We start from the raw sequence: 57,500 nt of genomic DNA on the forward strand, positions 1-57,500 counted from the left end.
TTGCCCTCCACCAACTGCTGTTTCAGAGCTCGCCGTATTGCCCTCCACCATCTGCTGTTTCCAGAGCTCGCCGTATTGCCCTCCACCATCTGCTGTTTCCAGAGCTCGCCGTATTGCCCTCCACTAACTGCTGTTTCCAGAGCTCGCCGTATTGCCCTCCACCAACTGCTGTTTCCAGAGCTCGCCGTGTTGCCCTCCACTAACTGCTGTTTTCAGAGCTCGCCGTATTGCCCTCCACTAACTGCTGTTTCCAGAGCTTGCCGTATTGCCCTTCATCAAACTGCTGTTTCCAGAGCTCGCCGTATTGCCCTTCACCAACTGCTGTTTCCAAAGCTCACCGTGGGTTTAGGATGTGATTCAGATCTGGGTTTGTTGTCCTAATGGAAGACCCACAACCTTCAATAGAGACCCAGTTTTTGGACACTGTGCACATGTTCAAGCCCCTATGTACCAGAGGCAGCAGAGCAACACCACAGCATTATCGAAACTCCCCCATTTTTGATTGTAGGGAGGGTGTAATTTTCACTGAATGCTTCATTTGGTTGTCAGTAAACAGCGCTGATCTGTAATGCCAAAAAAGATCAAATGTTGTTTCATTGATCCACAGAACATTTCCCCAGGAATTAGTACTATTTACTAGGGTTTATGAAACATTCTATCAGGCTTTCTGTTGTCTTCTTCAGCAGTGGGGTCTTCCTATGTTTACCAACATGTGTGTATGTGATGGTGTGTGTGTGTGTGTGTGTGTGTGTGTGTGTGTGTGTGTGTGTGTGTGTGGTGTGTGTGTGTGTGTGTGTGTGTGTGTGTGTGTGTGTGTGTGTGGGTGTGTGGTGTGTAGGGTAACTCTGGTCTAGGATTCAGTATAGCAGGTGGAACAGACAACCCCCACGTTGGAGACGACCCGTCTATCTTCATCACCAAGATCATCCCTGGAGGAGCTGCCGCACAGGACGGAAGACTCAGGTAGATACAGGACTGGAGGTTCAGGTAGATACAGGACAGGAGGCTCAGGTAGATACAGGACTGGAGGTTCAGGTAGATACAGGACAGGAGGGTCAGGTAGATACAGGACTGGAGGTTCAGGTAGATACAGGACGGGAGGGTCAGGTAGATACAGGACTGGAGGGTCAGGTAGATACAGGACGGAAGGCTCAGGTAGATACAGGACAGGAGGGTCAGGTAGATACAGGACGGAAGGCTCAGGTAGATACAGGACTGGAGGGTCAGGTAGACACAGGACGGAAGGCTCAGGTAGATACAGGACTGGAGGCTCAGGTAGACACAGGAGGCTCAGGTAGATACAGGACTGGAGGCTCAGGTAGATACAGGACTGGAGGCTCAGGTAGATACAGGACGGAAGGCTCAGGTAGATACAGGACGGAAGGCTCAGGTAGATACAGGACGGAAGGCTCAGGTAGATACAGGACGAGAGGCTCAGTTAGATACAGGACGGAAGGCTCAGGTAGATACAGGACGGGAGGGTCAGGTAGATACAGGATGGAAGGCTCAGGTAGATACAGGACGGAAGGCTCAGGTAGACACAGGACAGGAGGGTCAGGTAGTCACAGGACGGAAGGCTCAGGTAGATACAGGACGGAAGGCTCAGGTAGACACAGGACGGGAGGGTCAGGTAGATACAGGACGGAAGGCTCAGGTAGACACAGGATGGAAGACTCAGGTAGATACAGGACGGGAGGCTCAGGTAGTAACAGGACGGAAGACTCAGGTAGATACAGGACGAGAGGCTCAGGTAGATACAGGACGAGAGGCTCAGGTAGATACAGGACGGAAGGCTCAGGTAGATACAGGACAGGAGGGTCAGGTAGACACAGGACGGAAGGCTCAGGTAGACACAGGACAGGAGGCTCAGGTAGACACAGGACTGGAGGGCTCAGGTAGATACAGGACGGAAGGCTCAGGTAGGACAGGACGGAAGGCTCAGGTAGATACAGGACGGAAGGCTCAGGTAGATACAGGACGGAAGGCTCAGGTAGACACAGGACAGGAGGCTCAGGTAGGACGGGAGGGTCAGGTAGACACAGGACGGAAGGCTCAGGTAGATACAGGACTGGAGGCTCAGGTAGATACAGGACGGAAGGCTCAGGTAGATACAGGACGGAAGGCTCAGGTAGACACAGGACAGGAGAGTCAGGTAGATACAGGACAGGAGGGTCAGGTAGGACGGAAGGCTCAGGTAGATACAGGACCGAAGGCTCAGGTAGATACAGGACGGAAGGCTCAGGTAGATACAGGACTGGAGGCTCAGGTAGACACAGGACAGAAGGCTCTGGTAGACACAGGACGGAAGGCTCAGGTAGATACAGGACAGGAGGGTCAGGTAGACACAGGACTGAAGGCTCAGGTAGACACAGGACGGAAGGCTCAGGTAGACACAGGACGGAAGGCTCAGGTAGATACAGGACGGAAGGCTCAGGTAGACACAGGACGGAAGGCTCAGGTAGACACAGGACGGAAGGCTCAGGTAGACACAGGACGGAAGGCTCAGGTAGATACAGGACGGGAGGGTCAGGTAGATACAGGACGGGAGGGTCAGGTAGATACAGGACAGGAGGCTCAGGTAGATACAGGACGGAAGGCTCAGGTAGATACAGGACGGAAGGCTCAGGTAGTTACAGAACTGGAGGCTCAGGTAGACACAGGACAGGAGGGTCAGGTACATACAGGACGGGAGGGTCAGGTAGACACAGGACGGAAGGCTCAGGTAGATACAGGACAGAAGGCTCAGGTAGATACAGGAAAGGAGGGTCAGGTAGACACAGGACGGAAGACTCAGGTAGATACAGGACTGGAGGCTCAGGTAGACACAGGACAGGAGGCTCAGGTAGATACAGGACGGAAGACTCAGATAGATACAGGACGGGAGGCTCAGGTAGATACAGAACGTAAGGCTCAGGTAGATACAGGACGGGAGGGTCAGGTAGATACAGGACGGAAGGCTCAGGTAGATACAGGACAGTAGGCTCAGGTAGATACAGGACGGGAGGCTCAGGTAGATACAGAACGTAAGGCTCAGGTAGATACAGGACAGTAGGCTCAGGTAGATACAGGACGGAAGGCTCAGGTAGATACAGGACAGGAGGGTCAGGTAGACACAGGACAGGAGGGTGAGTTACCGAGACAATGTACTGGGGTACAGGTTAGTCTAGGTAATTTGCACATGTAGGTAGGGTTAAAGTGACTATGCATAAATAATAAACAGCGAGTAGCAGCGGTGTAAAAAGAAAGGGTTGGGGTGGTCAATGTAAATAGTCTGGGTAGTCTTAGATGTTCAGGAGTCTTATGGCTTGGGGGTAGAAGCTGTTTAGAAGCCTCTTGGACCTAGACTTGGCGCTCCGGTACCGCTTGTCGTGTGGTTGCAGAGAGAACAGTCTATGACTTGGATGACTGGAGTCTTTGACAACTTAGAAATGTCCTTGTTTTTGAAAGAAAATAACATTTTTTTGTCCATTAAAATAACATCAAATTGATCAGAAATACAGCGTAGAGAGAGTTGCTCTGTCCAGTGTCTGTGTTCTTTTGCCCATCTTAATCTTTATTTTTATTGGCCAGTCTGAGATATGGCTTTTTCTTTACAACTCTGCCTAGAAGGCCAGCATCCCGGAGTCGCCTCTTCACTGTTGACGTTGAGACTGGTGTTTTGTGGGTACTATTTAATGAAGCTGCCAGTTGAGGACTTGTGAGGCGTCTGTTTCTCAAACTAGACACTCAAATGTACTTGTCCTCAGTTGTGCACCGGGGCCTCCCCCTCCTCTTTCTATTCTGGTCAGAGCCAGTTTGCGCTGTTCTGTGAAGGGAGTAATACACAGCGTTGTTGAAGATCTTCAGTTTCTTGGCAATTTCTCGCATGGAATAGCCTTAATTTCTCAGAACAAGAATAGACTGACGAGTTTCAGAAGAAAGTTCTTTGTTTCTGGCCATTTTGAGCCTGTAGTCACACCCACAAATGCTGATAGGAACACTGAGTTCAGGGGCAGAACGACAGATTTTTACCTTGTCAGCTCGGGGATTTGATCTAGCAACCTTTCGATTACTGGCCCAACGCTCTAACCACTAACCTGCTGGTTACTAGTCCAACGCTCTAACCACTAGGCTACCTGCTGGTTACTAGTCCAATGCTCTAACCACTAGGCAACCTGCTGGTTACTGGCCCAACGCTCTAACCACTAGGACACCTGCTGGTTACTGGTCCAATGCTCTAACCACTAGGCTACCTGCCTCCTCTAACCACTAGGCTACCTGCTGGTTACTAGTCCAACGCTCTAACCACTAGACTGCCTGCTGGTTACTGGCCCAATGCTCTAACCACTAGACTCTAACCACTAGACTCTATCCACTAGGCTACCTGCTGGTTACTAGTCCAATGCTCTAACCACTAGACTCTAACCACTAGGCTACCTGTCGCCCCATCTGATGAGTATCTGATGCCCCAGATACTCATCTAGTCTAAAGAAGACCAGTTTTATTGCTTCTTTAACCAGGACAACAGTTTTCAGCTGTACCAACATAATTGCAAAAAGGTTTTCTATTGATCAATTAGCCTTTTAAAATGATAAACTTGGATTAGCTAACACAACGTGCCATTGGAACACAGGAGTGATGGTTGCTGATAATGGGCCTCTGTACGCCTATGTAGGTATTCCATATTCCAATAAAATCAGCCGTTTCCAGCTACAATAGTCATTTACAACATTAACAATGTCTACACTGTATTTCTGATCAATTCGATGTCATTTTAATGGACGAAATTTTTTTCTTTTCTTTCAAAAACAAGGACATTTCTAAGTGACCCCAAACTTTTGAACGGTAGTGTAGGTGAAAACGGTCCTGGATGGCTGGAAGCTTGGCCCCAGTAATGTACTGGTTCATTCGCACTACCCTCTGTAGCACCTACTGGTCAGATGCCGAGCAGTTGCCATACCAGGCGGGGATGCAAACGTATAGGATGCTCTCGATGGTGCAGCTGTAGAACTTTTGAGGAACTTGGGACCCATGCCAAATCTTTTCAGTCTCTTGAGAGGGAATAGGCTTTGTTGTGCCCTCTTCACAACTGTCTTGGTGTGTTTGGACCATGATAGTTTATTGGTGATGTGGACACTAATGAACTTGAAACTTTCGACCCACTCCACTACAGCCCCGTTGATGTTAATGAAGGCCAGTGATCAGGCCTACCATTGTCGTGTCGTCAGCAAACTTAATGATGGTGTTGGAGTCGGGCTTGGCCATGCAGTTGTGGGTGAACAGGGAGTACAGGAGGGGACTAAGTACATACCCCTGAGGGGCCACGGTGTTGAGGATCAGTGTGGCAGATGTGTTGCTACCTACCCTTACCACCTGGGGGCGGCCCGTCAAGAAGTCCAGCATCCAGTTGCAGAGGGAGGTGTTTAGTCCCCGGTTCCTTAGCTTAGTGATGAGTTTTGAGGGTATTATGGTGTTGAACACTGAGCTGTAGTCAATGAACAGCATTCTCACATAGGTGTTCCTTTTGTCCAGGTGTGAAAGGGCAGTGTAGAGTGGAATAGAGATTGCATCATCTGTGGATCTGTTTGGGCGGTATGCATATTGGAGTGGGTCTAGGGTTTCCAGGATGATGGTGTTGATGTGAGCCATGACCAGCCTTTCAAAGCACTTCATGGGTACCGATGTGAGTACTACAGGGCGGTAATCATTTAGGCAGGTTACCTTCGCATTCTTGGGCACAGGGACTATGGTGGTCTGCTTAAAACATGTTGGTATTACAGACTCAGACAGGGACATGTTGTAAATGTCCGTTTGTTAACAAGAAATTTGTGGAGTGGTTGAAAACGAGTTTTAATGACTCCAACCTAAGTGTATGTGAACTTCCGACTTCAACTGTAGGTGTTACAGACTCGGTCCGGGAGAGGTTGAAAATGTCAGTGAAGACACTTGCCAGTTGGTCAGCGCATGCTCGGAGTACACGTCCTGGTAATGTTGACCTGTTTAAAGGTCTTGCTCACATTGGCTACGGAGAGCATGATCACACAGTCGTCTGGAACAGCTGGTGCTCTCATGGATGATTCAGTGTTGCTTACCTCAAAGCGAGCATAGAAAGCATTTAGCACGTCTGGTAGGCTCGCGTCACTGGGTAGCTCGCAGCTGGATTTCCCTTTGTGGTCAGTAATAGTTTGCAAGCCCTGCCACATCCGACGAGCGTCAGAGCCGGTGTAGTAGGATTCAATCTTAGTCCTGTATTGACGCTTTGCCTGTTTGATGGTTCGTCTGAAGGCATAGCGGGATTTCTTATTAGTGTCCCGCTCCATGAAAGCGGCAGCTCTAGTCTTTACCTTGGTGAGGATGTCGGCTGTAATCCATGGCTTCTGGTTGGGATATGTACGTACGGTCACTGTGGGGACGACGTTGATGAAGTCGGTGACTGATGTGGTGTACTCTTCAATGCCATTGGATGAATCCTAGAACATATTCCAGTCTGTGCTAGCAAAACAGTCCTGTAGCTTAGCATCTGCGTCATCTGACCATTTCCGTTTTGAGCGAGTCACTGGTACATGTGACATGCTGGTAGAAATGAGGTAAAACTGATTTAAGTTTGCCTGCATTAAAGTTCCCCGGCCACTAGGATCGCAGCTTCTGGATGAGCATTTTCTTGTTATGATACAGTTAGATAGATATTTAATATATATATAATGTCTATATTACAGGGTTAATGACAGTGGAGGGTTATATAGATATATAATATGTATTAGGTCTATGTTACAGGGTTAATGACAGTGGAGGGTTATATAGATATATAATATCTATTATGTCTATGTTACAGGGTTAATGACAGTGTAATACTAGTAAATGACGTCGACGTTCGTGAGGTGACACACAGCTTGGCTGTGGAAGCTCTAAAGGAGGCGGGGCCAGTTGTCCGTCTCTACGTCCTCCGGAGGAAGCCACCCATGGAGACCGTGACACAACTCAAACTCATCAAAGGACCTAAAGGTGTGTTTTTTCTCTGACTAAATGCTGTAGGTGTGTTTCAGCAACCCAGAAGTAGGTACACTTGTTTCCATGAAAAGATTGGCAGTTTGTGATCTTGTTCATACAGCTACTTTAATCGGAAAACCTTCCTCCTCCTTCCACCTCCTCTTCCACCTCCTCCTCCTCCTCCTCCCCACTCATCCTCCCTCCTCCCCTTTTCTCCCTCCCTCCTCCACCTCCTCCCCACTCATCCTCCCTCCTCCACCTCCTCCCCACTCATCCTCCCTCCTCCCCTCTTCCTCCCTCCTCTTCCTCCCTCCCTCCTCCCCTCTTCCTCCCTCCCTCCTCTTCCTCCCTCCCTCCCTCCTCCCCTCTTCCTCCTCCTCCTCCTCTTCCTCCCTCCTCTTCCTCTCTCCTCTTCCTAATCTCCCCCTTCCCTTATTCTATGTGTGTGTGTTTCAGGTTTGGGGTTCAGTATAGCAGGTGGACTAGGGAACCAGCATGTACCAGGTGACAACAGTATCTATGTGACTAAGATCATCGAGGGAGGAGCGGCCTGTAAAGATGGACACCTACAGATTGGCGATAAGATACTGGCTGTGAGTGACACGCTCACTGGCACCCTCACTGGCACCCTCACTGACGCTCACTGGCTCGCTCACTAACACGCTCACTGGCACGCTCACTGGCACCCTCACTAGCTCGCTCACGGGCACCCTTACTGGCACCCTCACTGGCACCCTCACTGACACGCTCACTGGCACCCTCACTGGCACCCTCACTGGCACCCTCACTGGCACGCTCACTGGCACGCTCACTGGCACCCTCACTGGCACCCTCACTGGCACCCTCACTGGCACCCTCACTGGCACGCTCACTGGCACCCTCACTGGCACCCTCACTGGCACCCTCACTGGCACGCTCACTGGCACGCTCACTGGCACCCTCACTGGCACCCTCACTGGCACGCTCACTGGCACCCTCACTGGCACCCTCACTGGCACCCTCACTGGCACCCTCACTGGCACCCTCACTGGCACGCTCACTGGCACCCTCACTGTCACCCTCACTGACACCCTCACTGGCACGCTCACTGGCACCCTCACTGGCACCCTCACTGGCACCCTCACTGACACGCTCACTGGCACCCTCACTGGCACCCTCACTGGCACCCTCACTGGCACCCTCACTGGCACGCTCACTGGCACCCTCACTGGCACCCTCACTGACACGCTCACTGGCACGCTCACGGACACACTCACGCTCACGGACACGCTCGATCACACAGATCTGTTTCCATTATGTAGTGAGTAAATATGACAGGAGTTCAGTCGTTGAGTGGTGCCCTCTGCTGGTCCTATGTGGAACTACTGCAGAGCTGGACGCCATGTTTTAACATTACAAATATGAACACTGGCTTTCTGAATGGCAATCTGATCCCAACTGACTATGTCATATCTCTATGTCATATCTCTATGTCATGTCTGACTATGTCATGTCTGACTATGTCATGCATCTACAGTGCATTCGGAAAGTATTCAGACCCCTTGACTTTTTCCACATTTTGTTACGTTACAGACTTATTCTAAAATGGATTTAAAAAAATGGCTCATCAGACTCAATACCCCATAATGACTCAATACCCCATAATGACTCAATAACCCATAATGACTCAATACCCCATAATGACACAATACCCCATAATGACTCAATACCCCATAATGACTCAATACCCATAATGACTCAATACCCCATAACGACACAATACCCCATAACAACTCAATACCCCATAATGACTCAATACCCCATAATGACACAATACCCCATAATGACTCAATACCCCATAATGACTCAATACCCCATAATGACACAATATCCCATAATGACTCCATACCCCATAATGACTCAATACCCCATAATGACTCAATACCCCACAATGACTCAATACCCCATAATGACTCAATACCCCATAATGACACAATACCCCATAATGACTCAATACCCCATAATGACTCAATACCCCATAATGACTCAATACCCCATAATGACTCAATACCCCATACCAACCCATAATGACACAATACCCCATAATGACTCAATACCCCATAATGACTCAATACCCCATAATGACTCAATACCCCATAATGACGCAATACCCCATAATGACTCCATACCCCATAATGACACAATACCCCATAATGACTCAATACCCCATAATGACTCACCCCATAATGACTCAATACCCCATAATGACACTATACCCCATAATGACACTATACCCCATAATGACAAAGAAAAAACTGGTTTGAAGAATTTCTTTCGAATTAACAATAATTTCTGAGCTAGAGGACTCCTGATATCTCCAGGAGTGATTCTAGAGCTAGAGGACTCCTGATATCTCCAGGAGTGATTCTAGAGCCAGAGGACTCCTGATATCTCCAGGAGTAATACTAGAGCTAGAGGACTCCTGATATCTCCAGGAGTGATTCTAGAGGACTCCTGATATCTCCAGGAGTGATTCTAGAGGACTCCTGATATCTCCAGGAGGGGTTATAGAGCTAGAGGACTCCTGATATCTCCAGGAGTGATTCTATAGCTAGAAGACTCCTGATATCTCCAGGAGTGATTCTAGAGGACTCCTGATATCTCCAGGAGTGATTCTAGAGCTAGAGGACTCCTGATATCTCCAGGAGTGATTCTAGAAGACTCCTGATATCTCCAGGAGTGATTCTAGAGGACTCCTGATATCTCCAGGAGTGATTCTAGAGCTAGAGGACTCCTGATATCTCCAGGAGTGATTCTAGAGCTAGAGGACTCCTGATATCTCCAGGAGTGATTCTAGAGGACTCCTGATATCTCCAGGAGTGATTCTAGAGGACTCCTGATATCTCCAGGAGGGGTTATAGAGCTAGAGGACTCCTGATATCTCCAGGAGTGATTCTATAGCTAGAAGACTCCTGATATCTCCAGGAGTGATTCTAGAGGACTCCTGATATCTCCAGGAGTGATTCTAGAGCTAGAGGACTCCTGATATCTCCAGGAGTGATTCTAGAGGACTCCTGATATCTCCAGGAGTGATTCTAGAGGACTCCTGATATCTCCAGGATTCTTCTCTCCTAGGTAATTAGTGTTAGGTCTTCATTCTCCTGGTTTCTCAGCAGCAGCTGTAAGTTGCGGTCGTGTCAGTAGCGGTTTTGTCGCAAAACTAAGTCCGTCGCCGAAACAAGGACGGTTCTGCCGAGATGTTCGAGGAAGGCTCCACACCACTCTCTCGCTTGAGTATCTTACCGGAGTTATTTACAGAATATCTCATTTTTCTCTTTTGTAGTTTTGTCAACTATGTGTGTTTTCTTTACCTGTTCTCACCTCTCCCTGTAGGCTTTACAGACGCTCTCCACCCCTTGGCTGCAACCCTTCTAATTTATTGTACCCTGCGCACACAACCCATGTGGAAGTCTGGGTCTCTGTTAGTGTTTGTAACTGCCGATCTGCAGGTCAAGAACGGCAGGTTCATATCAGTCTATGCTGCCCTTTGACCCTTCAGTTCATATCAGTCTATGCTGCCCTTCAGTCCCTTCAGTTCATCTCAGCCTATGCTGCCCTTTGACCCTGATGGAGACATGGATCACCCCAGAGAACGCTGCTATTTCAGCTGCTCTCTCTTCCTATGACTATGTTTTAGAACATCTGGTAGTCATGGTGGTGGCACAGGTCTACTCATTTCTCCTAACTGGTGATTTTCTCTTTTCTCCTCTCTCACCTGTCCATCTCCTCTCTCACCTGTCCATCTCCTCTCTCATCTGTTCATCTCCTTTCTCACCTGTCCATCTCCTCTCTCACCTGTTCATCTCTTCTCTCACCTGTTCATCTCCTCTCTCACCTGTCCATCTTCTCTCTCACCTGTTCATCTCTTCTCTCACCTGTCCATCTTCTCTCTCACCTGTCCATCTCCTCTCTCACCTGTCCATCTCCTCTCTCACCTGTCCATCTCCTCTCTCACCTGTTCATCTCCTTTCACACCTGTCCATCTCCTCTCTCACCTGTCCATCTCCTCTCTCACCTGTTCATCTCTTCTCTCACCTGTTCATCTCCTCTCTCACCTGTCCATCTTCTCTCTCACCTGTCCATCTCCTCTCTCACCTGTTCATCTCCTTTCACACCTGTCCATCTCCTCTCTCACCTGTCCATCTCCTCTCCCACCTGTCCATCTCCTCATTTGAATTCCATGCTGTCCCTGTTGCTTGTCCACTCAAGCTTAACATTATTGTCATCGATCACCCACCAGGTGCCCTTGAACAGTTCCTCAATAAGCTTGACACCTTAAGAAGCTAATTTGCTGATGATGGCTCAGCGCTGTTCGTACTTGGCGACTTCAACCTCCCGATGTCTGCCTTTGATAAATTTGTTTCCAACTCTCTCTTTCCCCTCCTGGCTTCTTTTGACCTCACCCTTTCACAGCCCCCCCCCCCCCCCCAACTCACAAGGCAGGCAATAGGCTTGACCTCGTCTTTACTAGAGGCTGTTCTACTAATCTCACTGTAACCGCCCTCCAGGTCTCTGTTCTCCTACTAATCTCACTGTAAACCCCCCTCCAGATCTCTGATCACTACTTTGTTTCCTTTCCTGTCTCCCTTTCCTACAACCCTGCCCACTCAGCCCCTACCCAGATGGTCTCTCTCTCTCTAACCACTCAGCCCCTACCCAGATAGTCTCTCTCTCTAACCACTCAGCCCCTACCCAGATGGTCTCTCTCTCTCTAACCACTCAGCCCCTACCCAGATAGTCTCTCTCTCTAACCACTCAGCCCCTACCCAGATGGTCTCTCTCTCTCTCTAACCACTCAGCCCCTACCCAGATGGTCTCTCTCTCTCTAACCACTCAGCCCCTACCCAGATGGTCTCTCTCTCTCTAACCACTCAGCCCTTACCCAGATAGTCTCTCTCTCTAACCACTCAGCCCCTACCCAGATGGTCTCTCTCTCTCTCTCTCTAACCACTCAGCCCCTACCCAGATGGTCTCTCTCTCTCTAACCACTCAGCCCCTACCCAGATAGTCTCTCTCTCTCCCACTACTCTCTCCTCTCCTTCCTATCATCTCTATCTTCTGGTAAATCCTTCTCCCTCCTGTCTCCTGATTCTGCCTCTTCAACCCTCCTCCCTTTTTGCATCCTATGACTCTCACTGTCTTCCGGCCCTCCATTCCTGCTCCGTGGCTGAGTGACTCCTTGTGAGTTTACACAACAGGGCTGTGGGCAGCTGAGTGAAAATGGAGGAGAACTAAACTTCCAGAGGACCTATCATCCTTCCACTCCATCCTCTCTACCTCCTCTTCCTCTGTATCTTCTCTCTACCTTCTCCAGACCATCTCTGGAGACCTTCTCCCATTCCTCACTTCCCTCATCAACTCATCCCTGACCTCTGGCTGCCTCCCCTCTGACTTCAAAATTGCCAGAGTTCATCCCGTCCTCAAGAAACCAACACTCAGCTCATCTGATGTCAAAAACTACAGATCTGTATCCCTTCTTTCTACACAACTACAGACCCTGTATCCCTTCTCTCTACAAAACTACAGACCTGTATCCCTTCTTTCTATAAAACTACAGACCCTGTATCCCTTCTCTCTACAAAACTACAGACCTGTATCCCTTCTCTTTTTTCTTTCCAAAACACTTGAGCGTGCCGTCTCTGATCAACTTTCTCGTTATCTCTCTCAGATCAATCGGTTCACTCATCTGAGAATGCTCTTCTCTGTGTCACAGAGGCTCTCCACACTGCCAAAGCTGACTCTCTCTCCTCTGTTCTCATCCTCCTAGATCTATCCACTGCCTTCGACACCGTAAACAATCAGGTCCTCCTCTCCACCCTCTCAGGGCTGGGCGTCTCAGGCTCTATCAGATCCTCCTCTCAGGGCTGGGCGTCTCAGGCTCTATCAGATCCTCCTCTCCACCCTCTCAGGGCTGGGTGTCTCAGGTTCTATCAGATCCTCCTCTCAGGGCTGGGTGTCTCAGTCTCTATCAGATCCTCCTCTCAGGGCTGGGTGTCTCAGTCTCTATCAGATCCTCCTCTCCACCCTCTCAGGGCTGGGTGTCTCAGGCTCTATCAGATCCTCCTCTCAGGGCTGGGTGTCTCTATCAGATCACCCTCTCAGGGCTGGGTGTCTCAGTCTCTATCAGATCCTCCTCTCCACCCTCTCAGGGCTGGGTGTCTCAGACTCTATCAGATCCTCCTCTCCACCCTCTCAGGGCTGGGTGTCTCAGACTCTATCAGATCCTCCTCTCAGGGCTGGGTGTCTCAGGCTCTATCAGATCCTCCTCTCCACCCTCTCAGGGCTGGGTGTCTCAGACTCTATCAGATCCTCCTCTCAGGGATGGGTGTCTCTATCAGATCCTCCTCTCCACCCTCTCAGGGCTGGGCGTCTCAGTCTCTATCAGATCCTCCTCTCAGGGCTGGGCGTCTCAGACTCTATCAGATCCCCTCTCAGGGCTGGGCGTCTCAGACTCTATCAGATCCTCCTCTCCACCCTCTCAGGGCTGGGTGTCTCAGGCTCTATCAGATCCTCCTCTCAGGGCTGGGTGTCTCAGACTCTATCAGATCCTCCTCTCCACCCTCTCAGGGCTGGGTGTCTCAGACTCTATCAGATCCTCCTCTCAGGGCTGGGTGTCTCAGACTCTATCAGATCCTCCTCTCAGGGCTGGGTGTCTCAGGCTCTATCAGATCCTCCTCTCAGGGCTGGGTGTCTCAGACTCTATCAGATCCTCCTCTCAGGGCTGGGTGTCTCAGGCTCTATCAGATCCTCCTCTCCACCCTCTCAGGGCTGGGTGTCTCAGGCTCTATCAGATACTCCTCTCAGGGCTGGGCGTCTCAGGCTCTGCACACTCCTGGATTGCATCCTACCTGGCAGGAAGCTCCTACCAGGTGACGTGGAGAGGATCTGTGTCCCCACCACGTACTCTCACTACTGATGTCCCCCAGGGATCGGTTCTAGGCCCTCTCCTCTTCTCGCTATACACCAAGTAATTCAGCTCTGTCATATCCTCTCACGGTCTCTCCTATCATTGCTATGCGGATAAATGACATTCAACTACTTTTCTCCTTCCCCTCTTCTGACACCCAGGTGGTGACAGGCATCTCTGTATGCCTGGCAGACATATCAACTTGGATGTCGGCCCACCACCTCAAGCTCAACCTCGACAAGACGGAGCTGGTCTTCCTCACAGGGAAGGCCTGCCCGCTCAAAGACCTCTCCATCACGGTTGACAACTCCACAGGGTCGCCCTCCCAGAGTGCAAAGAACCTTGGCGTGACCCTGGACCCTGTCGTTCTCTGTAAACATCAGAGCAGTGACCCGCTCCTGCAGGTTCATAACCTACAACATCAGGAAGTGATGCAGCTCCTAATCCACTTTTCTTCTCCCTTCTGGACTTCTGCAACTCACTGTTGGCTGTGCTCCCCGCTTGTGCCATCAAACCCCTGTAACTTCTGTTAACCTTCCCAAGTTTTCCCATGACACACTGCTCCTCCACTGGCTTCCAGTTGAAGCTCACATCCGCTACAAGACCATAGTGCTTACCTACAGAACAGCAAGAAGAACTGCCCTTCCCTACATTCAGGCTATCCTCAAACCCTACATGCCTACCCAAGCACTCTTGTTCTGCCACCTCAGGTCTCTTGGTCCTCCCACCTCTACTGGAGGGCAGCTCCTGCTCAGCCCAGTCCAAGCTCTTCTCTGTCCTGGCACCCCAATAGTGGAACCAGCTTCCTCCTGAAGCTAGGACAGCAGAATCCCTGCTCATCTTCCAAAAACATCTGAAACCCTACCTCTTTAAACAGTATCTTAAATAATCCTCCTCTTCACCTCAACTCCCTCCCCCACCATTTTTTTTAAATAAAATTTAAAAAGAACACTTAACCAACACTTGCTCTTGCTCTTGACCCCCCCCCCCCAGCTTTGACTCTACTGAGCTACTTTATTGAGGAAAAGTGCTATGACTGTGATATGTGGTTGTCCCACCTAGCTATCTGGAGATGAATGGACTGACTATGACTGGTCCACCTAGCTATCTGTAGATGAATGTACTGACTATGACTGGTCCACCTAGCTATCTGGAGATGAATGGACTGACTATGACTGGTCCACCTAGCTATCTGGAGATGAATGGACTGACTATGACTGGTCCACCTAGCTATCTGGAGATGAATGGACTGACTATGACTGGACCACCTAGCTATCTGGAGATGAATGGACTGACTATGACTGGTCCACCTAGCTATCTGGAGATGAATGGACTGACTATGACTGGTCCACCTAGCTATCTGGAGATGAATGTACTGACTATGACTGGTCCACCTAGCTATCTGGAGATGAATGGACTGACTATGACTGGTCCACCTAGCTATCTGGAGATGAATGGACTGACTATGACTGGTCCACCTAGCTATCTGGAGATGAATGTACTGACTATGACTGGTCCACCTAGCTATCTGGAGATGAATGTACTGACTATGACTGGTCCACCTAGCTATCTGGAGATGAATGTACTGACCATAACTGGTCCACCTAGCTATCTGGAGATGAATGGACTGACTATGACTGGTCCACGTAGCTATCTGGAGATTAATGTACTGACTATGACTGGACCACCTAGCTATCTGGAGATGAATGTACTGACTATGACTGGTCCACCTACCTATCTGGAGATGAATGTACTGACTATGACTGGTCCACCTAGCTATCTGGAGATGAATGGACTGACTGTAAGTCTCTCTGGATAAGAGTGTCTGCTAAATGACTAACATGTAAATGTAAACACACACACACAACACACTGTAAAAAGTAATCAGTTCACTTAATTGGGAGAAGTTTGGAACTGCAAGGACTCTTCCTAGAACTGGCCGCCGGGGGAGATTAGGCTTGGTCAGGGAGGTGACCAAGAACCCAATGGTCAGTCTGACAGAGCTACAGAGTTCCTCTGTGGAGATGGGAGAACCTTCCAGAAGGACAACCATCTCTGCAGCACTCCACCAATCAGGCCTTTATGGTAGAGTGGCCAGACGGAAGCCACTCCTCAGTAAAAGGCACATGACAGCCCGCTTGGAGTTTGCTAAAAGGCACCTAAAGGACTCTGAGACCATGAGAAACAAGATTCTCTGGTCGGATGAAACCAAGATTGAACTCTTTGGCCTGAATGCCAAGCGTCACTGTTTTTCAGTGGCAAGGACTGGGAGACTAGTCAGGATCAAGAGAAAGATGAACAGAGCAAAGTACAGAGAGATCATTGATGAAAACCTGCTCCAGAGCGCTCAGGACCTCAGACTGGGGTGAAGTTTCACCTTCCAACAGGACAACGACCCTAAGCACACAGACAAGACAATGCAGGAGTGGCTTCGGGACAAGTCTCTGAATGTCCTTGAGTGGCCCAGCCAGAGCCCAAACTTGAACTTGATCAAACAAGAAGACTAGAAGCTGTAATCGCTGCCAACGGTGCTTCAACAAAGTACTGAGTAAAGGGTCTGAATACTTATGTAAATGTAATATTGCATTTTTTTTTATATACATTTGCAAAATAAAAAATACGCGTTTTTTTTGCATTGTCATTATGGGGTATTGTGATCGATGACGAGAATTCCATTTTAGAACGTAACAAAATGTGGAAAAAGTCATGGGGTCTGAATACTTTCCGAAAGCACTGTATGTCATGTATCTATGTCATGTATCTATGTCATGTACAGTTTCTATGTGATGTCTGACTATGTCTCTATGTCATGTATCTATGTCATGTATCTATGTCATGTACAGTTTCTATGTGATGTCTGACTATGTCTCTATGTCATGTATCTATGTCATGTATCTATGTCATGTACAGTTTCTATGTGATGTCTGACTATGTCTCTATGTCATGTATCTATGTCACCAGGTGAACCAGGTGTGTTTAGAAGATGTGATGCATGAAGACGCAGTATCAGCTCTGAAGAACACAGCCGAGGTGGTCTACCTGAGAGTAGCCAAACCTTCACACCTCTACACACCTGACCAGTACAGTCCACCTGACCTCACCTGTATGTACACACCTCTACACACCTCTACACACCTTTACACACCTCTACACACCTCTACACATCTCTATACACCTCTACACACCTCTACACACCACTACACACTGTCACACACCACTACACACCGTCACACACCGTCACACACCACTACACACCGTCACACACCACTACACACCGTTACACACCACTACACACCGTCACACACCGTCACACACCACTACACACCGTCACACACCTCTACACACCTCTAACTCTACACACCTCTACACACCTCTATACACCTCTACACACCTCTAACTCTACACACCTCTAAAACCTCTACACACCTCTACACACCTCTACACACCTCTACACATCTCTATACACCTCTACACACCTCTACACACCTCTAACTCTACACACCTCTACACACCTCTATACACCTCTACACACCTCTACACACCTCTACACACCTCTATACACCTCTACACACCTCTACGCACCTCTACACACCTCTACACACCTCTACACACCTCTATACACCTCAACACACCTCTACACACCTCTACACACCTCTACACACCTCTAAACACCTCTACACACCTCTATACACCTCAACACACCTCTACACACCTCTATACACCTCAACACACCTCTACACACCTCTACACACCTCTACACACCTCTATACACCTCTACACACCTCGACGCACCTCTACACACCTCTACACACCTCTACACACCTCTACACACCTCTATACACCTCTACACACCTCTACGCACCTCTACACACCACTACACACCTCTATACACCTCAACACACCTCTACACACCTCTACACACCTCTACACACCTCTACACACCTCTACACATCTCTACACATCTCTACACACCTCTACACATCTCTATACACCTCTACACACCTCTACACACCTCAACACTTCTCTACACACCTCTATACACCTCAACACACCTCTACACACCTCTACACACCTCTACACACCTCTACGCACCTCTACGCACCTCTACGCACCTCTACACACCTCTACACACCTCTACACATCTCTACACACCTCTACACACCTCTACGCATCTCTACACACCTCTACACACCTCTACACATCTCTATACACCTCTACACACCTCTACACACCTCTACACACCTCTATACACCTCTACACATCTCTAACTCTACACACCTCTAACACCTCTACACACCTCTATACACCTCTACACAACTCTAACTCTACACACCTCTAGACTCCTCTACACACCTCTACACACCTCTACACATCTCTATACACCTCTACACACCTCTACGCACCTCTACACACCTCTACACACCTCTACACTACTCTACACACCTCTACACACCTCTAACTCTACACACCTCTACACCTCTACACACCTGAATACACCTCTACACACCTCTACACACCTCTAACTCTACACACCTCTACAAACCTCTACACCTCTACACACCTGTATACACCTCTACACACCTCTACACACCTCTATACACCTCTACACACCTCTACACACCTCTAACTCTACACACCTATACACACCTGTATACACCTCTACACACCTATAACTCTACACACCTCTACACCTCTAACTCTACACACCTCTACACACCTCTACACACCTCTACACACCTCTACACCTCTACACACCTCTACACACCTCTACAAACCACTACACACCTCTAAAACCTCTACACACCTCTACACACCTCTACACACCTCTACACACCTCTACACCTCTACACAACTCTACACACCTCTACACACCTCTAACTCTACACACCTCTACACACCTCTACACCTCTACACACCTCTACACACCTCTACAACTCTACACACCTGTATACACCTCTACACACCTCTATACACCTCTATACACCACCCCTACACACCTCTACACCTCTACACACCTCTACACACCTCTACACAACTCTACACCTCTACACACCTCTACACCTCCACACCTCTACACACCTCTAACTCTACAAACCTCTACACACCTCTACACACCTCTAACTCTACACACCTCTACACACCTCTAACTCTACACACCTCTACACAGCTCTACACACCTGTATACACCTCTACACACATCTACACACCTCTACACACCTCTACACACCTCTACACACCTCTACACCTCTATACACCTCTACACATCTCTACACATCTCTACACACCTATATACACCTCTACACACCTCTACACACCTCTACACACCTCTACACACCTCTACACACCTCTACACCTCTACACAACTCTACACACCTCTACACACCTCTAACTCTACACACCTCTACACACCTCTACACCTCTACACACCTCTACACACCTCTACACACCTCTACAACTCTACACACCTGTATACAACTCTACACACCTCTATACACCTCTATACACCTCTACACACCTCTACACACCCCTACACACCTCTACACACCTCTACACACCTCTACACACCTCTACACAACTCTACACCTCTACACACCTCTACACCTCCACACCTCTACACACCTATAACTCTACACACCTCTACACCTCTAACTCTACACACCTCTACACCTCTACACACCTCTACACATCTCTACAAACCACTACACACCTCTAAAACCTCTACACACCTCTACACACCTCTACACACCTCTACACACCTCTACACACCTCTACACCTCTACACACCTCTACACCTCTACACAACTCTACACACCTCTACACACCTCTAACTCTACACACCTCTACACACCTCTACACCTCTACACACCTCTACACACCTCTACACACCTCTACAACTCTACACACCTGTATACACCTCTATACACCTCTACACACCTCTACACACCCCTACACACCTCTACACACCTCTACACACCTCTACACACCTCTACACAACTCTACACCTCTACACACCTCTACACCTCCACACCTCTACACACCTATAACTCTACACACCTCTACACCTCTAACTCTACACACCTCTACACACCTCTACACACCTATACACATCTCTATACACCTCTACACACCTCTACACACCTCTAACTCTACACACCTCTACACACCTCTATACACCTCTACACACCTCTACACACCTCTACACACCTCTACACACCTCTATACACCTCTACACACCTCTACGCACCTCTACACACCTCTACACACCTCTACACACCTCTATACACCTCAACACACCTCAACACACCTCTACACACCTCTACACACCTCTACACACCTCTACACACCTCTACACACCTCTATACACCTCAACACACCTCTACACACCTCTACACACCTCTACACACCTCTATACACCTCTACACACCTCGACGCACCTCTACACACCTCTGCACACCTCTACACACCTCTACACACCTCTACACATCTCTATACACCTCTACACACCTCTACGCACCTCTACACACCTCTAAACACCTCAACACACCTCTACACACCTCTACACACCTCTACACACCTCTACACACCTCTACACATCTCTACACACCTCTACACATCTCTATACACCTCTACACACCTCTACACACCTCTATACACCTCAACACACCTCTAAACACCTCTATACACCTCAACACACCTCTACACACCTCTACGCACCTCTACGCACCTCTACGCACCTCTACGCACCTCTACGCACCTCTACACACCTCTACACACCTCTACACACCTCTACACATCTCTACGCATCTCTACACACCTCTACGCATCTCTACACACCTCTACACATCTCTATACACCTCTACACACCTCTACACACCTCTACACACCTCTATACACCTCTACACATCTCTAACTCTACACACCTCTAACACCTCTACACACCTCTATACACCTCTACACAACTCTAACTCTACACACCTCTAGACTCCTCTACAAACCTCTACATACCTCTACACATCTCTATACACCTCTACACACCTCTACGCACCTCTACACACCTCTACACACCTCTACGCACCTCTACACACCTCTACACACCTCTACACACCTCTACACACCTCTAACTCTACACACCTCTACACACCTCTACACCTCTACACACCTGAATACACCTCTACACACCTCTACACACCTCTAACTCTACACACCTCTACAAACCTCTACACCTCTACACACCTGTATACACCTCTACACACCTCTACACACCTCTATACACCTCTACACACCTCTACACACCTCTAACTCTACACACCTCTACACACCTGTATACACCTCTACACACCTATAACTCTACACACCTCTACACCTCTAACTCTACACACCTCTACACATCTCTACACACCTCTACACACCTCTACACCTCTACACACCTCTACACACCTCTACAAAACACTACACACCTCTAAAACCTCTACACACCTCTACACACCTCTACACACCTCTACACACCTCTACACACCTCTACACCTCTACACACCTCTACACACCTCTACACCTCTACACAACTCTACACACCTCTACACACCTCTAACTCTACACACCTCTACACACCTCTACACCTCTACACACCTCTACACACCTCTACAACTCTACACACCTGTATACACCTCTACACACCTCTATACACCTCTATACACCTCTACACACCTCTACACACCCCTACACACCTCTACACTTCTACACACCTCTACACACCTCTACACAACTCTACACTTCTACACACCTCTACACCTCCACACCTCTACACACCTCTAACTCTACAAACCTCTACACACCTCTACACACCTCTAACTCTACACACCTCTACACACCTCTAACTCTACACACCTCTACACAGCTCTACACACCTGTATACACCTCTACACACATCTACACACCTCTACGCCTCTACACACCTCTACACACCTCTACACACCTCTACACACCTCTACACACCTCTACACCTCTATACACCTCTACACATCTCTACACACCTATATACACCTCTACACACCTCTACACACCTCTACACACCTCTACACACCTCTACACCTCTACACACCTCTACACACCTCTACACCTCTACACAACTCTACACACCTCTACACACCTCTAACTCTACACACCTCTACACACCTCTACACACCTCTACACCTCTATACACCTCTACACATCTCTACACACCTCTACACACCTCTACACATCTCTATACACCTCTACACACCTCTACGCACCTCTACACACCTCTACACACCTCTATACACCTCAACACACCTCTACACACCTCTACACACCTCTACACACCTCTACACACCTCTACACATCTCTACACACCTCTACACATCTCTATACACCTCTACACACCTCTACACACCTCTATACACCTCAACACACCTCTACACACCTCTATACACCTCAACACACCTCTACACACCTCTACACACCTCTACACACCTCTACGCACCTCTACGCACCTCTACGCACCTCTACACACCTCTACACACCTCTACACATCTCTACACACCTCTACACACCTCTACACATCTCTATACACCTCTACACACCTCTACACACCTCTACACACCTCTATACACCTCTACACATCTCTAACTCTACACACCTCTAACACCTCTACACACCTCTACACACCTCTACACATCTCTATACACCTCTACACACCTCTACGCACCTCTACACCTCTACACACCTGAATACACCTCTACACACCTCTACACACCTCTAACTCTACACACCTCTACAAACCTCTACACCTCTACACACCTGTATACACCTCTACACACCTCTACACACCTCTATACACCTCTACACACCTCTACACACCTCTAACTCTACACACCTCTACACACCTGTATACACCTCTACACACCTATAACTCTACACACCTCTACACCTCTAACTCTACACACCTCTACACACCTCTACACACCTCTACACACCTCTACACCTCTACACACCTCTACACACCTCTACAAACCACTACACACCTCTAAACCTCTACACACCTACACACCTCTACACACCTCTACACACCTCTACACACCTCTACACCTCTACACACCTCTACACCTCTACACAACTCTACACACCTCTACACACCTCTAACTCTACACACCTCTACACACCTCTACACCTCTACACACCTCTACACACCTCTACAACTCTACACACCTGTATACACCTCTACACACCTCTATACACCTCTATACACCTCTACACACCTCTACACACCCCTACACACCTCTACACCTCTACACACCTCTACACACCTCTACACAACTCTACACCTCTACACACTTCTACACCTCCACACCTCTACACACCTCTAACTCTACAAACCTCTACACACCTCTACACAACTCTAACTCTACACACCTCTACACACCTCTAACTCTACACACCTCTACACAGCTCTACACACCTGTATACACCTCTACACACATCTACACACCTACACACCTCTACGCCTCTACACACCTCTACACACCTCTACACACCTCTACACACCTCTACACACCTCTACACCTCTATACACCTCTACACATCTCTACACACCTATATACACCTCTACACACCTCTACACACCTCTACACCTCTACACACCTCTACACACCTCTACACACCTCTACAACTCTACACACCTGTATACAACTCTACACACCTCTATACACCTCTATACACCTCTACACACCTCTACACACCCCTACACACCTATACACACCTCTACACACCTCTACACACCTCTACACAACTCTACACCTCTACACACCTCTACACCTCCACACCTCTACACACCTATAACTCTACACACCTCTACACCTCTAACTCTACACACCTCTACACCTCTACACACCTCTACACACCTCTACAAACCACTACACACCTCTAAAACCTCTACACACCTCTACACACCTCTACACACCTCTACACCTCTACACACCTCTACACACCTCTACACCTCTACACAACTCTACACACCTCTACACACCTCTAACTCTACACACCTCTACACACCTCTACACCTCTACACACCTCTACACACCTCTACACACCTCTACAACTCTACACACCTGTATACACCTCTACACACCTCTATACACCTCTATACACCTCTACACACCTCTACACACCCCTACACACCTCTACACACCTCTACACACCTCTACACACCTCTACACAACTCTACACCTCTACACACCTCTACACCTCTACACCTCTACACACCTATAACTCTACACACCTCTACACCTCTAACTCTACACACCTCTACACCTCTACACACCTCTACAAACCACTACACACCTCTAAAACCTCTACACATCTCTACACACCTCTACACACCTCTACACACCTCTACAAACCTCTACACCTCTACACACCTCTACACACCTCTACACCTCTACACAACTCTACACACCTCTACACACCTCTAACTCTACACACCTCTACACACCTCTACACACCTCTACACCTCTACACACCTCTACACACCTCTACACACCTCTACAACTCTACACACCTGTATACACCTCTATACACCTCTATACACCTCTACACACCTCTACACACCTCTACACCTCTACACACCTCTACACACCTCTACACAACTCTACACCTCTACACACCTCTACACCTCCACACCTCTACACACCTCTAACTCTACAAACCTCTACACACCTCTACACACCTCTAACTCTACACACCTCTACACACCTCTAACTCTACACACCTCTACACACATCTACACACCTCTACACACCTCTACGCCTCTACACACCTCTAACTCTACACACCTCTACACCTCTACACACCTCTACACACCTCTACACACCTCTACACACCTCTACACCTCTATACACCTCTACAAACCTCTACACACCTATATACACCTCTACACACCTCTACACACCTCTACACACCTCTACACACCTCTACACACCTCTATAAACCTCTACGCCTCTACACACCTCTAACTCTACACACCTCTAAACCTCTACACACCTCTACACACCTCTACACACCTCTAACTCTACACACCTCTACACACCTCTACACACCTCTACACCTCAACACACCTCTACACAACTCTACACACCTCTACACACCTCTACACCACTACACACCTCTACAAACCTCTACACACCTCTACATACATCTACACACCTCTACACCTCTACACACCTCTACACACCTCTACACATCCACACACCTCTACACAACTCCACACACCTCTACACACCTATATACACCTCTATACACCTCTACACACCTCTACATACCTCTACACACCTCTATACACCTCTACACACCTCTAAACACCTCTACACACCTCTACACACCTTTACACACCTATATACACCTCTATACACCTCTACACACCTCTACATACCTCTACACACCTCTATACACCTCTACACACCTCTACACACCTCTACACACCTCTACACACCTCTACACCTCTACACACCTCTACACGCCTCTACACGCCTCCACACATCTCTACACACCTATATACACCTCTATACACCTCTATACACCTCTACACATCTCTACACACCTCTACACACCTCTACACACCTCTACACACCTCTACACACCTCTACACACCTCTACACACCTGTATACACCTCTACACACCTCTACATACCTCTACACACCTCTACACCTCTACACACCTCTACACACCTTTACACACCTCTACACCTCTATACACCTCTACACACCTCTACACACCTCTACACACCTCTATACACCTCTATACACCTCTACACACCTCTACACACCTCTACACACCTCTATACACCTCTATACACCTCTACACACCTCTACACCTCTACACAGCTCTACACACCTCTATACACCTCTACACACCTCTACACACCTCTACACCTCTACACACCTCTACATACATCTACACACCTCTACACCTCTACACACCTCTACACACCTCTACACATCCACACACCTCTACACAACTCCACACACCTCTACACACCTATATACACCTCTATACACCTCTACACACCTCTACATACCTCTACACACCTCTATACACCTCTACACACCTCTAAACACCTCTACACACCTCTACACACCTTTACACACCTATATACACCTCTATACACTCTACACACCTCTACATACCTCTACACACCTCTATACACCTCTACACACCTCTACACACCTCTACACACCTCTACACACCTCTACACCTCTACACACCTCTACACGCCTCTACACGCCTCCACACATCTCTACACACCTATATACACCTCTATACACCTCTATACACCTCTACACATCTCTACACACCTCTACACACCTCTACACACCTCTACACACCCTCTACACACCTCTACACACCTCTACACACCTGTATACACCTCTACACACCTCTACATACCTCTACACATCTCTACACCTCTACACACCTCTACACACCTTTACACACCTCTACACCTCTATACACCTCTACACACCTCTACACACCTCTACACACCTCTATACACCTCTATACACCTCTACACACCTCTACACACCTCTACACACCTCTATACACCTCTATACACCTCTATACACCTCTACACACCTCTACACCTCTACACAGCTCTACACACCTCTATACACCTCTACACACCTCTACACACCTCTACACCTCTACACACCTCTACACACCTCCACACACCTCTACATACCTCTAACTCTACACACCTCTACACACCTCTACACACCTCTACACACCTCTACACACCTCTATACACCTCTAACTCTACACACCTCTACACATCTCTACACACCTCTACACACCTCTATACATCTCTACACATCTCTACACACCTCTACACACCTGTATACACCTCTATACACCTCTACATACCTCTAACTCTACACATCTCTACACACCTCTACACCCCTCTACACACCTCTATACACCTCTACACACCTCTACACACCTCTACACACCTCTATACACCTCTACACACCTCTACACACCTCTACACCTCTACACACCTCTACACACCTCTACATACCTCTAACTCTACACACCTCTACACAACTCTACACACCTCTACACACCTCTACACACCTCTACACACCTCTATACACCTCTAACTCTACACACCTCTACACATCTCTACACACCTCTACACACCTCTATACATCTCTACACATCTCTACACACCTCTACACACCTGTATACACCTCTATACACCTCTACATACCTCTAACTCTACACATCTCTACACACCTCTACACCCCTCTACACACCTCTATACACCTCTACACACCTCTACACACCTCTACACACCTCTATACACCTCTACACACCTCTACACACCTCTACACCTCTACACACCTCTACACACCTCTACATACCTCTAACTCTACACACCTCTACACAACTCTACACACCTCTACACACCTCTATACACCTCTACACACCTCTACACACCTCTACACACCTCTATACACCTCTATACACCTCTACACACCTCTACACCCCTCTACACACCTCTATACACCTCTGCACACCTCTGCACACCTCTGCACACCTCTATACACCTCTACACACCTCTACACACCTCTACACCTCTACACACCTCTACACACCTCTACACACCTCTACATTACCTCTAACTCTACACACCTCTACACACCTCTACACAACTCTACACACCTCTATACACCTCTACACACCTCTACACACCTCTATACACCTCTACACACCTCTACACACCTCTACACAGCTCTACACCTCTACACACCTCTACACCTCTACACACCTCTACACCTCTACACACCTCTACACCTCTACACACCTCTACACCTCTACACACCTCTACACACCTCTACACACCTCTACAAACCTCTAACTCTACACACCTCTACACACCTCTACACACCTCTACACACCTCTACACACCTCTATACACCTCTACAAACCTCTAACTCTACACACCTCTACACACCTCTACACCTCTACACACCTCTACACACCTCTATACACCTCTACAAACCTCTAACTCTACACACCTCTACACACCTCTACACCTCTACACACCTCTACACACCTCTATACACCTCTATACACCTCTACACACCTCTACACACCTCTACACACCTCTACACACCTCTATACACCTCTTCACACCTCTACACCTCTACACACCTCTACACACCTCTACACACCTCTATACACCTCTATACACCTCTACACACCTCTACACACCTCTACACCTCTACACACCTCTACACACCTCTACATACCTCTAACTCTACACACCTCTACACACCTCTACACACCTCTACACACCTCTACACACCTCTATACACCTCTATACACCTCTACACACCTCTACACACCTCTACACAGCTCTACACCTCTACACACCTCTACACCTCTACACCTCTACACACCTCTACACCTCTACACACCTCTAACTCTACACACCTCTACAGACTTCTACACACCTCTACACCTCTACACACCTCTACACACCTCTACACACCTCTACACACCTGACAGGTGTAGACCTCACAGTGAAATGCTGAATACAACAGGTGTAGTAGACCTCACAGTGAAAATACTGAATACAACAGGTGTAGTAGACCTCACAGTGAAATGCTGAATACAACAGGTGTAGACCTCACAGTGAAATGCTGAATACAACAGGTGTAGTAGACCTCACAGTGAAATGCTGAATACAACAGGTGTAGTAGACCTCACAGTGAAATGCTGAATACAACAGGTGTAGTAGACCTCACAGTGAAATGCTGAATACAACAGGTGTAGTAGACCTCACAGTGAAATGCTGAATACAACAGGTGTAGTAGACCTCACAGTGAAATGCTTCACCTTACAGTGAATTGATTACTTACAAGCTCTTAACTATGAATGCAGTTTTAACTCTTATTTTTCTTAAGAAAATATATACTAAATAAACTAAAGTAAAAACAGAGAGACAATAAAATAACAAAATAACAAGGCTATATACAGGGTATTACGGTACAGAGTCAATGTGGAGGCTATATACAGGGTATTACGGTACAGAGTCAATGTGGAGGCTATATACAGGGGGTACCGGTACAGAGTCAATGTGGAGGCTATATACAGGGGGTACCGGTACAGAGTCAATGTGGAAGCTATATACAGGGGGTACCGGTACAGAGTCAATGTGGAGGCTATATACAGGGTATTACGGTACAGAGTCAATGTGGAGGCTATATACAGGGGTACAGAGTCAATGTGGAGGCTATATACAGGGGGTACCGGTACAGAGTCAATGTGGAGGCTATATACAGGGGTACCGGTACAGAGTCAATGTGGAGGCTATATACAGGGGGTACCGGTACAGAGTCAATGTGGAGGCTATATACAGGGGGTACCGGTACAGAGTCAATGTGGGGGCTATATACAGGGGGTACCGGTACAGAGTCAATGTGGAGGCTATATACAGGGGTACCGGTACAGAGTCAATGTGGAGGCTATATACAGGGGGTACCGGTACAGAGTCAATGTGGAGGCTATATACAGGGGGTACCGGTACAGAGTCAATGTGGAGGCTATATACAGGGTATTACGGTACAGAGTCAATGTGGAGGCTATATACAGGGTATTACGGTACAGAGTCAATGTGGAGGCTATATACAGGGGGTACCGGTACAGAGTCAATGTGGAGGCTATATACAGGGGGTACTGGTACAGAGTCAATGTGGAGGCTATATACAGGGGGTACCGGTACAGAGTCAATGTGGAGGCTATATACAGGGGGTACCGGTACAGAGTCAATGTGGGGGCTATATACAGGGGGTACCGGTACAGAGTCAATGTGGAGGCTATATACAGGGGTACCGGTACAGAGTCAATGTGGAGGCTATATACAGGGGGTACCGGTACAGAGTCAATGTGGAGGCTATATACAGGGGGTACCGGTACAGAGTCAATGTGGAGGCTATATACAGGGTATTACGGTACAGAGTCAATGTGGAGGCTATATACAGGGTATTACGGTACAGAGTCAATGTGGAGGCTATATACAGGGGGTACCGGTACAGAGTCAATGTGGAGGCTATATACAGGGGGTACCGGTACAGAGTCAATGTGGAGGCTATATACAGGGGGTACCGGTACAGAGTCAATGTGGAGGCTATATACAGGGGGTACCGGTACAGAGTCAATGTGGAGGCTATATACAGGGGGTACCGGTACAGAGACAATGTGGAGACTATATACAGGGGGTACCGGTACAGAGTCAATGTGGAGGCTATATACAGGGGGTACCGGTACAGAGTCAATGTGGAGGCTATATACAGGGGGGTACCGGTACAGAGTCAATAGTGGGGCTATATACAGGGGGTACCGGTACAGAGTCAATGTGGAGGCTATATACAGGGGGTACCGGTACAGAGTCAATGTGGAGGCTATATACAGGGGGTACCGGTACAGAGTCAACGTGGAGGCTATATACAGTGGGTACCGGTACAGAGTCAATGTGGAGGCTATATACAGGGGGTACCGGTACAGAGTCAATGTGGGGGCTATATACAGGGGGTACCAGTACAGAGTCAATAGTGGGGCTATATACAGGGGGTACCGGTACAGAGTCAATGTGGAGGCTATATACAGGGGGTACCGGTACAGAGTCAATGTGGAGGCTATATACAGGGGGTACCGGTACAGAGTCAATGTGGAGGCTATAGACAGGGGGTACCGGTACAGAGTCCATGTGGAGGCTATATACAGGGGGGTACAGAGTCAATATGGAGACTATATACAGGGGGTACCAGTACAGAGTCAATGTGGAGACTATATACAGGGGGTACCGGTACAGAGTCCATGTGGAGGCTATATACAGGGGGTACAGAGTCAATGTGGAGGCTATATACAGGGGGTACCAGTACAGAGTCAATGTGGGGGCTATATACAGGGGGTACCGGTACAGAGTCAATGTGGAGACTATATACAGGGGGTACCGGTACAGAGTCAATGTGGAGGCTATATAAAGGGGGTACCGGTACAGAGTCAATGTGGAGGCTATATACAGGGTGTTACGGTACAGAGTCAATGTGGAGGCTATATACAGGGGGTACCGGTACAGAGCCATTGTGCGGGGGTACAGGTTAGTCGAGGTAATTTGCACATGTAGGTATGGTTAAAGTGACTATGTATAGATAATAAACAGCAAGTAGCAGTTGTGTAAAAAAAAAGGGAGGGGGGGCGCAATGTAAATAGTCTGGGTAGCCATTTGATTAGCTGTTCAGGAGTCTTATGGCTTGTGGGTAGAAGCTGTTTAGAAGCCTCTTGGTCCTAGACTTGGCACTCCGGTACCGCTTGCCATGCGGTAGTAGAGAGAACAGTCTATGACTGGGGTAGCTGGGGTCATTGACAATTTTTAGGGCCTTCCTCTGACACCGCCTGGTATAGAGGTCCTGGATGGCTGGAAGCTTGGCCCCAGTGATGTATTGGGCCGTACGCACTACCCTCTGTAGAACCTTTTGTGGATCTGTAGACCCATGCCAAATCTTTTTAGTTTCCTGAGGGGGAAAAGGTTTTGTCGTGCCCTCTTCACGACTGTCTTGGTGTGTTTGGATCATGATAGTTCGTTGGTGATGTGGTCACCAAGGACCTGGAAACTGAACAGTGTTGTAATGTACCAGGAGCCTAACTATACATATTCATCTCTCCCTGTCTCTCCAGCGTACATGGACCCAGACATGGGCCCTAACTACCTAGATTACCCACAATCCTCTCTGCCGCCACCCTCGCCACGACGCTACTCACCCATACCGCACGGCATGATAGGAGAAGACGACATCCCCAGGTCAGGACACACAGACACACACACACACACACACACACACACACAAATGTAAACGTAACTCATATCAAATCATGTCTGTCAAATCAGACATCAGATCATTACCTTGTCGGGTTCTATCTGTACGGAGACATATTGGGCTGAGTGTTACAGTAGATTATATATGTAGTAGAGAGACCAAGCTGAGGGTTACAGTAGATTATATATGTAGTAGAGAGACCAGGCTGAGGGTTACAGTACATTATATCTGTAGTAGAGAGACCAGGCTGAGTGTTACAGTGCATTATATCTGTAGTAGAGAGACCAGGCTGAGTGTTACAGTAGATTATATATGTAGTAGAGAGACCAGGCTGAGGGTTACAGTAGATCTGTAGTAGAGAGACCAGGCTGAGTGTTACAGTAGATTATATATGTAGTAGAGAGACCAGGCTGAGTGTTACAGTACATTATATCTGTAGTAGAGAGACCAGGCTGAGTGTTACAGTAGATTATATCTGTAGTAGAGAGACCAGGCTGAGTGTTATCTGTAGTAGAGAGACCAGGCTGAGTGTTACAGTAGATATGTAGTAGAGAGACCAGGCTGAGTGTTACAGTACATTATATCTGTAGTAGAGAGACAAGGCTGAGTGTTACAGTACATTATATCTGTAGTAGAGAGACCAGGCTGAGTGTTACAGTACATTATATCTGTAGTAGAGAGACCAGGCTGAGTGTTACAGTACATTATATCTGTAGTAGAGAGACCAGGCTGAGTGTTACAGTAGATTATATCTGTAGTAGAGAGACCAGGCTGAGTGTTACAGTACATTATATCTGTAGTAGAGAGACCAGGCTGAGTGTTATCTGTAGTGGATAGACCAGGCTGAGTGTTACAGTAGATATGTAGTAGAGAGACCAGGCTGAGTGTTACAGTACATTATATCTGTAGTAGAGAGACCAGGCTGAGTGTTATCTGTAGTGGATAGACCAGGCTGAGTGTTACAGTAGATATGTAGTAGAGACCAGGCTGAGTGTTACAGTACATTATATCTGTAGTAGAGATACCAGGCTGAGTGTTACAGTAGATATGTAGTGGAGAGACCAGGCTGAGGGTTACAGTAGATATGTAGTGGAGAGACCAGGCTGAGTGTTACAGTATATATGTAGTGGAGAGACCAGGCTGAGTGTTACAGTACATTATAGCTGTAGTAGAGAGACCAGGCTGAGTGTTACAGTACATTATATCTGTAGTAGAGAGACCAGGCTGAGTGTTACAGTAGATATGTAGTAGAGAGACCAGGCTGAGTGTTACAGTATATATGTAGTGGAGAGACCAGGCTGAGTGTTACAGTACATTATAGCTGTAGTAGAGAGACCAGGCTGAGTGTTATCTGGAGTAGAGAGACCAGGCTGAGTGTTACAGTACATTATATCTGTAGTAGAGAGACCAGGCTGAGTGTTACAGTACATTATATCTGTAGTAGAGAGACCAGGCTGAGTGTTACAGTACATTATATCTGTAGTAGAGAGACCAGGCTGAGTGTTATCTGTAGTGGATAGACCAGGCTGAGTGTTACAGTACATTATATCTGTAGTAGAGAGACCAGGCTGAGTGTTATCTGTAGTGGATAGACCAGGCTGAGTGTTACAGTAGATATGTAGTAGAGAGACCAGGCTGAGTGTTACAGTACATTATATCTGTAGTAGAGAGACCAGGCTGAGTGTTATCTGTAGTGGATAGACCAGGCTGAGTGTTACAGTAGATATGTAGTAGAGAGACCAGGCTGAGTGTTACAGTACATTATATCTGTAGTAGAGAGACCAGGCTGAGTGTTACAGTAGATATGTAGTGGAGAGACCAGGCTGAGTGTTACAGTACATTATATCTGTAGTAGAGAGACCAGGCTGAGTGTTAACTGTAGTGGATAGACCAGGCTGAGTGTTACAGTACATTATATCTGTAGTAGAGAGACCAGGCTGAGTGTTATCTGTAGTGGATAGACCAGGCTGAGTGTTACAGTAGATATGTAGTAGAGAGACCAGGCTGAGTGTTACAGTACATTATATCTGTAGTAGAGAGACCAGGCTGAGTGTTATCTGTAGTGGATAGACCAGGCTGAGTGTTACAGTAGATATGTAGTAGAGACCAGGCTGAGTGTTACAGTACATTATATCTGTAGTAGAGAGACCAGGCTGAGTGTTACAGTAGATATGTAGTGGAGAGACCAGGCTGAGGGTTACAGTAGATATGTAGTGGAGAGACCAGGCTGAGTGTTACAGTATATATGTAGTGGAGAGACCAGGCTGAGTGTTACAGTACATTATAGCTGTAGTAGAGAGACCAGGCTGAGTGTTACAGTACATTATATCTGTAGTAGAGAGACCAGGCTGAGTGTTACAGTAGATATGTAGTAGAGAGACCAGGCTGAGTGTTACAGTATATATGTAGTGGAGAGACCAGGCTGAGTGTTACAGTACATTATAGCTGTAGTAGAGAGACCAGGCTGAGTGTTACAGTACATTATATCTGTAGTAGAGAGACCAGGCTGAGTGTTACAGTACATTATATCTGTAGTAGAGAGACCAGGCTGAGTGTTACAGTAGATATGTAGTAGAGACCAGGCTGAGTGTTACAGTACATTATATCTGTAGTAGAGAGACCAGGCTGAGTGTTACAGTAGATATGTAGTGGAGAGACCAGGCTGAGGGTTACAGTAGATATGTAGTGGAGAGACCAGGCTGAGTGTTACAGTATATATGTAGTGGAGAGACCAGGCTGAGTGTTACAGTACATTATAGCTGTAGTAGAGAGACCAGGCTGAGTGTTACAGTACATTATATCTGTAGTAGAGAGACCAGGCTGAGTGTTACAGTAGATATGTAGTAGAGAGACCAGGCTGAGTGTTACAGTATATATGTAGTGGAGAGACCAGGCTGAGTGTTACAGTACATTATAGCTGTAGTAGAGAGACCAGGCTGAGTGTTACAGTACATTATATCTGTAGTAGAGAGACCAGGCTGAGTGTTCCAGTACATTATATCTGTAGTAGAGAGACCAGGCTGAGTGTTACAGTACATTATATCTGTGGTAGAGAGACCAGGCTGAGTGTTATCTGTAGTAGAGAGACCAGGCTGAGTGTTATCTGTAGTAGAGAGACCAGGCTGAGTGTTACAGTAGATTATATCTGTAGTAGAGAGACCAGGCTGAGTGTTACAGTACATTATATCTGTAGTAGAGAGACCAGGCTGAGTGTTACAGTACATTATATCTGTAGTAGAGAGACCAGGCTGAGTGTTACAGTAGATTATATCTGCAGTAGAGAGACCAGGCTGAGTGTTACAGTAGATTATATCTGTAGTAGAGAGACCAGGCTGAGTGTTACAGTACATTATATCTGTAGTAGAGAGACCAGGCTGAGTGTTACATTATATCTGTAGTAGAGAGACCAGGCTGAGTGTTACAGTACATTATATCTGTAGTAGAGAGACCAGGCTGAGTGTTACAGTAGATTATATATGTAGTAGAGAGACCAGGCTGAGTGTTACAGTAGATTATATCTGTAGTAGAGAGACCAGGCTGAGTGTTATCTGTAGTAGAGAGACCAGGCTGAGTGTTATCTGTAGTAGAGAGACCAGGCTGAGTGTTACAGTAGATTATATCTATAGTAGAGAGACCAGGCTGAGTGTTACAGTACATTATATCTGTAGTAGAGAGACCAGGCTGAGTGTTACAGTACATTATATCTGTAGTAGAGAGACCAGGCTGAGTGTTACAGTAGATTATATCTGTAGGAGAGAGACCAGGCTGAGTGTTACAGTAGATTATATCAGTAGTAGAGAGGCCAGGCTGAGTGTTACAGTAGATATGTAGTAGAGAGACCAGGCTGAGTGATACAGTAGATCTGTAGTAGAGAGACCAGGCTGAGTGTTATCTGTAGTAGAGAGACCATGCTGAGTGTTATCTTAGGGTGGTACTGTGTATGATAATGTCTTTGTTTGTCCTCCCAGTAGAGAGGCCAGGCGTGTGTGTATCCACCGAGGGTCGACTGGTCTGGGGTTTAACATCGTTGGAGGAGAAGACGGGGAGGGAATCTTCATCTCCTTCATCCTGGCTGGAGGACCAGCTGATCTCTCAGGAGAACTACGCAAGGGAGACCAAATCATCAGCGTGAGTAGTGTTATGTAGTGTTATGTAGTGTTATGTGGTGTTATGTAATGTTTTGTAGTGTTGTGTAGTGTAGTGTTACATAGTGGTATGTAGTGTTACATAGTGTTGTGTAGTGTTATGTAATGTTATGTAGTTTCATGTAGTGTTATATAGTGTTATGTAATGTTATGTAGTGTTACATAGTGTTACGTAGTGTTATATTGTCACAGTTGTCGTTGTGTTGGAGGACCAAAACGCAGCGGGAATGTCGATGCTCATCTTTATATTTATTAAATAAAGAGACCACGAAAAAACAACAAAACAGTTAGAACGACGAAGGACAGTTTCACAGGCTACATGAATACTAGCAGTGCAAAATACAACTACCCACAAAACCCAAACCAAACACACACCTATATATAGGACTCTCAATCAGAGGCAACTAGCAACACCTGCCTCCAATTGAGAGTCCACCACCCAAACCTAAACATAGAAAAACTAAACTAGACAGAACGTAGAAAACATACAAAACACAAACCCTCTGCCACGTCCTGACCAAAACTAATACAATTACTCCCTCTGCTGGTTAGGACGTGACATATATAATGTTATGTTGTGTCATGTAGTGTTACATAGTATTACGTAGTGTTATGTAATGTTATGTAGTGTTACATAGTGTTATATAATATTATGTAGTCTTATGTAGTGTTACGTAATGCTATGTAGTGTTACATAGTGGTATGTAGTGTTACATAGTGTTATGTAGTGTTATGTGGTGTTATGTAATGTTTTGTAGTTTTGTGTAGTGTAGTGTAACATAGTGTTATATAATGTTATGTTGTGTCATGTAGTGTTACATAGTGTTACGTAGTGTTATGTAATGTTGTGTAGTGTTATATAGTGTTACATAGTCTTATGTAATGTTATGTAGTGTCATGTAGTGTTACATAGTATTACGTAGTGTTATGTAGTGTTACATAGTGTTATATAATATTATGTAGTCTTTTGTAGTCTTATGTAATGCTATGTAGTGTTACATAGTGGTATGTAGTGTTACATAGTGTTGTGTAGTGTTATGTAATGTTATGTAGTTTCATGTAGTGTTACATAGTGTTACGTAGTGTTATGTAATGTTTTGTAGTGTTACATAGTGTTATATAATATTATGTAGTCTTATGTAGTCTTATGTAATGCTATGTAGTGTTACATAGTGGTATGTAGTGTTACATAGTGTTGTGTAGTGTTATGTAATGTTATGTAGTTTCATGTAGTGTTACATAGTGTTATGTAATGTTATGTAGTGTTACATAGTGTTACATAATATTATGTAGTCTTATGTAGTCTTATGTAATGCTATGTAGTGTTACATAGTGGTATGTAGTGTTACATAGTGTTGTCTAGTGTTATGTAATGTTATGTAGTGTTACATAGTGTTATGTAGTCTTATGTAATGTTATGTCGTATGTAGTGTTACATAGTGGTATGTAGTGTTATGTAATGTTATGTGGTGGTACATAGTGCTATGTAGTGTTACATAGTGTTACATAGTGTTATGTAATGTTACATAGTGTTATGAATTCTTATGTAATGTTATGTTGTGTTATGTTATGTAATGCTATGTGATGCTATGTAGTGTTATGTAGTGTTACATAGTGTTATGTAGTCTTATGTAATGTTATGTAGTGTTATGTAATGGTATGTTGTGTTATGTAATGCTATGTAGTGTTATGTAGTGTTACATAGTGTTATGTAGTGTTAAGTAATGTTATGTAGTGGTACATAGTTCTATGTAATTTTACTTAGTGCTATGTAGTGTTACATAGTGTCATGTACTGTTACATAGTGTCATGTAGTGTTATGTAGTGTCATGTAGTGTTATGTAGTGTCACATAGTGTTATGTAGTGTCACATAGTGTTATATCATGTTTTGTAGTGTTATGTAATGCTATGTAGTGTTGTGTAGTGTTATGTCACATTAATGTAATGTTATGTAATTAATGGTTATAACTTCTCTGCAGGTGAACGGTGTGGATCTCAGACATGCGACTCATGAACAGGCTGCAGCAGCTCTGAAGAATGCTGGACAGACTGTTACTATCATCGCCCAGTACAGACCAGAGGGTAAGAATATCACAGACCAGTACAGACCAGTACAGACCTGAGGGTAAGAATATCACAGACCAGTACAGACCAGTACAGACCTGAGGTTAAGAATATCACAGACCAGTACAGACCAATACAGACCAGAGGGTAAGAATATCACAGACCAGTACAGACCAGTACAGACCACTACAGACCAGAGGGTAAGAATATCACAGACCAGTACAGACCTGAGGGTAAGAATATCACAGACCAGTACAGACCAGTACAGACCTGAAGGTAAGAATATCACAGACCAGTACAGACCAGTACAGACCAGTACAGACCAGTACAGACCAATACAGACCAGAGGGTAAGAATATCACAGACCAGTACAGACCAATACAGACCTGAGGGTAAGAATATCACAGACCAGTACAGACCACTGTAGACTACTGTAGACTAATAAGGACTAACTACATACTAGGATAGACTACTACATTCTACTATAAACTACTATAGACTACTGTAGACTACTACATTCTACTATAAACTACTATAGACTACTATAAACAACTATAGACTACTATAGACCACTGTAGACTACTGTAGACTAATAAGGACTAACTACATACTAGGATAGACTACTACATTCTACTATAAACTACTGTAGACTACTATAAACAACTATAGACTGCTGTAGACTACTGTAGACTAATAAGTACTAACTACATACAGTAGTAGGATAAACTACTACATTCTACTATAAACTACTATAGACTACTATAGACTACTGTAGACTACTGTAGACTACTATAGACTAATACAGACTAACTGCATACTAGGATAGACTACTACATTCTACTATAAACAACTATAGACTACTGTAGACTACTGTAGATAAACTACAGACTACTATAGACTACTATATACTACTATAGACTACAGTAGATAAACTACAGACTACTATAGACTACTATAGACTACTATAGACTACTGTAGACTACTGTAGACTACTATAGACTACTGTAGACCACTGTAGACTACTGTAGAAAGTCTACAGTTTGTCTATAGTTATGTCAGACTACTATAGACTACTGTAGACTACTATAGACTACTGTAGACTATGCCAGACTACTATAGTCAAACTGTAGACTATGTCAGACTACTATAGACTTACTATAGACTTCTGTAGACTACGTCAGACTACTATAGACTACTGCAGACTACGTCAGACTACTATAGACAAACTGTAGACTACGTCAGACTACTATAGACTACTGTAGACTACGTCAGACTACTATAGACTACGTCAGACTACTATAGACTACTGTAGACTACTTCAGACTACTGTAGACTACTGTAGACTACTGTATACTACGTCAGACTACTGTAGACTACGTCAGACTATGTCAGACTACTGTAGACTACTATAGACAAACTGTAGACTATGTCAGACTACTATAGACTACTATATACTGTGTGTGTGTGTGTGTGTGTAGAGTACAGCAGGTTTGAGGCTAAGATCCACGACCTGAGAGAACAGATGATGAACAGTAGCATGAGCTCTGGGACCCTCCGAGCCAACAGGACCTTCTATGTCAGGTAAAGTAGTGTCATGTTAATGTAGCCCTATGTCATGCTAATGTCTCCCTGTCATGTTAATGTAGCTCTATGTCCTCTCTATACAGGGCCCCGTTTGACTATGATAAGACAGCATACTCTGGACTGTTAAGCTAGGCTTTAGGGTTATGTAGTGTTATGTTATGTCATACTAATGTAGCTCTATGTCCTCTCTATGCAGGGCCCTGTTTGACTATGATAAAACAGCAGACTGTGGGCTGTTGAGCCAGGCGTTACGGTTATGTAGTGTTATGTCATGTTACTTCATGCTAATGTAGCTCTATGTCCTCTCTATGCAGGGCCCTGTTTGACTATGATAAAACAGCAGACTGTGGGCTGTTGAGCCAGGCTTTGGGCTTTAACTTCGGGGAGGTGCTCCATGTGACTGACTGTAGTGATGAAGAGTGGTGGACTGCTAGGAGACTGGGACAACAGGGACAACTGGAGGAACTAGGGTATATACCCAGCAAACACAGGTAGGTAACACACCTAACGCTGGTAACGCACCTAACACTGAGGGGGGACCACACCTAACACTGGTAACACACCTAACACTGAGGGGGACCACACCTAACACTGGTAACACACCTAACACTGAGGGGACCACACCTAATGCTGAGGGGGACCACACCTAACACTGAGGGGGAGACACCTAACGTAGAGGGGGACCACACCTAACACTGAGGGGACCACACCTAACACTGAGGGGACCACACCTAACACTGGTAACACAGCTAACACTGAGGGGGGACCACACCTAACACTGGTAACACACCTAACACTGAGGGGGACCACACCTAACACTGATGGGACCACACCTAACACTGAGGGGACCACACCTAACGCTGAGGGGACCACACCTAACACCTAAGTTAACACAGTTAACCCCCTCCTGTGTGTTTCTGTAGGGTAGAGAGGAAGGAGTGGTCTCTAATGAAGCAGTATGTAGTGTTATTCCATATTAATGTAGCCCTATGTCTCTCTATGTAGGGTTGAAAGGAAAGAGTGGTCTCTAATGAAGCACTATGTAGTGTTATGCCATGTTAATGTAGCCCTATGTCTCTCTATGCAGGGTGGAGAGGAAGGAGTGGTCTCGTATGAAGAATAAGGACCGCAGCAGCTTTGTTCAGAGCTATGAGTCTGTTACACAGATAGAAGGTAGGTCTGACCTGTAACCTCAGATTCTTTCATTTGTCTGTAATGGTGGTTGTTTCAGCAAGTAGAACTGAAGTGGAGGGTGTGTTTCCCACTCCAGCCACAAGATGGCACTCTGACACAACCAGTGATGCTATAACTCTGGGGTATTCAATCGGGGGTATGCGGCCCCCTAGGGGTCCGCTGAGGTACTGTAGGGAGTCTGCAGACCCCCAGGGATCCACTGAGGTACTGTAGGGAGTCTGTGGCCCCCAAGGGGTCCGCTGAGGTACTGTAGGGAGTCTGCAGACCCCCAGGGATCCACTGAGGTACTGTAGGGAGTCTGCAGACCCCTAGGGATCCACTGAGGTATTGTAGGGAGTCTGCAGACCCCCAGGGATCCACTGAGGTACTGTAGGGAGTCTGCAGACCCCTAGGGATCCACTGAGGTACTGTAGGGAGTCTGCAGACCCCCAGGGATCCACTGAGGTACTGTAGGGAGTCTGCGGCCCCCAAGGGGTCCGCTGAGGTACTGTAGGGAGTCTGCAGACCCCCAGGGATCCACTGAGGTACTGTAGGGAGTCTGCGGACCTCTAGGGATCCACTGAGGTACTGTAGGGAGTCTGTGGCCCCCTAGGGATCCACTGAGGTACTGTAGGGAGCCTGCAGACCCCCAGGGATCCACTGAGGTACTGTAGGGCGTCTGCAGACCCCTAGGGATCCACTGAGGTACTGTGGGGAGTCTGCAGACCCCTAGGGATCCACTGAGGTACTGTAGGGAGTCTGTGGCCCCCAAGGGATCCACTGAGGTACTGTAGGGAGTCTGTGGCCCCCAAGGGATCCACTGAGGTACTGTAGGGAGTCTGCGGCCCCCAAGGGATCCACTGAGGTGCTGTAGGGAGTCTGCAGACCCCTAGGGATCCGCTGAGGTACTGTAGGGCGTCTGCAGACCCCCAGGGATCCACCGAGGTACTGTAGGGAGTCTGCAGACCCCTAGGGATCCGCTGAGGTACTGTGGGGAGTCTGCAGACCCCCAGGGATCCACTGAGGTACTGTAGGGAGTCTGCGGACCCCTAGGGATCCACTGAGGTACTGCATGGGTCCGTGAAAATATACGTATTTAATTATTTTAAGTGAAAAAAAACATTTGTATTTCTTTAAATGTTTGTATGAATATCACTAGCAACAACATAAAATATAAACACAACATTCAACAATGTTAATTATTTGACAAAGTTACATTTCATATATGGATATCAGTGAATTGAAATAAATTAATTAAGCCCTAATCTATGGATTTCACATGACTGGGAATACAGATTTGCATCTGTTGGCCACAGATACACAGATGGGGCGGCAGGTAGCCTAGTGGTTAGAGCGTTGGGCTAGTAACCAGCAGGTAGCCTAGTGGTTAGAGCGTTGGGCTAGTAACCAGCAGGTAGCCTAGTGGTTAGAGCGTTGGACCAGTAACCAGCAGGTAGCCTAGTGGTTAGAGCGTTGGACCAGTAACTGAAAGGTTTCTAGATCGAATCCCCGAGCTGACAAGGTAAAAATCTGTCGTTCTGCCCCTGAACAAGGCAGTTAACCCACTGTTCCTAGGCCATCATTGAAAATAAGAATTTGTTCTTAACTAACCTGCCTAGTTAAATAAAGGTTAAATAATAATAAAAATACCTTTAAAAAAAATCAGTATCTGGTGTGACCACCATTTGCTTCATGCAGAAGTCCCTGGGAGGAGGTCCTTTGGTTTGCCTGGGAGGAAGTCCCTGGGTTTGCCTAGGTGGAGATCCCTGGGTTTGCCTGGAAGGAAGTCCCTGGGTTTGCCTAGGTGGAGATCCCTGGGTTTGCCTGGGAGGAAGTCCCTGGGTTTGCCTAGGTGGAGGTCCCTGGGTTTGCCTGGGAGGAAGTCCCTGGGTTTGCCTGGGAGGAAGTCCCTGGGTTTGCCTAGGTGGAGGTCCCTGGGTTTGCCTGGGAGGAAGTCCCTGGGTTGGCCTGGGAGGAAGTCCCTGGGTCCCTGGGCAAGAAAAGGTTGAAGACACCTGCTATAACTGTATTTCTCTCTCTCCCTCTCTCCAGTCCACTATGTGAGGCCTATCATTATATTGGGTCCTACTAAAGACAGAGTGAATGATGATCTTCTCTCTGAGTTTCCTGACAAGTTTGGTTCCTGTGTTCCACGTGAGTAATACTATCAAATATAGGTACTACTATAGGAACTATATACACATAGGTGCTACTATAGGTACTACTATAGGTACTACTATAGGAACTATATACACATAGGTGCTACTATAGGTGCTACTATAGATACTACTATAGATACTACTATAGATACTACTATAGATACTACTATAGGAACTATATACACATAGGTACTACTATAGGTACTACTATAGGTGCTACTATAGGTACTACTACTGACCCATTATATACATATACGTACTACTATAGACCCATTATATACATATAGGTACTACTATAGACCCATTATATACACATAGGTACTACTATAGACCCATTATATACATATAGGTACTACTATAGACCCATTATATACACATAGGTACTACTATAGACCCATTATATACACATAGGTACTACTATAGACCCAATATATACATATAGGTACTACTATAGACCCATTATATACACATAGGTACTACTATAGACCCATTATATACATATAGGTACTACTATAGACCCATTATATACACATAGGTACTACTATAGACCCATTATATACACATAGGTACTACTATAGACCCATTATATACATATAGGTACTACTATAGGTACTATATACACATAGGTACTACTACTGACCCATTATATACACATAGGTACTACTATAGACCCATTATATACACATAGGTACTACTATAGGTACTACTACTGACCCATTATATACACACAGGTACTACTATAGGTACTATATACACATAGGTACTACTACTGACCCATTATATACATATAGGTACTACTACTGACCCATTATATACATATAGGTACTACTATAGGTACTACTACTGACCCATTATATACATATAGGTACTACTATAGGTACTACTACTGACCCATTATATACATATAGGTACTACTACTGACCCATTATATACATATAGGTACTACTATAGACCCATTATATACACATAGGTACTACTATAGGTACTATATACACATAGGTACTACTACTGAACCATTATATACATATAGGTACTACTATTGACCTGTTATATACATGTAGGTACTACTATAGGTACTATATACATATAGGTACTACCTTTGACCCATTATATACATGTAGGTACTACTATATACAACTATAATACAGATGAGAACTCTCTTGGTAGATAGTGTGGTCTACAGCTTATCATGAGGTACTCTACCTCAGGTGAATAATACCTCAAGACTTCTTTAATATTAGACATCGCACACCAGCTGTTATTGACAAATAGACACACACTCCCACCCCTCATCTTACCAGAGGTAGAGTCTCTGTCCTGCTGATGTACGGAAAATCCCTCCAGCTCTATATTGTCCGTATCGTCGTTCAGCCACGTCTCGGTGAAACATAAGATGTTACAGTTTTTAAAGTCCCGTTGGTGGGATATTCTTAATAGTAAGTCATCATATAGTTTGTGTCCCAAATAAACAATCAACAATATACTATTGACAATTAAACTACACTTCAAAACGTAATCTGAAATAGCATCCTAACACAGAACGTGTGTCCGTCCGTGTGTGTCTAACATAAACGTGTGTGTGTGTAACATAAACGTGTGTGTGTGTGTGTGTGTGTGTGTGTGTGTGTGTGTGTGTGTAGACACGACGCGGCCCCAGAGGGAGTATGAGGTGGATGGGCGGGACTATCACTTTGTGTCGTCAAGGGAACAGATGGAGAAGGACATCCAATCACATCACTTCATAGAGGCGGGTCAATACAACAGTCACCTGTATGGAACCAGCGTTCAGAGTGTCCGCATGGTCGCAGAGCAGGTAAGGGGAGGGAGTGTGTGTGTGTGTGTATCAATATGTGTGTGTGTGTGTGTGTGTGTGTGTGTGTGTGTGTGTGTGTGTGTGTGTGTGTGTGTGTGTGTGTGTGTGTGTACCGGTGTGTGTGTGTGTGTGTACCGGTGTGTACCGGTGTGTACCGGTGTGTGTACCGGTGTGTGTACCGGTGTGTGTGTGTGTGTGTGTACCGGTGTGTGTACCGGTGTGTGTGTGTGTGTGTACAGGTATGTTTGTGTGTGTGTGTGTGTGTGTGTGTGTGTGTGTGTGTGTGTGTACCGGTATGTGTGTGTGAGACCTTTTAACTATTTGATCCTTTAATGTGTAAAATATTCTATTGTGTTCTGCACTGTACAGAATATAACAATGTGTGTGTGCTCAGATGGGGAAACACTGTATCCTAGATGTGTCAGCTAATGCAGTGAGAAGACTACAGGCAGCTCAGCTTCATCCTATTGCTGTCTTCATCAGACCCCGATCACTGGAAAATATACTGTAAGTAGGAGGAAGTTTGTTGCTGTCTTCATCAGACTGCGATCACTGGAAAATATACTGCATTTTAGTCATTTAGCAGACGCTCTTATCCAGAGCGACTTACAATAGTGAATACATTTCATACATTATTTTTGTTCTTCTCCGTACTGGTCCCCCGTGGGAATCGAACCCACAACCCTGGCGTTGCAAACACCATGCTCTACCAACTGAGCCACACGGGACCACTGTTAATCTAATAGTGTCTGTGTGTGTTGTAGATTGTTGAGTAGATTCAGGGGTTATCTTTTTTAGTTTAGCTTGGATTAACTTAATTCCTTCCTGTCAGGTATTATGCAGTGACAGTCTGGACACTAGAGGTCCCCATGTCAGTTCTGATTCATTATTATTAAAACACTTCAAGTTGAATCGCTCTTCCTTTCAGTTCTGATTCATCATTATGTCTCTATGGTGTTGGACTAGGAATCAACAGTTCTGATTCATCATTATGTCTCTATGGTGTTGGACTAGGAATCAACAGTTCTGATTCATCATTATGTCTCTATGGTGTTGGACTAGGAATCAACAGTTCTGATTCATCATTATGTCTCTATGGTGTTGGACTAGGAATCAACAGTTCTGATTCATCATTATGTCTCTATGGTGTTGGACTAGGAATCAACAGTTCTGATTCATCATTATGTCTCTATGGTGTTGGACTAGGAATCAACAGTTCTGATTCATTATTATTAAAACACTTCAAGTTGAATCGCTCTTCCTTTCAGTTCTGATTCATCATTATGTCTCTATGGTGTTGGACTAGGAATCAACAGTTCTGATTCATCATTATGTCTCTATGGTGTTGGACTAGGAATCAACAGTTCTGATTCATCATTATGTCTCTATGGTGTTGGACTAGGAATCAACAGTTCTGATTCATTATTATTAAAACACTTCAAGTTGAATCGCTCTTCCTTCCTTCCTGTTGACGTTAAACGATGTACATTCTAACATGAAGCATCCATGTGTTACAGTGACCTGAACAAGCGTCTGACAGAGGACCAGGCCAGGAAGGCTCTGGACAGAGCTGTCAAACTGGAACAAGACTTTATAGAATGCTTCTCAGGTAACACACACACACACACGCACGCACGCACGCACACACACACACGCAGACGCACGCACGCACGCACGCACGCACGCACACACACACACACACGCAGACACATGCAGACACATGCAGACAGACGCAGACACACACACACACACACACACACACACACACACACACACACACACACACATTCATGATAATGTTACACATACACACACTCTCTAACCCTGTCTCTCTCTCTTTCTCTCTCTTTATCTCTCTCCCTTTCTCTGCCTCTGACCCTCTGTGTGTAGCTATTGTGGAAGGGGAGAGTTTTGAAGAGGTTTATCACATGGTGAAGACTGTGATCGAAGAGCAGAGTGGACCCTATATATGGATACAATCAAGAGAAAGACTATAAAAGAGAGGAGAGGAGCGGAGAGGAGACCCTGTATATGGATACCATCTAGGGAAAGACTATAGAGGAGAGAAGAGATGAGAGAAGAGAGGAAGGAGAGAAGAGATGAAGAGAGGAGAGTTGAGGAGAGTTGAGAGGAGAGGAGATGAGATGAGAGTTTTTGAGAGGAGATGAGAGAGGAGAGGAGAGGAGAGGAGAGGAGAGGAGAGGAGAGGAGAGGAGAGGAGAGGAGAGGAGAGGAGAGGAGAGGGTAAGAAGATGGGTTGTACATGGCCTCTGAGATTATCACCTTGACCACTGTTGCTTCGGATACTGTCACCGCAACTACCATGGATACCATCTCACAGACAACCAGAAAGAGAGAGATGGACAGAGAGAGATGGAGAGACGCTGTAAGACTCACCACAGAAGCAAAAGAGAGAGAGAAACAGACACTTTCTCTCTCTCTCCCTTTCTCTCTCTCTATCCCCTCTCTCCTCCCTCCATAATTTCTCTCTCTCTCCTCCGGATCTGTAAAGAATTGTTTTCTAAAGGAATGGGACTCAAAAAGTGAAGAGAGACGAGGGGAAAGAGGAGAAGAGACTGGAGTGACTGCAGCAGGAAGAGAAGTGGAGGCAGTCACTGTCTGAACCATGGAGGGAGAAAAGAGAGAAAGAGATCCCCAAAAAAAGCTACAAAAAAAAGTTTCACGTTTTCTATATTATGGAGAGTACTATTATAGTACTATATTATACAGACTGGTATCTCTGTAGTACTATTATACAGACTGGTATCTCTGCAGTACTATTATACAGACTGGTATCTCTGTAGTACTATTATACAGACTGGTATCTCTGTAGTACTATTATACAGACTGGTATCTCTGTAGTACTATTATACAGACTGGTATCTCTGTAGTACTATTACACAGACTGGTATCTCTGCAGTACTATTATACAGACTGGTATCCCTGTAGTACTATTATACAGACTGGTATCTCTGCAGTACTATTATACAGACTGGTATCTCTGCAGTACTATTATACAGACTGGTATCTCTGTAGTACTATTATACAGACTGGTATCTCTGTAGTACTATTATACAGACTGGCATCTCTGTAGTACTATTATACAGACTGGTATCTCTGTAGTACTACACTACAGACTGGTATATCAGACTGGTATCTGTGTAGTACTACATTACAGACTGGTATCTCTGTAGTACTATTATACAGACTGGCATCTCTGTAGTACTACACTACAGACTGGTATATCAGACTGGTATCTGTGTAGTACTACATTACAGACTGGTATCTCTGTAGTACTACACTACAGACTGGTATCTCTGTAGTACTATTATACAGACTGGTATCTCTGCAGTACTATTATACAGACTGGTATCTCTGTAGTACTACATTACAGACTGGTATCTCTGTAGTACTATTATACAGACTGGTATCTCTGTAGTACTATTATACAGACTGGTATCTCTGTAGTACTATTATACAGACTGGTATCTCTGCAGTACTATTATACAGACTGGTATCTCTGCAGTACTATTATACAGACTGGTATCTCTGTAGTACTATTATACAGACTGGTATCTCTGCAGTACTATTATACAGACTGGTATCTCTGTAGTACTATTATACAGACTGGAATCTTTGTAGTACTACAGACTGGTATCTCTGTAGTACTAAATAACAGACTGGTATCTCTGTAGTACTACATTACAGACTGGTATCTCTGTAGTACTATTATACAGACTGGTGTCTCTGTAGTACTATTATACAGACTGGTGCCTCTGTAGTACTACACTACAGACTGGTATATCAGACTGGTATCTGTGTAGTACTACAGTACAGACTGGTATTACTGTAGTACTACACTACGGACTGGTATCTGTGTAGGACAGAGTACAACAATACAGACTGGTATCTATGTAGTACTACACTACAGACTGGTATATCAGACTTGTATCTGTGTAGTACTTCACTACAGACTGGTAGTGGTACATTACAGACTGGTATCTGTGTAGTACTACACTACAGACTGGTATATCAGACTGGTATCTGTGTAGTACTACATTACAGACTGGTATCTATGTAGTACTACAGACTGGTATATCAGACTTGTATCTGTGTAGTACTTCACTACAGACTGGTATCTCTGTAGTGGTACATTACAGACTGGTATTACAGACTGGTATCTCTGTAGTACTATTATACAGACTGGTATTACAGACTGGTATCTCTGTAGTACTACACTACAGACTGGTATCACTGTAGTACTACACTATGGACTGGTATCTCTGTAGTACTATAATACAGACTGGTATCTCAGACTGGCATCTCTGTAGTACTACACTACAGACTGGTATCTCAGACTAGTATCTCTGTAGTACTACACTATGGACTGGTATCACTGTAGTACTACACTATGGACTGGTATCTCAGACTAGTATCTCCGTAGTACTACACTACAGACTGGTATATCTGCATCCTAAATGGCACCCTATTTCCTAGGTAGTGCACTACTTTGGGAAACTGCAGACTAGTGTCAGTATATCAGACGATTAGAGAGACAGACGAGTACATCTATATTTCTATCAAACTAGAAATTACACTCATAGACCTTTTGTGATATAACGTGTGTGTGTGTGTGTGTGTGTGTGTGTGTGTGTGTGTGTGTGTGTGTGTGTGTGTGTGTGTGTGTGTGTGTGTGTGTGTGTGTGTGTGTGTGTGTGTGTGTGTGTGTGTGTGTGTGTGTGTGTGTGTGTGATGGAGAGAGAGAAGTAAGGAACACAGAGGAGTGGGTAGAGTTGTGTATTGACTTATTTATTAGATCGTTTTGTACATAGAGACATATCTGACTGTAATCAATCTATGGGGCTCAAATCACCTATTCAGGGCAAACACCTACCACTGGACTACACTACCCACAACCCCCTGCTGTCTGTCAGGACTCGGGACCACACTACCCACAACCCCCTGCTGTCTGTCAGGACTCTGGACCACACTACCCACAACCCCCTGCTTTCTGTCAGGGCTACACTACCCACAACCCCCGCTTTCAGTCAGGACTCTGGACTACACTACCCACAACCCCCTGCTGTCTATCAGGACTCGGGACCACACTACCCACAACCCCCTGCTGTCTGTCAGGACTCTGGACCACACTACCCACAACCCCCTGCTTTCTGTCAGGACTCTGGACCACACTACCCACAACCCCCTGCTTTCTGTCAGGGCTACACTACCCACAACCCCCCGCTTTCAGTCAGGACTCTGGACTACACTACCCACAACCCCCTGCTGTCTATCAGTACTCTGGACTACACTACCCACAACCCCCTGCTGTCTGTCAGGACTCTGGACTACACTGCCCACAACCCCCTGCTTTCTGTCAGGACGCTGGACTACACTACCCACAACCCCCGGCTGTCGGTCAAGACTACACCACCCACAACCCCCTGCTGCCTGTCAGGACTACACTACCCACAACCCCCTGCTGTCTGTCAGGACTACACTACCCACAACCCCCTGCTGTCTGTCTGTCAGGACTGGACTACACTGCCCACAACCCCCTGCTGTCTGTCAGGACTACACTGCCCACAACCCCCTGCTGTCTGTCGGTATTCTGGACTACACTACCCACAACCCCCTGCTGTCTGTCTGTCAGGACTGGACTACACTACCCACAACCCCCTGCTGTATGTCTGTCAGGGATGGACTACACTACCCACAACACCCTGCTGTCTGTCTGTCAGGACTGGACTACACTACCCACAACCCCCTGCTGTCTGTCTGTCAGGACTGGACTACACTACCCACAACCCCCTGCTGTCTGTCTGTCAGGGCTGGACTACGCTAACCAGAGTTCCTTGGCTCACAGACCAACCTCTAGCCTGGAAGTCAAAGGTGATACTGTCGGGTCGTCATGGGTACCGATGTCCTGGGTGTGGTCGTCATGGTTACAGACTTGGTCCAGTGGGTTTAGGACATATCAGGGTCTAAGAAAGGTCTGTCCATATCACACACACGTTTTGTAGAGATGGAATGACAGTCTAGTGTTATTAGAGCTGGGGGATCAGACAGGGAACATCCCAAATGGCACCCTATTCCCTTTGATAGTGCACTGCTTTAGACCAGGTCCCCATAGGGCTCAGTGCACTACGTAGGGAATAGGGTACCACTTAGGAAGTCTCCTCAGAGACCCTGTTCACCACTATATTTAATAATAATAATAATAATAATAATATATTATCCTGTAACAGAGAGAAGTAATGAACTGTTTATTTCAGTAAATCAAATCGCTTGTTGTAAATAAGCTATAAATGATTGAAATAAATTCTATAGAAAAGCCAGTGTTGAGTTCGCGTCTGATTGGTATTTAATTAGGATCCCCATTAGCTGTAGCAAAAGCACCAGCTACTCTTCCTGTGGTTCCACACAAAACATGAAACATAATACAGATTTACATAATACAGAATGACATTATACAGAACATCAATAGACAAGAACAGCTCAACTACATACATTTTTATAAAGGCACACGTAGCCTACATATCAATACATACACACAAACTATCTAGGTCAAATAGGAGAGAGGTGTTGTGCTGTGAAGTGTTGCTTTATCTGTTTATTGAAACCAGGTTTGCTGTTTATTTGAGCAATATGAGATGGAAGGAAGTTCCATGCAATAAGAGCTCTATATAATACTGTACGCTTTCTTGTTCCTGTAGTGTTTGTAAACACCCTGGTAGGTTGATTAATAACCTGAACCAGATTACAGGCACTGGTTACAGCGAGCAGCTTCCTCTTGAGAACCAGTCAATATTCAGGTCCCAGAGAAAGTAGACCTCTCTGTTTACATCACAGACACTATCAAGCATTTCACACATATTATTTAGCTACTGTTAGCACTTGGTGGACTATGGAAGAAATGGCCACAGTTTTACGGTCTCCTAACCAATTGTGCTATTATGTGTTTTTTTACTCGCGTTATTTGTAACTTATTTTGTACATAATGTTTCTGCCACCGTATCTTACGGCAAAAAAAGAGCTTCTGGATATGAGGACAGCTGTCACGTTCGTCGTATTGAGTGGACCAAAACGCAGCGGGAATGTGTATGCTCATCTTCTTATTTATTAAAGAAACGAAACAAAACACTTGAACAAAACAACGACGAAAAACAGTCCCGTAAGGACAAAATGACTATACGGAGAAACAACTACCCACAAATCCCAATGAACAAACACCCCCATTAAATAGGACCTTCAATTAGAGGCAACGAGGAAAGTCAACCTAATAAACTAAGCATAGAAATAGAATAACTAGACACAGACATAGAAATAGACTAACATAGACCATTGCCCAACAAACCCCGAAACACACTAAACAAACACCCCCTGCCACGCCCTGACCAAACTACAATAACAAATAACCCCTTTTACTGGTCAGGACGTGACAACAGCGATCACTCACCTCGGATTAGACTAAAGATTTTATCTTCAACAAGCAGAACATACAAGATATACTGCTAACACCCGACAAGGCCAACATCCCAGGTATTGGCAAGAGAAAGAGACGCAGGTACAGAGGCCACAGAGCCTCGTAAGGATCCGCAGAAGGGAAAGCTGACGTTACCGTCAATATTACTTGTCATTAGGTCATTTATTCTGGTTTTGCTGCGAAGAGACCGAATCATTAAATCGTTTGTTTTGGTACTGTCCATATGAAGCTCGTTTTTGGTCAAACGTCCAGGAATGGCTGAAGAATTGCTACTAACGCTGCAGATGGCACTACTGGGTGATTTGAAAAGCCACAGTCAGTCAATCAATAATATAATTATTATTTTTGCAAAAATGTTTATTTTTAATTTACAATCTGTAGAAGCTATGAATATAGATGAGATTCAGTAGTTTTGTGAAGCATCACAGCACAGCTGGAAAATATATGGCAAATAGAAATCCGAAATGGATGATGTTGAGAGATAGATGGGAGGGGTTGAATGGAGCTGAAGGCTGGGACTAATAACAAGATAACCAATGTAAAACATACGGGGTCTGTAAAATGGATATAGGTTCAGAAATGTTGTGGAAACAGCACAGTTACAAATAGAAATCAAACTGGATGGACATAGAAATAGAGGAAGGACTAAAAACAAACTAAATATAACTGTTGTAAAATAGATTGTCTCTGTAAAATGTGTATAAGATGTATAAACTGAAGGTAGAAGCCGAAGTGTTTGTTAGTTTACTCCAGTTGGGGGAAGGGTGGTAGGGTTTGGGGAATAATAAAGGAATATTCTAAAAGAAGTATGTATATCTATATATGTATATGTATGTCTATATAGGTATGTGTATGTATATATGTGTATATGTATGTCTATATAGGTATGTGTATGTATATATGTGTATATGTATGTCTATATAGGTATGTGTATGTGTATATGTGAATGTGTATGTATATATGTGCATATGTATGTCTATATAGGTATGTGTATGTGTATATGTGTATATGTATGTCTATATAGGTATGTGTATGTATATATAGGTATGTGTATGTATATATGTGAATGTGTATGTATATATGTGCATATGTATATCTATATATAGGTATGTGTATGTATATATGTGTATATGTATGTCTATATATGTCTATATATGTATGTATGTATGTATATGTGTATATATGTGTATGTATTTATGTATATGTGTATATGTATGTCTATATAGGTATGTGTATGTATATATGTGTATATGTATGTCTCTATAGGTATGTCTATGTATATATGTGCATATGTGTGTCTATGTTTATTTGTATGTATATATGTGCATATGTATGTCTATATAGGTATGTGTATGTATATATATATATGTATGTTTATATAGGTATGTGTATGTATATATGTGTATATGTATGTCTATATAGGTATGTGTATGTATATATGTGTATATGTATGTCTATATGGGTATATGTTTATGTATGCATATGTATGGGTATGTATATGGATATATATATATATATATATTTACCAAAAAAAGATATGGGGGATTGGAAATGATGCAGACAATTACATTGATGGAAGCTGATCCACCATTTAAAATAAATACAAATAAACTGTAACATCTTATGGTTCACGGAATCGTGGCTGAATGACGACATGATATTCAGCTAGCGGGATACACGCTGCACCGGCAAGATAGAACAGCACACTCCGAAATCTAAGGAAGTCTCTAGATGTTGCTCGCCTGAAGTAGAGTATATTGTGATAAATTGCAGGCCACACTACTTGCCAAGAGAGTTTTCATCTATACTTTTCGTGGCTGTTTATTTACCACCACAGACAGATGCTGGCACTAAGACCGTACTCAGCCAGCTGTCTAAGGAAATAAGCAAACAGGAAAACGCTCACCCAGAGGCGGCGCTCCTAGTGGCCGGAGACTTTAATGCAGGGAAACTTAAATCAGTTTTACCGAATTTCTATCAACATGTTAAATGCGCAACCAGAGGGAAAAAACTCTAGACTACCTGTACTCCACACACAGAGACGCATACAAAGCTCTCCCTCGCCCTCCATTTGGTAAATCTGACCACAATTCTATCCTCCCAATTCCTGCTTACAAGCTAAAATTAAAGCAGGAAGCACCAGTGACTCTGTCTATAAAAAAAGTGGTCAGATGAAGCAGATGCTAAACTACAGGACTGTTTTGCTATCACAGACTGGAATATGTTCCGGGATTCTTCCGATGGCATTGAGGAGTACATCACATCAGTCACTGGCTTTATCAATAAGTGCATCGAGGACGTCGTCCCTACAGTGATTGTACGTATATACCCCAACCAGAAGCCATTACAGGCAACATTCGCACTGAGCTAAAGAGTAGAGCTGCTGCTTTCAAGGTGCGGGACTCTAACCCGGAAGCTTAAAAGAAATCCTGCTATGCCCTCCGACGAACCATCAAACAGGCAAAGCGCCAATACAGGGCTAAGATTGAATCATACTATACCGGCTCTGACGCTCGTCTTATGTGGCTGGGCTTGCAAACTATTACAGACTACAAAGGGAAGCACAGCCGCGAGCTGCCCAGTGACACGAGCCTACCAGACGAGCTAAATCACTTCTATGCTCGCTTTGAGGCAAGCAACACTGAGGCATGCATGAGAGCAACAGCTGTTCCAGACTACTGTGTGATCACGTTTTCCGTAGCCGACGTTATTAAAACCTTTAAACAGGTCAACATTCACAAGGCTGCGGGGCCAGACGGATTACCAGGACGTGTGCTCCGGGCATGTGCTGACCAACTGGCAGGTGTCTTCACTGACATTTTCAACATGTCCCTGATTGAGTCTGTAATACCAACATGTTTCAAGCAGACCACCATAGTCCCTGTGCCCAAGAACACTAAGGAAACCTGCCTAAATGACTACCGCCCCGTAGCACTCACATCTGTAGCCATGAAGTGCTTTGAAAGGCTGGTCATGGCTCACATCAACACCATTATCCCAGAAACCCTAGACCCACTCCAATTTGCATACCGCCCCAACAGATCCACAGATGATGCAATCTCTATTGCACTCCACACTGCTCTTTCCCACCTGGACAAAAGGAACACCTATGTGAGAATGCTATTCATTGACTACAGCTCAGTGTTCAACACCATGGTACCCTCAAAGCTCATCACTAAGCTAAGGACCCTGGGACTAAACACCTCTCTCTGCAACTGGATCCTGGACTTCCTGACGGGCCGCCCCCAGGTGGTAAGGGTAGGTTGCAACACATCTGCCACGCTGATCCTCAACACCGGAGCCCCTCAGGGGTGCATGCTCAGTCCCCTCCTGCACTCCCTGTTCACTCATGACTGCATGGCCAGGCACGACTCCAACACCAACATTAAGTTTGCATACGACAGTGGTAGGCCTGATCACTAACAATGACAAGACAGCCTATAGGGAGGTCAGAGACCTGGCCGGGTGGTGTCAGAATAACAACCTATCCCTCAACTCAATGTAACCAAGACTAAGGAGCTTATTGTGGACTACAGGAAAAGGAGGACCGAGCACGCCCCCATTCTCATCAACAGGGCTGTAGTGGAGCAGGTTGAGAGCTTCAAGTTCCTTGGTGTCCACATCAACAACAAACTAGAATGGCCCAAACACACCAAGACAGTCGTAAAGAGGGCACAACAAAGCCTATTCCCTCTCAGGAAACTAAAAAGATTTGGCATGGGTCCTCAGACCCTCAAAAGGTTATACAGCTGCAACATCGAGAGTATCCTAACTGGTTGCATCACTGCCTGGTATGGCAACTGCTCGGCATTTGAACACAAGGTCCTACAGAGGGTAGTGCGTACGGCCCAGTACATCACTGGGGCCAAGCTTCCTGCCATCCAGGACCTCTATACCAGGCGGTGTCAGAGGAAGGCTCTAAAAACGGTCAAATACCCCCACCCCAACCTCTCTTTTACGCTGCTGCTACTCTCTGTTTATCAATAATGCATAGTCACTTTAACCATACCTACATGTACTCTACATACTACCTCAATCAGCTCGACTAACCAGTGCCTGTATATAGCCTCGCTACTGATCATTTTCACTGTCTTTTTACTGTTGTTTTTATTATTTTTTATTTACTTACTTATCTATTGTTCACCTAATACCTATTTTTCACTTAAAAATTTCACTGTTGGTAAGTAATAATTTCACTGTAAGATCTACACCTGTTGTATTCGGCGCACGTGACAAATAAACTTTGATGTGATTTGATTTAGATACTGACTGTTAGCACTTGGTTAGCACTTGGTGGCCTGTAGCAACACCCCTAAAGAAAAGGCTTTAGATGTGCCAAGTGAACCTGCATCCACAACACTTCAATAAGCTGCTGACCACACCGCTCGCGTCGCGTTTGCGAAATAAATGTACGTGTTATTCAATCACTGCTTGAGCGTCTGCATTGCCAAGCGCTAAAATAGAAGTCAGTTCTATTTGTGACACTGAACACGGTGCAAGTCCTGCCTCTCCCATCTCCTCATTGGTTTATAGAAGCATATACCCACGTGCCGTCTCCTCATTGGTTTATAGAAGCATATACCCACGTGCCATCTCCTCATTGGTTATACCCACGTGTGTGATTGAAAGATGAACTGAGCTCGGTCGGTTGTGGTAATGCATCTTATTATGAAAGTTAGATGCCAATCACCATATAAAGTCCAAAGAAGAAAAAGCCTGGAAGGAGGAGAGATGACTAGAAACGATTCGGTTGGCCGTTTTATGTGTGGATTAATTGTCAGAGTAGAGGACCTTGTGCATTTCAGGTAAAATAACAACTCAATCTTTATATCCTAGGACAAATTAGCTAGCAATAGCAAGCTAACTAAATAAAGCAAATTAGCTAGCAATAGCAAGATTAACTAAATAAAGCAAATTAGCTAGCAATAGCAAGCTAACTAAATAAAGCAAATTAGCTAGCAACTGCAAGCTAGCTAGCTAAATTGCCATAAATGTTTAATGCTTTTCGACCTGTCCCCAAATTAATATAATTGGTTCAGAGATTGTTTTGATATTTCAACCTGCGTGTCGTGATCACGTTTGGTGTGGAGGGGGACAAAATCAATTTGCGCACGATGGTGTTACAGGGACATGGCTCTGAATATATACAGCAACATTGCTGTCTCTTGTATAGATGTTATATCCTTGTATTGCTACTGATGTATCATCAAATTAATTATCTAAGTGAGTCTCAGAAATGGCTAATATATGAATGTTATCTGATGTTAGCAA

At 45.6% G+C, this 57,500-nt stretch overlaps 2 protein-coding genes across 7 annotated transcripts; both read left to right on the top strand.

The window, feature by feature from the left end:
• Positions 1-838: 838 nt before the first annotated feature.
• Positions 839-46,867, top strand: LOC115185814 (disks large homolog 4; the record flags this gene model as incomplete). 4 transcript variants are annotated; one of them, XM_029745829.1, is given in 16 exon segments in its annotated part: positions 839-963; positions 6,812-6,981; positions 7,423-7,559; positions 16,874-17,015; positions 31,665-31,788; positions 35,773-35,932; positions 37,930-38,032; positions 39,493-39,595; positions 39,795-39,843; positions 39,962-40,089; positions 40,686-40,771; positions 42,824-42,925; positions 44,571-44,743; positions 45,138-45,250; positions 46,261-46,352; positions 46,634-46,867. In XM_029745829.1, coding segments are annotated over 16 exon segments (1,914 nt in total), but the record flags the coding sequence as incomplete, so codon positions are not given.
• A 2,569-nt stretch (positions 46,868-49,436) lies between these two features.
• LOC115185816 (pollen-specific leucine-rich repeat extensin-like protein 1) lies at positions 49,437-51,077 on the top strand. 3 transcript variants are annotated; one of them, XM_029745834.1, is made up of 2 exons: positions 49,437-50,256; positions 50,466-51,077. In XM_029745834.1, exons 1-2 carry the CDS (start codon positions 49,601-49,603, stop codon positions 50,764-50,766), a joined length of 957 nt encoding a protein of 318 aa, XP_029601694.1. In that variant the 5' UTR covers positions 49,437-49,600; the 3' UTR covers positions 50,767-51,077. The 3 variants fall into 3 exon arrangements, with proteins under 3 accessions (XP_029601694.1, XP_029601695.1, XP_029601693.1); XM_029745835.1 differs by having other exon boundaries at positions 49,437-50,254; positions 50,508-51,077; XM_029745833.1 differs by having other exon boundaries at positions 49,437-49,677; positions 49,720-51,077.
• Positions 51,078-57,500: the final 6,423 nt, after the last annotated feature.

This window comes from Salmo trutta, unplaced genomic scaffold (genome assembly GCF_901001165.1).
Source record: "Salmo trutta unplaced genomic scaffold, fSalTru1.1, whole genome shotgun sequence".
NCBI classification, from domain to species: Eukaryota; Metazoa; Chordata; class Actinopteri; order Salmoniformes; family Salmonidae; genus Salmo; species Salmo trutta.

Excerpts from the sequence above, each read along its gene's own strand:
- LOC115185816 (XM_029745833.1), top strand. The coding sequence starts at position 49,601 with ATGGGGCTCAAATCACCTATTCAGGGCAAACACCTACCACTGGACTAC. Across the intron at positions 49,678-49,719 it reads AACCCCCTGCTGTCTGTCAG|GACTCTGGACCACACTACCC; the intron begins GACTCGGGACCA and ends GCTGTCTGTCAG.